The sequence below is a fragment of the Dryobates pubescens genome, chromosome 1 (assembly GCF_014839835.1).
Source record: "Dryobates pubescens isolate bDryPub1 chromosome 1, bDryPub1.pri, whole genome shotgun sequence".
NCBI classification, from domain to species: Eukaryota; Metazoa; Chordata; class Aves; order Piciformes; family Picidae; genus Dryobates; species Dryobates pubescens.
Window position 1 is genome coordinate 31,501,030 of NC_071612.1, and position 71,104 is coordinate 31,572,133.

General features: G+C 45.5%; 1 protein-coding gene across 1 annotated transcript; it reads left to right on the forward strand.

The window, feature by feature from the left end:
- The first annotated feature begins 14,683 nt into the window (after positions 1-14,683).
- CHIC2 (cysteine rich hydrophobic domain 2) lies at positions 14,684-44,731 on the forward strand. Its single transcript, XM_054164019.1, has 6 exons — positions 14,684-14,883; positions 21,697-21,751; positions 21,897-22,052; positions 39,807-39,863; positions 40,030-40,089; positions 44,544-44,731. The coding sequence occupies exons 1-6, from the start codon at positions 14,765-14,767 to the stop codon at positions 44,592-44,594; spliced, it is 498 nt and encodes a 165-aa protein (XP_054019994.1). The 5' UTR covers positions 14,684-14,764; the 3' UTR covers positions 44,595-44,731.
- The last annotated feature ends 26,373 nt before the right edge of the window (positions 44,732-71,104 follow it).

Sequence of the window (71,104 nt, forward strand, 5' to 3'; positions counted from 1 at the left end):
CATCCTACTCCATTTCTACCCTTGAAATTCAACCCTCAAGCATTTGGATCTCTAGGAGTCATGATTAACTTGAAGCATGCTGCTTGACAGTGAACCAAAAGCAGCCTTTGGAACTTGCTACCAGAGGAAATGCTGATTGTTTAATTAGCTAGTTAGTCAGATTAATGAGACTGGACATGAAACACCCTTTGTGATATAAACACAGAAGTCATCAAACAATATCATATTGAAGAAACCACCAGTTTGACAGTTTGAAAATTGGGATGAATTTTGAGTTCATTTCATCTAGCCTAAAGAAATATAAAATGGTTACAATTTATTGCCTTTTTCCTGTAATGAAAATCTGGATGTGGGATAGCTCAAGAACTGTACAGTGATGAAGGAAGTACCTAAAGGAGAGATGACACTACTCTTGCAGACTCAGGAAGCAGAAGGGAATACAGTTAAGGATTCAGTTTCTCAAGGGTAAGTCTCAGAAGCAAATGAATTACTTTGCTGAGTTTGTTTTCTTGGCACAGCCAGCAATGTTTATAGGAAAGAGGTGAAGTCAGTGTCTGCAGAGACTGGAAGAAGCAGATTCTCTAAAGAGTAATAGAATGCAATGACAGAGCTAGTGTAAGCTAGGAGCTCCATGGCTGAACATGACATTGTGACTGAGCACCTGGCCATGTTAGTCTGTGTTTATGAAGCATCACTCTGGCATGATCAGGTCTCACAGAGCATAATGGGCAAGGCCATTCTGCTGAGGAGATGGAAATCCTAAAGCCACTGTGCATGGGGAAACCAGCTCTGGGATAGCAGACAATTTTCCATGTTCATCTCAGAAAACACTGAGTCACAGCAGATCCAGAGAAGAGCTTTAGAAGTACAGTATTTGAGGAATATGGACTCTCATCAGAACACTCAAGAGAGAGGAGACATGACTTGCTTATACCAGTGAGGTAAATATCCACAAGAGAGGAGAGCTATTCCCTCTAAAGAAGAGTATCATCAGAAGAACAAATGGATATACTCTAGCCATGAAGAAATTTAGCCTGGAAATAAAAACCATAAAGAAAACTTCTAAGTATGAGAGAGAATGGCATGGAATGGAATGAAACAGAACAGAACAGAACAGAATAGAATAGAATAGAATAGAATAGAATAGAATAGAATAGAATTAACCAGATTGGAAAAGACCTTTGAGATCATTAAGTCCAACCTATCACCCAATACCATCTAATCAACTAAACCATAGCACCAAGTGCTTCATCCAGTCTCCTCTTAAGCACCTCCAGGGATGGTGACTCCACCACCTCCCTGGGCAGCACATTCCAAGGGCCAGTCTCTCTCTCTGTGAAGAATTTCTTCCTAACATCCAGCCTAAACCTCCCCTGGTGCAGCTTGAGACTGTGTCCTCTTGTTCTGGTGCTGCTTGCCTGGGAGAAGAGACCAACCCCCACCTGGCTACAACCTCCCTTCAGGGAGTTATAGAGAGCAATAAGGTCTCTCCTGAGCCTCCTCTTCTCCAGGCTAAGCAACCCCAGCTCCCTCAGCCTCTCCTCATAGGGCTTGTGTTCCAAACCCCTCCCCAGCTTCGTTGCCCTTCTCTGGACATGCTCCAGCAAGTCAACCTCCTTCCTAAACTGAGGGGCCCAGAACTGGACACTAGACTCAAGGTGTGGCCTAACCAGTGCAGCGTACAGGGAGAGAATGACCTCCCTGCTCCTGCTGGCCACACTGTTCCTGATGCAGGCCAGGATGCCATTGGCCCTCCTGGCTGCCTGGGCACACTGCAGGCTCATGTTCAGCCTACCCTCAACCAGCACCCCCAGGTCCCTCTCAGCCTGACTGCTCTCCAGCCACTCTGACCCCAGCCTGTAGCTCTGCATGGGGTTGTTGTGGCCAATGTGCAGAACCCGGCACTTGGATGTGTTCAATCTCATGCCATTGGACTCTGCCCATCTGCCCAGCCTGTCGAGGTCCCTCTGCAGAGCCTCTCTACCCTCCAGCAGATCAACTCCTGCCCCCAGCTTGGTGTCGTCAGCAAATTTACTGATGATGGACTCAATGTCCTCATCCAGATCATCAATAAAGATGTTAAAGAGCATGGGGCCCAGCACTGATCCTTGGGGCACACCACTGGTGACTGGCTGCCAGCTGGGTGTGGCACCATTCACCACCACTCTGGGCTCGGCCCTCCAGCCAGCTCCTAGCCAATAAACCCAGAAGTTTCAGAAATCAGAGTTTCAGTGAAGTATAGGCTAGAGGTATCCTACCTTTTGCTTTGCTAGCAAAAAAGTAACATATTAAAGAAATCACAAAATATGACCATGGCAAAATGCAACCAAAATGGAGATTTTTCTTAAAGCAATCTCAGAAAGTTTTGCATAGCTTGCTTGTTCTTATTTATAATTGATATATTGTCTAAGCTTGTGTTCAAAGCTTTCTCTTTGAAAAAAAAAAAAACAACCCTAGAAACAATGTCATTGCACATATTTCATGATCTTTTGTAGCTCATAGCTTATTTGGTCTGCTGAAGTGTTGAGGCTAGAAGGAGGCAAGAAGGACCTCAGGGAACTGCTTGAAAAAGTCCAGCACAGAGGCAGAAAAATGATGAAGGCATCTTCCTTATGAGGAGAGTCTGAGGGAGCTGAGGGCTCTTTAGCCTGGGGAGGAGAAGCCTGAGGGTGATCTCATTCCAGTTCATAAAGATGTTCAGGGTGAGTGCCCAGAGGCTGGAGCCAGGCTCTGCTGGGTGATGACCAGTGACAGCACAAGGGGCAGTGGTGGAAGCTGAGGCAGAGGAAGTTCCATGGAAACAGGAGGAAAAAATTTTTCCCTGTGAGGGTGACAGAGCCCTGGAAGAGGCTGCCCAGGGGGGCTGTGGAGTCTCCCTCTCTTGAGATATTCAAAACCTGCCTGGATGTGTTCCTGTGTGATCTGCTCTGGGTGATCCTCCTCTGGCAGAGGGGTTGAACTGGATGAACTTTTGAAGTCCCTTCCAGCCCCTAACATTCTGTGATTCTGTGAAAGCTTTGGGTAAAATACAGCTCTTGGTTACAGGGCCATAGGAGAGAGTTACTCTGCAGCTATTCTGAATGGTGCAGTGGGAGTAGAATTTGGCGTGGTGTTTTCAAAGGTTAGTTAAACAAAATACGACCTTTTTCAGGCTTAGGGAACAAAAGAGGTCAGTTCATTCTCCAGAGCTACAAAAGGTCTTTCAAGGGTACCAAAGAACTGAAAATAAAAGCCATGATCACACTTCCTAGATGCACACATAGAAACAACACTTGTATGTTAAGGTATTGCCCAGTGGGAAAAACCCTGGGAGCTTCCCATTTAATGAGAGCCCTGACAGTAATTCATTCAGTGTGGGAAAGGTGTACAGATTCAAGCATTCAAATTTGTCCAGCAGCCCATAGTTGTGGAGCTGAGATTTGATCCAAAGCCTTCTATCTCTCAGCATTTTAGGAAGAAATTCTTCACTATGAGGGTTGCAAGAGTCTGTGAATGGATTGTCCAGGGAGGCTGTGGATGCCCCCTCCCTGGAGATATTCAAGGCCTGGTTGGATGGGGTCTTGAGTAACTTGAGCTAGTTGAGAGGTGTCCTTGCCCATGGCAGGGAGGTTGGATTAGATAACCTCTAAGGTCTTTTCCATCTTAGGCCATTCTATGATCTTGCAATAAACAACAGGATCTTGCAAACCTGCAAAGAGTCTGCTGAATCTGGTTGCATTTTGATGACTCTTTGAGCAAAGGAAGTCTAATGCATCTTCCCTGTTTTTCTCTTCATAGAGAATGTCCTGCTTGCAAGGACATTCAGGTACAAGTTGTCCACTGTCTGCAAAGAGAGCCATTACCCAGACTTCAAAGATTCCCTTTTCTGCAGCAAGCTGGCATTGTTACTTTAGTCTCTTTGAGGAAAGAAAAGAACTCTACTCCAACAACTTAACCAAGCTGCAATTAGATTTACAAATCTGATCATAAAGGGCCTTTGAATTAGGTGTGCAATTCTTTCTTCTGCTGCTTCCTGCATGTTAGGAGAAAGTTCTTTACAATGAGGGTGGTTGAGCACTGGAACAGACTGCCTGGAGAGGTGGTTGAGGCCCCATCCCTGGAGGTGTTCAGGGTGAGGCTCAACAGGGCTCTTAGGGACCTGATCTAGTTGAGGATGTCCCTGCTGACTGCAGGGGGCTTGGACTAGATGACCTTTAGAGGTCCCTTCCAACCCAGGTGATTCTATGATTCTTCACACATGCATCAAGAAACTGTAGCATTCATATGGTGATGGGATAAAACACACATTTCCACTCTGCTGCATCAGGACTGATGCTTAGGGCAGGACTGCTAGCGGCTAAAAATGAACATATAGAAGGAACTGGTTCCTGAAGAGAAGCAATTCCTTCCCATTTTCTCTCCTGTTTTGAAAGGAACCCAAGTGTCTTTTCAGGTTGTAGATTATGGAACAAAACTAGAAATGGGTAGATTCAGATTGGATGTTAGGAGGAAGTTCTTCCCCGTGAAGGTGGTGAGACTCTGGCACAGGTTGCCCAGGGAGGTGGTGCAAGCCTCACGCCTGGAGGTCTTTAAGGCCAGGCTGGACGTGGCTGTGAGCAACCTGCTGTAGTGTGAGGTGTCCCTGGCCATGGCAGGGGGGTTGGAACTGGCTGATCCTTGAGGTCTCTTCCAACCCTGACAATTCTAAGATTCTATGATTCTATGGTTATGAGATTCTTTCATGCTTTTCCACAGAGGTTGGAAGTGTTACTTGTTCCTTACACTCCCCTAGGACATAATGTTCTCTTAATGCAATACATCCCTTTGTAATCTCTTTTGTTACATTTTAAACAACTTCTCAGAACAAGAGCATCTACTTATTTATTTTTTTCCCATGCTTTAGGGACTATGCATCTCATAGAGAGACAGGTATGTACTTGGAAGCAGAAAAGATGTTATTTTAAAGATTCACAAGGAAGTAAAATTGTCCTCTCTGAGAGAGACGGGCTGGAAATTCCTCTTTGCTTATACACAGTAGGAATGAACATGTCAGGGTGTCAGGGAGTGTCAGGGACTAGAGGGGAAAGGAAAAAAACTAGAAATGGGTAGATTAAGACTGGATGTCAGAAAGAAGTTGTACCCCATGAGGGTGGTGAGAAACTGGCACAGGTTGCCCAGGGAGGTGGTGGAAGCCTCACCCCTGGAGGTGTTTAAGGCCAGGCTGGATGTGGCTGTGAGCAACCTGCTGTAGTGTGAGGTGTCCCTGCCCATGGCAGGGAGGTTGGAACTGGCTGATCCTTGAGGTCCCTTCCAATCCTAACAATTCTGTGATTCTATGTTAAAATGCCCAAATATGTGAAGATTAAATTGCTCAGAGGAAAATCTCAGTTGTTCATATTTTTGATGATCTTAAATGAAAGCCATCCCTTCCTTGTTCTCTTTAGATCAACATTTGTCACAGTAATTAATGAGGAAGTAATTATAAAGTAATTTGTCAGAATAATCTGACAGGCAAAGAATTATGTTCTCAATCCTAAAGGAATACATAGTTCTAGTTTTCCAACAGATTGGGTTCATGTGGGTGGCATAGCAGAGGGTATTTGCTTCTAAGCAGGATAAAAACTTTGGCATTTTCTATTCTCAAGCAGGAACGGAGAGAGGCATTGTCTAATTGTCTCAAATATGTTACATGAAGGCCTTTTATCTGAACAACAAATCAGCAAATCTGATTTTAACATTTCCTTCATCTAAAAATGACTTTGGAGGTTTGCAGTGCAGTTGCAGTAGCCAAGTAGTCACTCTGTGTGTCTTTAAGAACACCACCAAGAGAAAAGCCAAGTGGCCTCAAAATAAATATAACTGATGAGATGAAGCATCACAGGACAGAAACCCACAGAAACAAGGAAAAGGAAAGCCATCAAACCAGAATCTCTGCTGGCATACAAGAGAGTAGGATTGTTCACTCCAACAGCAGCTAGAAGAGACCCACATTTGTCACCGGCTTTTTAATTTCTTCTGGTTTGTTTTGTTTTGCAGCATAGAAGTTGACCACAGCTTTATTCAGCTAACAGCATCTGTATCTCTAACAGATACAGCAGAAGATTCAGTCCACAGAATTCCTTGATACTTGCTTTTAGCACTTCCAACAGATACTTCCAAATGCTGCACTTTGGCCTCAACAACCCCATGCAGTGCTACAGGCTGGGGTCAGAGTGGCTGGAGAGCAGCCAGGTAGAAAGGGACCTGGGGGTACTGGTTGCTAGCAGCTGAACATGAGCCAGCAGTGTGCCCAGGTGGCCAAGAAGGCCAATGGCATCCTGGCCTGCATCAGGAACAGTGTGGCCAGGAGTAGGGAGGTCATTCTGCCCTGTACTCAGCTCTGGTTAGGCCACACCTTGAGTACTGTGTCCAGTTCTGGGCTCCTCAGTTTAAGAAGGACATTGAGACATTTGAATGTGTCCAGAGAAGGGCAACAAAGCTGGGGAGGGGTCTGGAGCACAGCCCTGTGAGGAGAGGCTGAGGGAGCTGGGGTTGCTTAGCCTGGAGAAGAGGAGGCTCAGGGGAGACCTTCTTGCTCTCTACGACTCCCTGAAGGGAGGTTGTAGCCAGGTGAGGGTTGATCTCTTCACCCAGGCAAGCAACACCAGAACAAGATAACACAGGCTCAAGCTGTGGCAGGGGAGGTTCAGGCAGGAGGTGAGGAGAAAGTTCTTCCCAGCAAGAGCAATTGGCCATTGGAATGTGCTGCCCAGGGAGGCGGTGGAATTCCCATCCCTGGATGCGTTCAGAAAAGGCTTGGATGTGGCACTTGGAGCCATGGTTTAGTTGTCAGGAGGTGTTAGATATTGGGTAATAGGTTGGACTTGATCTCTGAGGTCTTTTCCAAGCTTGTTGATTCTGTGGTTCTATATTGTGACCCTCTCGAGAAAGGTTTGCTATTGTACATTTGTCATTTAAAGAATGTCTTAAACCCCAAGAGCTTGCTCTTTCCTTTGTATGTTTATATGACTTTGTTTAGCATTGAAATCAATGAGTGGTTTCAATGCTGCACCCATGTCCCATAAAATGAAAAATGGAGACTTTTTTTGGGGGGTGTTTCTGTTTAATTGCTGTGATTATAGGAAAAAAAATCCAAAAGAAATCAAAACCAGCCAGGACTCTACTGTAGAATCATAGAATTGTTAGGGTTGGAAGGGACCTCAAGGATCAGCCAGTTCCAATGCTCCTCACACTACAGCAGGTTGCTCACAGCCACATCCAGCCTGGCCTTCAACACCTCCAGGGGTGAGGCTTCCACCACCTCCCCGGGCAACCTGTGCCAGTCTCTCACCACCCTCATGGGGAACAACTTCTTCCCAACATCCAAGCTGAATCTACCCACTTCTAGTATTGCTCCATTCTCCCCAGTCCTGTCACTCCCTGACACCCTCAAAAGTCCCTTCCCAGCTTTCTTGTAGCCCTCTGCAGATACTGAAAGGCCACAATTAGGTCTCCTGGGAACCTTCTCTTCTCCAGACTGAACAATTCCAACTCTCTCAGTCTGTCCTCATAGCAGAGCAGCTCCAGCCCTCTGTAGTAATAATAATGGGAAGCGACCATATCTATTTTCTATGTCATAGAATCATAAAATGGCTCAGGTTGGAAGGGACCTCAGAGATCGTCTACTCAAACCTCCCCTCCATGGGCAGAGATGCCTCTCAACTAGACTTAGGTGCTCAAGGTCTCATCCAGCCTGGCCTTGAACATCCCCAGGGAGGAGGCAACACAGCCTCCCTGGGCAGCTTATTTCAGAATCTCATCACCCTTGTACTGAAAAACTTCTTCCTAAGATCCAATCCAAATCTACTGTCCCTCAGCTTGAAACCATTCCCCCTTGTCCTGTCTCTAAACACCCTGATGAAAAGTCCCTCTGCAGTTTCCCTGTAGAGTCCCTTCAGGTATTGGAAGGCAGCTCTAAGGTCCCCCCAGAATCTTCTATTTTCCAGGCTGATCACCCCCAGCTCCCTCAGCCTACCCTCATTAGCAGAGGTGTTGCAGCCTTTGGATCATCTTTGTGGCCTCATCTGGACTCACTCCACCAGCTCTGTGTCCTTCTTCTGCTGGGGACACCAGAAATGGACACAGTATTTGAGGTAGGGCCTCACAAGAGCGGAGTAAAGGGGCAGAATCCCCTCTCTTGACCTGTCAATGTCATGTCAGTGAGTCCCACAAGGAAAAGAAAAAAACAACAACCCTAAGGTCATGTGGAGAAACAACCAAGAGTTTATCTTGCCTGTAGGTTATGAGGAACTCAAGAAGATCTTTAAGTTGAGCATATCACAAATTCCTTTTGGATCAGGAGTTTCTGCCTTCAGCAGTGTGTTGTCATGTGGTCCTTGAAAGAGCAGGGATATCCAGCTGCACCCATCCTCAGCTTTAGCAGACTTGAAACTACAAGGACTCTATCCTGAATTTTGTTACATGTTGAGGAAATTCTGAAGAGGAAGTGTCTGCTTTTCTCTTTAGATGAGACTTATGCCTTCTGTGTTTTGTTTATTACTTTTAAAGAGTAGGTTACAGAAATTCTACTTCCTATATAGAGGTATCTTTTGTACTCTCCTCATTAACCTCATATCAATGCAATGTAGGAAGCTGGACCCAAAAGAAAGCCAAATATATTGTTTGACAGGAATTAAAAAAGGTTAATAAAAATTCAAGTGAACTGGAGCTATTCAGTAGAAGTTTTTACTCTAAGAGTTCATTCAATTCTGCATCAGAAAGTCAACCACACAACTCTGACTTACTGTAATGGTTTGGGGTAAAGACTTCCCTTTGCTTTTCCACACGGAAAACCTTGGCCCAGTTTACCTCCACTTTCACAGAGATTTTTGCAAAACAGTGTGTTAGTCATCAAGGAACACTGCAACTGCAGTGGTCAGAGGGAAAAAAAATGCAGTCCTGTGGCTCTAGCAGTGATTTCTCCTGCACTGTTTGTAGCTACCTACCCATCCCTGACTTTCCCTTTCCACTGTAACCAAAATGTGACTTTTAGGCTTTGTTTCAACTTTGTGATGGTGATCTATGAGGTTAGCAGGGATGTTTACATTATCACAAGCACTTTAGCCAGGTTTGGGACATCTAAGTAGGACAGAGGAGCCAACCCAGAGATGAGAGGCTCAGGGACTGATGTGGGAGGAGGTTTTGATGCAGAAAAACCAAAGCACATGATGTGAATGCCCTTAGAAGTTTGCTATGGTTGTGTAGCTTTGTTAAACGCCTTCTGTGGTGTCAAGGAAGGTATGTTACAGGTTACTACTGATATTTTCTCTTCCCTTGCTATCACCACTCACTCTTCTTTTCCTTCTTGCTACCTCTCTTCTCTTAATTAATCAGGGAAAGAGAGAAGGTGTTCCTGTCAGCTCTGCTTCGCTGCCGAGTGGCAGTAGGAGTTCAAAGAGCAAGGTTACTCCTGCACCTGCTGCTTGTGCTTTGATGCCCTGTTGTGTGAAACAGTTTCCTTCAGAAGTCCAACAATGTACTAATTAACAAAGGAAAAGACAAGGAGAAACAAGTCAAAGATTGTGGGAGGAATGAGGCAGGTTACAATGAAGATGTTAGAGTGAAGCAGAGGGGGAACTGGGAAAGAAATGCACAGAAAAAGGAGAGAGGCAAATGATAAAGAAAACAAAGCAGGCAGCAATAGAAAGAGAGGGAAGGGGAATAAAGAGCTACAGAAACAGTAGTGTGACAATGATTTAAAGTCCCCTTTAGATGACAGTAGGCAATCCTGACAGAGCACTTTGCTCAGAGTACCTGAGCTGCTAGGTACTGTAAGCACCTTGCCTGGGGTGGGCACTCCTGCCTGGAACAGCAGCACAGTGCTCTGAAGGCTGAACTTGAAGCTTACCCTCTTTTATTTAGATATAAAGACAGTAAGTGGCTTAAAGATACAATCAATGTGAACCTGGTGTTACTGTCAGTGTTCCCAGAGAAAGGACAATACACTGTAAGCAAGGAAGGTGTTGTACCATTTCAGCTCAGAGTACACCCCAAAACGGCCACAAACAAATGCTGTGATATGAATCCATCATATGAAGGCACAGACTCAGGACTGCATGGCTGGTGGGGGTTCCATGACAATGAGGTGACAGAGGTGGAGGAGTGACCACTCATGTGATACTCCTTGAAATCACAGAATCACAGAACATTAGGGGTTGGAAGGGACCTCAGAAGATCATCCAGTCCAACCCCTCCACCAGAGCAGGATCACCTAGAGCTGGTCATAGAGGAACACATCCAGGTGGGTTTTGAATGTCTCCAGAGGAGGAGACTCCACAACCTCTCTGGGCAGCCTGCTCCAATAACAGAGGAAGAATAGAGGAGAATCTTGTGGTAAGACCTTCAGGATGTGGCAAGACACCAGCTGCACAAAATGGGAAGTTTACTTACTGCCTCTAAGAGTGGTCCAGTACTGCTGAAACCATGGAGGCATCGGCAGCAATGAGAGAGACACACAACAATCTTAAGGTGATGTAAATGTTAAACTGAACTTTTCATGGGTAGCTGCTGGCTGCGTGCACTTTGGTTTTAGTGCCTGCCCCAGAAGTGCTGAAGTACCTTGCAGACACCACTGCAGTCAGTTACAGGGCTTAGAGCACAGCAGGTGCTACAGAACACCATGCTGAATCATGGGTGCCTCAGCCTGGGAACTCAGCAGTTCCTTCCACATCTGCCACAGCTCATCAGCTGGTAAAAGCCACCACTTGCTGAACAGCTGGAAATGGCAGACCATGGAGCAGGTGTTTCTTAGGCAAATAGAGTACATCTAGTGCAATGAACTAGACATCAAGGATTCTGGGACTGACTTTCTCCTTACCTCAACCCCACAGCTCAAGGATCTCAAACAGGATAGCTGCAGCACTGCTACAAGGGAGCAGGTGGGATGTAGGTAAGCCCGCTCCTTCAGCATCATTTCCAACACGTCCAGCATGGTGCTGCACAGCATCATCTCTGAATCATAGAATCATGGAGTCAATAAGGTTGGAAAAGACCTCAGAGATCATCAAGTCCAACCTGTCACCCAACACCTTGTGACTAAATAAACCATGCCTTCAAGTGCCACATCCAATCCCCTCTCAAACACCTCCAGGGATGGTGACTCCACCACCTCCCTGAGCAGTACATTCCAAGAGCCAACAACTCTTTCTGTCAAGAACTTTCTCCTCACCGCCTGCCTAAACCTCCCCTGACACAGCTTGAGGCTGTGTCCTCTTGCTCTGGCGCTGGTTTCCTGGGAGAAGAGACCAACCCCCACCTGGCTACAACCTCCCTTCAGGGAGTTGCAGAGAGCAAGAAGGTCTGCCCTGAGCCTCTTCTCCAGGCTAAGCAGCCCCAGCTCCCTCAGCCTCTCCTCACAGGTCTGTGCTCCAGACCCCTCCCCAGCCTCATTGCCCATCTCTGGACATGTTCAAGTGTCTCAATGTCCTTCTTAAATTGAGAACATATGGCTGCCCTGGGAAACAGATCACCAAGCTCATCTGCAGAGCAAACCAGCATGAGGAGGCAGAGCTTCACTGAAACCAGTGGGTTTCCTCTTGATTTTGCCAGCATTACATTTGGTGCATTTTATTAATGTTGGGCCCATTGGATAAAAGCAATGAGTCATCAGCCCTGCTAAATCAAATTTCTATGTGTGAGACACATACACAAGCACAGGGATTAGGTTAAAAAAACCCACCACAGAATCACAGAAATATGCATGTTGGAAAAGACCCTCAGGATCATCAAGTCCAACTATTAACCCTACTCTACAAGGCTCACCCCTAAATCATAGCCCCAAGCACCACATCCAAACCACCTTGAATCACATCCACTCCACCACCTCCCTGGGCAGCACATTCCAAAAAATGTTATCTAGTGTTCAGTCTAAACTTATCCAGTTACAGCTTGAGGCCATTCCCTCTTGTTCTGTCACTAATTACCTGTGAGAAGAGACCAGCAGCAGCCTCTCCACAACCTTCTTTCAGGTAGCTGTAGACAGCAATGAGGTCTCCCCTCCGCCTCCTCTGTTTCACACTAACCATCCCCAGCTCCTTCAGTTGCTCTTCATCAGATTTATTCTCCAGGCCCTTCCCAGCTTCCTTGCTCTCCTCTGCCCTGGCTCCAGCACCAAATTATTGCTCAGGGGAATTCTGTGTTTTTTTCTGCAGAATTCTGTTGATAAATTAAATACAGAAACACTCTCACACTTTTCCAGTATGACAGCAAAAGCTGATGCTTTTTTCCTTTACAGCAAAGACAGTCTCATGGCCTGTCTTACAACCACAGTGCTTTCCATGGGGCACTAAGCACCATCACAGCTTTGCACATGGTTTTATTGCTAAGAAATGCACCATGAGGATCTTTCTAAGTGATGGTAATTAAGTGGCAATGGAGCCCTTCAGAAAATAAGCTGATTGTTGTGAATAGAATAGAATAGACCAGACCAGGTTGGAAAAGACCTTCAAGATCAAGTCCAACCTGTCACCCAACACCATCTAATCAACTAAACCATGGCACCAAGGGCCTCATCCAATCTCTTCTTAAACACTTCCAGTGATGGTGACTCCACCACCTCCCTGGGCAGCACATTCCAAGGGCCAGTCTCTCTCTCTGTGAAGAAGTTCTTCCTAACATCCAGCCAAAACCTCCCCTGGTGCAGCTTGAGACTGTGTCCTCTTGTTCTGGTGCTGCTTGCCTGGGAGAAGAGACCAACCCCTACTTGGCTACAATCTCCCTTCAGGTAGTTGTATATACTGGAGCAAGACAGAGGAAAAACTGCAGGTTTCAGAAGAAAAAATATTTAATAGGCCAAAGGGGCCACTGTAATTAAAATAGATGGAGTAAAGCACTAGGAAATAAAAGGGGACTGTAGAATTCTCTTCATACTCACAAAAACCAGATTCAGCTCCAGTTTCTTGTCTGTTTGGGGCTGAACCCCGTAACTGACACCATCTGTACTGCTGCAAGTGCATGATCCACCAGTCCAGTCTGTTCAATAAAGATCTACTCTGCCTTTTAAAGATGTCACTCAGCTGCTGCTAAATCTCATGCCAGTACTGCCTTGTCCTGTTGTCACAACAGCCAGTGGCCTATCTGGAGCTAAGGCCATTATGCTTACACTGGCATTTCCCAGCCTTTGCTTTAGGTTTTGGTTATGACAAATACCAACACTGCAGAAGAAAGAGAAGATGTGTCCTGTTCATTTTTTAGGGTATCCTGGTTAGCTTTCATATGCATAGTCCTGAAAGGGGCTGTTCCTCCTCAGTTTATTTGCTCTGCAGTCCATGAAAACAACAGGCTGTGTGTGGTGCTTCTCATGGAGGACTGAACAGCTACTGGAAGGATGACAGACCCAGGCACTGACAGCACTGAGGGACTGGTGGCCATTTGGCATCATCAGCCTTCACCTGCCTTGGTCAGGGGCTACTTCTCTCACAGCTCCCTGAGCTAAGCCAGAGGGTCCAACAGGCAACCCTTCAGCTAATGGCAGGCTCCCTCCTTGGCTGTTTTCATGGATACAATCATAGAATCATTTTGTTTGGAAAAGACCTCTAAGATCATTGAGTCCCACCCATCCTCCTAACTCTGCCAAGTCTGGTGCTAAGCCATGTCCCTCAGCACAGCTCTGCAGCACTTTTTAAACACCTCCAGAGAGGAGGATTCAACCACCTCCCTGGGGAGCCTGTTCCAGGGCTTGAGAACCTAAAATCTACCTTGCTCCAGCTTAAAACTGTTGCCTTTAGTCCTATGCCTTCAAGCCTTTCCCACCAGTCCTTCCCTAGCGTTCCTGTAGGTCCCCTTTCAGATAGTGAAATACAGCTATAAGGTCTCCCTGGAACCTTCTCTTCTCCAGGCTGAACAGTCCCAATTCTTTCAGCCTGTTTTTGTGGGAGAGGTGCTCCAGCCTGCTGATCACCTTCGTTTCAGGGAGTAGGAGAGAGGCAGAAGGTCTCCACTCAGCCTCCTCTTCTCCAGGCTAAACAACCCCAGCTGCCAGGGCAGGTTCAGGCTGGATGTTAGGAAGCAAGTTCTTCCCGGCAAGACAGATTGGCCATTGGAATGTGCTGCCCAGGGAGGTGGTGGAGTCACCATCCCTGGGGGTGTTTAAGAAGAGCCTGGATGAGGCACTTGGCGCCACGGTTTAGTTGATCAGATGGTGTTGGGTGATGGGTTGGCCTAGATGATCCCTGAGGTCTTTTCCAACCTGGTTAATTCTGTATTCTATTGCCTGAGCTGCTTCTCACAAGCCCTGTTCTCCAGACCCCTCCCCAGCTTCGCTGCCCTTCTCTGGATGCCCAAGCAGTGGCTAACGCGAGGGGGGAGCGTAGCCCCCTCGCTAACCACCCCCCGCCTCAGCCGAAGCACGGTCGGTCGAAGGTGGCTGCGAGCCGCAACCCTGAAGCCAGCCCCGCGCGCCGCTCCCGCCTCCCGCTTCTCGCCCCACGCCCCGCGCGGCGGGTGGGCGTGGCGGGGGCGTGGCGGGCCGCGCGGCCGGATGTTGTTGTTGTTGTTCCTGCCCCGCCCCTCCGCCCTCCCCTCGCGGAGGGTGACGGACGGGCGCTTCCTCAGCCGGAGCCGCCGCCGCCTCAGCTGCCGTTGCTGCCGCCGCTTCGCTGCGACTCCGCTGCCGGCAGCCCCAGCGCCGGGGCGTCCCTGCCGCCCCACCTCCCCGCACCGCCCCCCCCGTCTCTCCCCGCCGTCCTCCGCGGCCGGCCCCGTCGCGTCGCCCCGGCTCCTTTCTCTCAGCGGACGCCCGGGCCCGGCCATGGCGGACTTTGACGAGATTTACGAGGAAGAAGAGGACGAAGAGCGAGCGCTGGAGGAGCAGCTCCTGAAGTACTCCCCCGACCCGGTGGTGGTTCGCGGCTCCGGCCATGTCACCGTGTAAGGGCCGCGCTGGGGCCTGCGTGGCTGGGGCGGGCGGTGGAGGCCTGGGCGGCGGGACGGGGGCGGCTGCGTGCCGGGGGCGGCTGCGTGCCGGGCCTGGGGGCGGCTGCGGCCGGTGGCGCCAAGTCGGCTCTTACAAGTTGGGGCAAGTCGGGGAGGTGGGCGGAAGGAGCACCAGGCCGATCGTGCATACCTTCCTCCCTTCCCCCGACGTCCGTGGGACTGCGAGAGGGCTCTCCTGGGCTCCGCCGGGCAGCCTGGGATTTGTGAGCGGATGTAAACCTCTAACGAAGCGCTGGGGAAAGAGAACTGTCTTGGGCTGTGACTGGCTGAAGAATGTGAAGTATTTGTCCGAAGTGATGAGCTGTCAGGAAGTAAGGTGCCCCGTGTTTGTGTTCCTGTGTATAACAGGTATATGCCGGCACATGACCGGCTGGACCATTGCTTAGGATTGTTTATGTATGTTTCCCACTCCCATTTCACGTGTGGCTGCTAATACAGTTCTGCAAACTTTAGGAAAGCAAAGTTGTTTGTGAGTCACATAGGTACATGTAAAATCATGTTAAGGTGTGGTTGATACGTTGTGTTTCGTCGTGTTTAGTCTGGGAGTGACAGTGAGTTTTGTTTGGTATCTCTGACAATCTAGCAGCAAGAGACCATAAGTTAGTGCAGTACTTCTCAGCAACTTAACAGATGAGGGTGTCTTTCCCTCAGTCAGTTCTGTCAGGCTCACTCTACTGAAGTGTGGTTGTCAGTTTTGATGTAAAGTTTCAGAGTTTTCTCTCAACCTGGAGACAAAATGCAGTTGTGCAAATTGATTATTAGTACTCATTAGGCCTAGAAGAACTAGGCTTGCAGTAGAAGAATAGAAGTTGAGGGTATTGTGGTCAGCTGCTCTGGGTCTCATGAACTCCACTCTTTTCAGATACTGACTTGTCCAGAAATCCAGGGTTAAATTTAGAGTAGCTTTGTAGCACTTTGGTATGTTACTGACTTACTGTTTGGCCGACATGAAGTAACACAGGCAGGCAGTGCAGTTTGCTGTCTGGTTAAAAACAGGATGTAGAACATGATAGACTGGCTTGGAAGGATGTGGATGGGCAGGAGGCTGAGGAGGCCCTGTAAGGGAATGGAAGCACGTAACTGAAGTCTTCAGCATATGACTCTGTTAATTGTAAAGGAAAGTTGGTCCCATCCCATGGCTGGTAGCCTTAGCCTGTGTCTGGTAAATGGAACAAACCTACAATTAGATAACTTTCATCTTAGCCAATACAAAAGTGTAAAGAACTGAAATAGAGGCAAACACTGGTTTCTTCCCCAATACTGGAAGGCCAGTTGTGTGAGATGAGAGCGGGGCCCGTTAGTGGAGTGGCGAGGAAGCTTTCCTAGCATACCTATGACTGGTAAGGGCGTTGTGGTTGAAGAATGATTGCCTCATTAATTGTTCATTAATGGCCACTAGCTCATTATTACTTTTAAGGTTTTAGATGAGCAATGAGCAGTGAGCACATACCTCCAAAGTAAGGCAGTTGATGGTAGGCCTTAAGGGGGCTACAAGAAAGCTGGGGAGGGACTTTTGAGGGTGTCAGGGAATGATAGGACCAGGGGGAATGGAGAAAAAAATAGAAATGGGTAGATTCAGATTAGATGTTAGGAAGAAGCTCTTCCCCATGAGGGTGGTGAGGCACTGGAACTGGTTGCCCAGGGAGGTGGTGGCAGCCTCATCCCTGGAGGTTTTGAAGGCCAGGCTGGATGTGGCTCTGGGCAACCTGCTGTAGTGTGAGATGTCCCTGTGCCCATGGCAGGAGGGTTGGAACTGGCTGATCCTTGAGGTCCCTTCCAACCCTAACAGTTCTACAATGGTCATCTACTTTCTTCATCAAGCCAGGTGTGGAAATTTCACTAAGCAGCATCAGCCACTTTTACCTTTGTACAGCCTGGATCATTTTTTGCCAATAATCAAGAAGGTTATTATTAAAAGTTAGATCACTGTCAGAACATTCACTTGGTGGATTTAAGGAATAGGTCAAATCCTGTGGATAGAATGAATTGCTCTTGCCTGGTATAAAAGCAGGGATGGGTTTTGAAGGTCTGACTAAATTTATCAGCAGTTAAGCAAACACTGGATTGATCTGTCTCTGGCTTTGCAGTTTAAAGAGTTGCTGACTGCTCCTGCCGTGTGTGTATTTAAACAGAAGCTCTCTTTTCATCCTCTATTGTCATATCCTTTCTGATCTTGCATAGAAGTCGTCATGTTGAGTTGGAAATATGTCATTTCCATGACTACAGATCAATGTCAGAAAGCTGTTTGGGTATTACTTGATTTCATCCAACAGACAATGGAGGTGTGTGAGAGTCCTTTCAGAGATGAGCAGTTAAAAGCAATCAAAGGAAAGCAGGTAAACCTTATCCAAATAAAACATACAAAGGCCTTTACCTTTCCAGGCTGTGGGGCTTTTGTTTAGCAAGAAGAGTTTTCTTCTTAAACAACTCACTGTTGGGAGCATGCTACACACAACTGTAAAACTTCTTTTTTTGTTTTTTAATTTTCCAGCTAAACTATTCATGCCAGCAGAGTTTAGCTAGCTCTGTAGTTGGGCAATAATATTTGACCTAGTTTCTTATAACTGGAGGTTATCTCTTCTGACATCAAGAAGCTTGAAAGCTGAGAAAATAACAGAACTTTGCTTACAGCTGAATTGAAAGTTCGAGGTATTTCTTATTCTCAAGTCATATTAGGCTAGAAAGAGAGGTACCTGATGAGTTTGAAGCCACAGAGAGTATTTGTGATTGGTGGCTGACTTCAGTGATTGCTTACTTCTGCTTTCCTCTTCCTCAACCCTTTGAGACATAAGTGCCTTATATAGCTGAGACTCTATTAGCCAGCCATATTGGATTTATTAACCCTTCTCAGTGCCAGAATGAAGGAGAGCTGTTGTGATGTGCTAGTGAATGCCTTTCTGTGCTGTTAGTCATCTTAGTCCATTGTGTGTTGATGCAAGAGGGGGGAAAAACCCTCACAAAAGACATCTGCTCTAAAGTAAATATTTTTTTCTATTAAACTTAGTCTGCTTATATATTTTTTTGAGCCTCACTCTGTATTGAGGACATAAGGACAAGCAGGGCTAGGTGAGAGTTATGGATGGAGAATGTTAAGATTTGTGGCATATATATTGGTTTTGTAAGGGTTGTGAACCTGTGCAACTAAAGAGTATTGTTGAGAGCAATGAAAAAATGGTTTAGTGCCCCCAGAAGAGAGGACAAATTGCAAGAGGGTAGTGTGTGGCAGTTTTATGTGTTAGGAAGATGAAGATGTGAGCTGCAAGTTGAGGAAAGGTTGCAGGTTGGCCATGTCCTATACTGTACACTTCTGTGCTTTGAGGTTTCTACCTTTCACCATTTCCTTCTCCACTGTACACAAAGGGAGGAACTCAGCTGAACCTTACAAGCAGAGTCATGTTTAAGAAACACTTTTTCAGGTTCCAGAAAGGCTTAGGTTGGAAGGTGCCTCAGAGATCATCTACTCCAACCTCCCCACCAGGGGAAGGGACACCTCTCAACTAGACTCAGCTGCTCAAGGCCTCATTCAACCTGGCCTTGAACACCTCCAGAGAAGAGGCATCAACCACCTCCCTGGGCAGCCTATTCCAGAGTCTCACCACCCTCATACTGAAGAAGATCCACTCTAACCCTCTTTTCCCCCAGCTTTAAACCATTCCCCCTTGTCCTGTTGCTAGATACTCTTAGGAAAAGTCCCTCTGCAGCCTTCCTCTAGGATCTCTTCAAGTATTGGAAGGTAGCTCTAAAGTTCCCTGGAGTCTTCTCTAGGCTGAATAACCCCAGCTCCCTCAGCCTGTCCTCATGGCAGAAGTGCTGCTATAATCTTTGTGCTGGATAATCTTTGTGGCTCTCCCCTGGGCTTGTTGTGTCTTCTTTATGCTGGGGACACCAGAACTGGATGCAGTAGTCATGGTGGGGTCTCAGCAAAGCAAAATAAAAGGGCAGAATCCTCTCTCTGAAGCGAGAAGGTACTCATGCATGAGGTGGATGTGGATCTGTTGAAGACAGGGATGTAGAACAGGAAAAGCATAGAGCAAGCAGAGATGGAGCACAAGAAATGTAGTGCTGTATTGTGTGAGGACAGCTTGAGGAAATGCATCTCCAAAGTATTGATTTCCATTGTTTGATTTGTAAGATGCTTTTTGCTGCTTTCTTTGTAAGAGCTGTTACATCTTTATAGTGAATGTGTAGTAGTGTTCTGTGGAGTTTCCACAGAAATTCCACCTGAATTTCCAGATTGTGGGTTTCAGTTGAGGGTAATAATACTGAGGTCACACAAGTGCTTAACCAAAGCTTTTAATGCAGGGAGTCACCCTTTGGTTTTGTTTCTTTTTTTTTACTACGTGTGGATGGTGACAAAGCTGTAAAATGGAAAGCTCAGAACAATATTGGGAGCTGGTTGAGTTAGCTTTGATGTTTTAGTTTTGCTGCTCCACCATGTATTGGACATTGTCATATACCTTGCATGTGACAGTCTCAAGCTATGCCAGGGGAGGTTCAGGCTGGATGTTAGGAAGAAATTCTACACAGAGAGAGTGATTGCCCATTGGAATGTGCAGCCCAGGGAGGTGGTGGAGTCACCATCACTGGAAGTGTTTAAGAAGAGCCTGGATGAGGCACTTGGTGCCATGGTTTAGTTGATTAGATGTTGGGTGATAGGTTGGACTTGATGATCTCACAGGTATTTTCCAGCCTGGTGAATTCTAATTCTCATTTACTTCTAACTTCACCAAATTGTAACTGTATTGGTCAGAAGCTTCTGTATCTCCCTCTGCCTTGTAAATTCAAATGCCTTTACAACTTTTCCAGTAGGGTTGCTTTGCCTGGCATGGCCTTTGCAGTCTCTGTGAATATTTGCCTGGTTTTGACAAAACTGTCAACATATGAATACTTCTGGACCATGCATTCACGAAAATAGCCTTGTTTCTGTTTTCCCAGCAGACTGACCAGGCCTTTTCCTGCAGTGATAGATTTTTGTCACTTAACTGAAAGCAGGGAGACTTCCTTGTGCCTTTTAAGTTACCTGCTCCTGCCTCTGAGTGAGGGGCTTCCTTGGTATGCTGGGCAGAGGGACAGCTGAAATCCTGTCTTCTCTCTTGGTTAAGGGAACAGCTTTGTTGGAGCTCTTGCAACAGGAGCTGCTTTGACCTAAATCATCCTTGTAATTGGCCATTCCCTTATTGCTCGGATTTATATTTAATTCCATTATTCTTTTCTGGCTGTTGAGACATCAAGTACATGAAGATTATTCTTTGAAGAGACATCTCTCTAGGCATCTCTCTGATTTGATGAATTAATTATGTAGTAAAATGATGGTACCTTTTAGTTCTGGGACTTCTGATGTAGCTGTGTATCTTGAGCTTGAAGTCCCTTTTCCAAGCTTGGCTTTAGTTTCCACTTCAACCTACTGGCAATTTTAAGTAGCTTAACTGATAGGGCAGGACACTTCTTTGTGCCACTTACATAACTTGCCCCAGCACTTGGTTTCACTCAGGACTTTGGGGAAAGGGTGGATGGTCCTCCTGTTGTGGAGGAATTAACAGGATCTTCAGTGGTAGGGTGTGATTGCAAAGGGTGTGAGTTTTCTTTGGGCTGTTTTGAAGTGGTAAACTTGCCATGTGTTTCTCTGCCTGACAGTTTTCATTTGTTACTTTACCACTCCTGAAGGATTTGTAGGAGTTGCAGAGCTACTGTTCTGATTACAAATACTCAAATGTGCTAGGTATAATAAACAAATGTGCTAGGTGTAATAAACAATGCCAGGTAGCTTACCTCAGCCTTGCAATCATAGAATTGTCAGGGTTGGAAGGGACCTCAAGGGCCATCCAGTCCCAACCTCCCTGCCATGGGCAGGGATACCTCACACTACAGCAGGATGCTCACAGCCACATCCAGCCTGGCTGCAAAAACTTCCAGGCATGAGGCTTCCACCACCTCCCTGGGCAACCTGTGCCAGTCTCACAACCCTCATGGGGAAAAACTTCTTCCTGACATCCAAGCTGAATCTCCCCACTTCTAGTTTTGCTCTATCCCCCCAAGTCCTATCACTCCCTGACACCCTCAAAAGTCCCTCCCCAGCTTTCATGGAGCCCCCTCAGATGCTGGAAGGCCACAATTAGGTCTCCTGGGAGCCTTCTCTTCTCCAGCCTGAACAGCCCCAACTCCCTCAGTCTGTCCTCATAGCAGAGCAGCTCCAGCCCTCTGCTCATCCTCGTGGCCCTTCTCTGGACACCTTCCAGAACCTCCAGATCCTTCCTGGAACAGAGGCTCCAGAACTGGACACAGTGCTCCAGGTGTGGTCTCAGGAGAGTGGAACAGAGGGGGAAAATCCTCTCCCTGGCCCTGCTGGCCACACTTCTCTTGCTGCAGCCCAGGTTCTGCTTGGCTTTCTGTGGTGCAAGTGCTCACTGCTGGCTCCTGTTGAGCTTCTCATCCACCAGCACCGCCAGGTCCTTTTCTTCAGGGCTGCTCTCCAGCCAGTCCCTGCCCAGCCTATATTGTTCTTGGGTTTGCCCTGACCCAGCTTCAGGACCTTGCCCTTGGTCTTGTTGAACCTCATGAGGTTGTCATGGGCTCACCTCTGCAGCCTGTCCAGGTCCCTCTGGATGGCCTCCCTTCCCTCCAGGGTGTCTGCTGCACATTGCTGCAATTGATGATGCTGTTGTTATATGAACCATGAGAAGATTGAGAGGTTTGCATGCATTTGGATTATTTATAATTCTGGTAAGATCTTCATTTTGGTTTTTGCAGGTTTGGGCTAAGCAACAAATTTGAAGCAGAATTTCCTTCATCTTTAACTGGAAAGGTCAGTATCTGTGGCTGGCAGCTTGGAAGTAGAGTCAACATATTACATAAATGAGTTGTATGTCTAGAGCATTGTAAGAACAGTAATCTCTGCTGTGGTACTGGATTTGTAATACATATTGTAATTTTTTTTTCTCCCCTTGTAGGTTGCACCTGAAGAATTCAAAGCCAGCATCAGCAGAGTTAACAGCTGTCTTAAGAAGAACCTTCCAGTTAATGTACGATGGCTACTATGTGGATGCCTTTGCTGCTGCTGCACTTTAGGTTGTAGTATGTGGCCAGTTATCTGCCTCAGTAAAAGAGTAAGTTGAATTCTTTGATAGTTAGAATTGCTCTGGGTTTGTTCTCATTCTGTGGTTTGTGTGTGCTAGGACCTACTTAAATCAGTTTGGTTTCATATGCTCTGGTGTCAGCTGTCTGTTGTACTTCTGGGATCTTTTCCAACCTTATTGATTCTATGATTCTATACTAAACTTAAAACAGACACCAATCAGTTCTTGGAGCTTGCAGCTCAGTGAGTGGTAGTGTGGCTGAATGTGTCTGTTAGAGCCAACTGCTGTACAGCACTTTAATATTATTGAAGAAAGAAGGCCAGTGGCATCCTGGGGTGGGTTAGAAGGGTGGTGTTCCTCCCCCTCTACTCTGCCCTGCTGAGGTCATATCTGGAATATTGTGACCAGTTCTGGGCCCCTGAGGTCAAGAAAGACCTCAGGAAACTGCTTGAAAGAGTCCAGCACAGAGCCACAAAGATGCTGCAGGCAGTGGAACATCTTCATGCTGAGGACAGGCTGAGGGAGCTAGGTTGGAGCAGAGGAGCCTGAGGCAGCCTCAGGGCTGCCCTCATTGCTGGTGATAAAGATGTGCAGGGCAGTGTGGGGAGGACAGAGCCAGGCTCAGCTCAGGGATGTCCAATGTTAGGAGAAGAGGCAGTGGGTGCAAGCTGGGGCAGAGGAGTAAAAAGGAAAAAGAAGAGAGGCATCTGCATATGATGTATTTTTTAATTATTTTTATTACAGTTATGAGTTTTTCAAGCAAACTTGGAATAAATTTGGGAGCATTTTTGCCAGCATTAGGATAAACATAATGAAAGTCCATTAGCAGGTTCATTGCAGCAGAGCAAATCCATGTAGTGCTTTACTGGGATGGGAACGGTAGAGTGAACCTTCCTGTTGCTTCTGTTGTCATGTGCATAAAATTTGTCCTTGGCTTAGTCCTGTTTTACTGTTCTGCAAGGAGTTTCTGTGCCTTCCCAGCCTCTCCTCACTGTTCTGTTCTTTTTTCCACTTCATGGCAAGGCTTCTGTATGTTCTGTTTTATGGACAGCCTCTTAATGCTACAAATTGTGTGCAGTTCAGTACACTGATGAACATCACTGAGTTTCTTGAGCAAAAGCCTCATTTCACAGAGTCAGTAAATCAAGGAATTCTGAAAAAAAAAAAAAAGGCATTTCTAGGATGGACATTGCTCACAAGAAAAACTCTTCACTCTTTGGTATCATCTAACTAAGTTTTTAAGGCCAGGCTGGATGTGGCTCTGGGCAACCTGCTGTAGTGTGAGGTGTCCCTGCCCGTGGCAGGGGGGTTGGAAATGGATGATCATTGAGGTCCCTTCCAACCCTGACAATTCTGTGATTCTGTGAACTTTGTGTGAAGCTCTTAATGCTTAGTCCCTTTGAGAGATTATTTAAGGCTAGTTTTAATTATATGAAGAATAAGGCAGAAAAGCCTTCTGGTGACATTGGAGTCTGTGAAGAACAAAACCCAAACGTTGGCACCAGTATGAATTATACCAAAGCCTAAGTTTTCTATCTCTGAGCTGTCAAACTGCTAAGTCATAGTATCAGTCACGGTTGGAAGGGACCACAAGGATCATCTACTTCCAACCCCCCTGCCATGGGCAGGGACACCCCACACTAGATCAGGCCAGAGCCTCATCCAGCCTGGTCTTAGACACCTCCAGGGACAGCGCCCAACCACCTCCCTGGACAACCCATTCCAGGGCTTCACCACTCTCATGGTGAAGAACTTCCTCCTCACCTCCAGCCTGAATCTCCCCACCTCCAGCTTCATTCCATTCCCCCTAGTCCTATCACTACCTGATATCCTGAGAAGTCCCTCCCCAGCCTTCTTGTAGGCCCCCTTCAGACACTGGAAGGCCACAATTAGGTCACCCCTGTGGCATGATTGTATGTCCATATCCTGAAAATCTGCTACAAGAAATTGTAGTTTACTCATTTCTTCAGCAGACGAGCACACTGAGAGAGTTGGGGATGTTCAGTCTGGAGAAGAGAAGGCTCCAAGGAGGCCAAATTGTGGCCTTCCAGTATCTGAAGGGGGTTACAAGAAAGCTGGGGAGGGACTTTTGAGGGTGTCAGGGAGTGATAGGGCTGGGGGGGGATGGAGCAAAACTAGAAGTGGGGAGATTCAGACTGGATGTGAGGAAGCAGTTGGGATGTGAGGGTGGTGAGAGACTGGCATAGGTTGCCCAGGGAGGTGGTGGCAGCCTCATGCCTGGAGGTTTTTGCAGCCAGGCTGGATGTGGCTGTGAGCAACCTGCTGTAAGTGTGAGGTGTCCCTGCCCATGGCAGGGGGGTTGGAGCCGAGTGATCCTTGAGGTCCCTTCCAACCCTGACAATTCTATAATCCTATGACTTAACTAGCTTGCAGAGAAGACCACCTTTACCAATCTAGACCTAGCTCTGTTCATTACAAACACCAGGGAAGCTTTCATTGCTGATGTCCATGTACTTCTAAAGGAGAGAGCTTGTGGAACTCTTCAGGTTGACCCTTTTTTTTTTTTTCTCTCATAATCTGCTGTTGTAGCAAGAAGTGATAGCAGGGATGTCATGTGGTAGAGGGTGATGTCACAAACCCTCATCTTCTAAGCTCTGGCTTCTTAATGTATTACCAAAAGTCACAAATATCAATATTTTCTACATTGCTAAACAAAGCCAGATAAAAAGCAAGAGCTTGTGGTATCTGGGGCCATAAGCCAGAGCCTGATGGTGAGGAAGGAGGTTCTGTGTGGGAACCTGGTGAAGCAACAGAGAAGTGCTTCTGTTTGAAGTTTGTGTGGAAAGGAGTTAAGGTAAACTCCAAAAGGATGAATCTGGAAAAAAAAAAACCACAATCCAAACATGGATGCTCTGTTCAGAGGAGGAAAAAGGTTAGTGATGTACTTGTTGCTGTAATATACAGACTGCATAAGGACAGAAGAGTCTCAGAAATAGAATGGTCAGCAGGAACGAGGACAGAAATCTAAAGCTCACCTTCCAGAAGTCATCCTAGAGGTCTGTTGACCCAGATTGTCAGTAAGTGTTGCATATCTCCTGATAAAGTTGGTACCAGGAAACATTTAAGGAGCTTCACACCTCTTCTTCCTCTTCAAATGGGGTGATTCTGGCTCAAGCTCTGATTTCCAGCATTGAGATTAGGATTCAGTTGCCTAAACACAGTGTCCTGTTGCACTGTGGATGGCACAGTGTTGCAATGCACTGATGGCACTGAATAATTGTCTAGGAAGTTTGATTATTCCTCCAGAGTATTTCAGTCAGTCTGAAGGCTTCAGGTCTTGTGGCAGCATCATTTGTCCATGTCAGCAACACTAAATGGATGTGTGCTTCAAGTGTTCTGTCAGACAGAGAACCCAAAACCCAGCATCTGGGGGTTAGTGTGTTGAGAGTAATCAACTTGTGTTCTTAAAGACAAACTAAAAGGGATAAAAATGCTTCTCCAAACTACAACTTTTGATCCTGGATCTAGCTGGGAAAGACTTTTTCTGGTAGAGAAGGTAAGGAGGAAAGTTGTGAAATGTTTTCAAAGGCATATTTGCAGAGTTGCTGTGTAGGAATGGGTGGATTCAGCATTTCTTACTACACCAGATCAGGCAAATACAAAGTTATTTAGATCCTTTAAATCCCTCTTACCTGGAATTGAAGGTTTTGTACCTGTGAAGGTCTCAGTACTGAATTACATCCACAAGCTTGTAAGGTTTTTCTTTTATGCAGGACTTTGCATCAGTTTATGTCAAAGGGCTATGACAAGTGCAGGAAACTGATGCTGTGTATTTTCCTCTAAGTGAGGAAAGTGAGAAATCATGATGTAAATGACCTGGAGCTGCTCTGACAACAGCTGTAAACACAACCTGCTGCTTCTGGGTTCCAGTAGAACTGTGAGAAAAAGCAACTTGATACTCTGCTACTGAAAGAAAATGTAAATCCATAAACTGATTGTTGCTAGTGCCACAGTTTTGCTGATACACAGCAAACTGATGTGGGAAGTAATCATGTCTCAATTCTTGTACTGCTGCTCATCTGTGCCTTCGAAGAGGGTTGTGTTGATCAAGTAATCTTCCATTCTTTGACTTCTTCAGGTCTCCTTTCACTGGCCAGACTCCAGCCATAGGTATAGTCTCAATAGGTAGGATTAATTTCTTGGGGAAATGGAGACCCAGGCTGATGTGTGCATGCTTCTTCCCTTCAGCTTTTAAGTACAAGGGATTCATTCCCACTGGTGCCTGCACCCTCAGCAGGTTTGCAGATGACACCAAGCTGTGTGGTGGATTCACCTGAGGGCAGGGATGGCATCCAGAAGGATCTTGACAGGCCTGAGGTTCAACAAGTAACAGTGCAAGGTCCTGCATCTGGGTCAGGCCACTCCCAGGCACAAGTCCAGGCTGGGTGCAGAATGGGTTGAGAGTAGCCCTGAAGGAAGAGACTTGGGGATGTTGGTTGCTGAGAAGATCCCCAGGAGCCAGCGGTGCCCTCATGCAGCCCTGAAGGCAGCTGTGTGGTGGGCTGCAGCCAGAGGAGTGTGGGCAGCAGGGCAAGAGAGGGGATTCTGCCCCTTCACTCTGCTCTTGGGTACTGAATCCAGTTCTTGTGTCCTCAGCAGGAGGAGGACACAGAGCTGTTGGAGAGAGTCCAGAGGCCACAAAGACGATCCAAGGGCTGGAGTACCTCTGCTATGAGGACAGGCTGAGGGAGCTGGGGGTGTTCAGCCTGGTGAAGAGAAGACTTGGGGGACCTCAGAGCTGAATTCCAGTAGCTGAAGGGATCCTGCAGGAAGGCTGCAGAGGGACTTTTCCTAAGGGTGTCTGGAGACAGGCCAAGGGGGAATGGTTTGAAGCTGAGGCAGAGCAGGGTTAGACTGGATCTTAAGAAGAAGTTTTTCAGAATGAGGGTGGTGAGACTCTGGAATAGGCTGCCCAGAGAGGTTGTGGTTGCCTCCTCCTTAAGGGTGTTCAGGGTTGGATGAGGCCTTGAGCAGCTGAGTGTAGCAGAGATGTGTCCCTGCCCATGGTGGGAGGTTGGAGTAGATGAATAGAATAGAACAGGTTGGAAGAGACCTTCAAGATCATCACGTGCAACCTATTATCCAACACCACCTAATCAACTAAACCATGCAACCAAGCACCCTATCAAGTCTCCTCCTAAACACCTCCAATGATCTCTGATGTCCCTTCTAACCTGAGCCATTCTTTGATTCCATGAAATACAAGAGAGACAAATTAGTTTTGTTGCAGCAAGCCAACAAAGTGGGATTGTTTCTGAAGGACACAATTGCTTGCTTCTGATACAAAGAAAGTAATCTTTTCTCAGAAGGACCAATTAAACGCTACCTGTTTTAATGAGGCTGAATCAGTCTACCACTCTTTTAAACTGCTGGTCTGCTTTACAACTCTTTGGTTTTTTTTCAGAGGAACCTTTCTTTAAGGTTCACATAGAATCATAGAGTTATAAGGGATGGAAGGGACCTCAAGGATCATCCAGTTCCACCCCCTCTGCCATGGCCAGGGACACCTCACACTAGAGTATGTTGCCTGGAGCCACATCCAGCCTGGCCTTAAAAGCCTCCACACAGACAAAACGAAAGCTGAAGCTTCAGAGTTTGAAGTTACAATCATCCTCTTAATCTTTCTCTGCATTCTGTGTTTTTCACCACCTTTTAATGACTTCTTGCTATCACAGATGTAAATAGGAGCATTGAAATACAGAATTAACCAGGTTGGAAAAGACCTTTGAGATTGAGTCCAACCTATCACTCAGCATCATCTAATCTACTAAATCATGGCACCAAGTGCCTCATCCAGTCTCTCTTTAAACACCTCCAGGGATGGTGACTCCACCACCTCCCTGGGCAGCACATTCCAATGGCCAATCTCTCTTGCTGGGAAGAATTTCTTCCTAACATCCAGCCTGAACCTCCCCTGGCACAGCTTGAGACTGTGTCCTCTTGTTCTTGAAAGTTTGTGTGTAATGGGAACATGTGCTTATTTTCTGTGCAATGAAAAATAAGTTCTGGGTTTGTCTGTAAGTCAGTAGGTGCTTCAAACTTGGAGTTTATTAAGTCACAGACACTTGCAAGCTTAATTGTTAATTATATCAGTTTAATGCATTTCCATGCAATGAAAGCTTTCCCTTTGCTGTATTTTTCTTTTCAGTGGCTTGTTCAGTGCCAGTGTTGGAAGTCTTTGTATTGCTTCCTTTCTTCTTTTGCATTGAGGTATTTGAGAAAAAGCCTGCTACTCTTCACCAGCAGAATAAATGCTCCATTTGATTCAGTATCTTATTGCCTCTCCTTTTTTTACATGGCTTTGATTCGATTTTTAGTGAACAAAAGCTGCAAGAAAGTTAGAGGAAAGAGAGTCCCTTGTTTGCAGAGATCATCCATGATCTTCCACAGTTTTTCTTGTAGCTTGTACCATCCTTTCTGGGACAAGCTCCAGATTGTACAAATGAACATGAAGCTTTTAAGTTACTGCTCTTTAAATTAAAAAAAAAAAAAAAAAAGAAGAATGACATAATGAATTATAATTCCCAAAGCACTCCAGGCCGAGGTGCCCATTTGAAGCCACTTGCTCAAAAGGAATTGACACTCATTTTCTGCCTCAACTAAATGCTGGGGTTCCCAATGTGCAGAGAGGGTAAATAATTTCAAGAGGAGCAGTAACAATGAAAGCTGTGCTAGAATGGCAGTACTGCCTGATTCCTTCCAAGCTGGTATTGTACATGGCAATTGCCTGTTTCAGAAGGTTCCTGGCCAGTCTCTTTACAATGAATAGAGTGAGATATTTAATGGTGAGCCCTACCAATACATTCAAGAGCTCCTGGTTTGTTTGTGAATTCCCACAAAGCTGCAGAATGCTGCTTAAGCCTCTTGTCATTAGTTGTCACTTATGTAGCAGTTTACATCTTCAGAGTGCTGTATAAACATTACAGCTAATTACAACTTCCAAAAGTATTGATCAAATTAAATATGTGGTGCTGAAGGGGCTGGAATGAATGTTCTTAAATGCTGTAGTGGATGATGCTGATCATACAATGCTCTGGCTCAGTTCATTGAAGCTGGGAATATATTACACTTCTCTTTAAGACTGAGGGAAGTCTCTTTCTCCTCTGCCTGTCTGCCAGGGACCTGGCATTGGAGATACTCTAATACCATAATGCTTTTTCAAGCAGGTCCTCAAGGCAACTAAGTAAGAAGGAAGGTACCTTGGTTTTGAAGTCTGTTGTGACAACTGACATTGTACTTAGGAGTTTATTATGTTTACACTGAGACACCTGATCTCTGCATTGGCTCTGTTCAGCTTATTAAAGCTTTTCAAGTAGAGCATTCTTGATCAGAGAATTGTCAGGGTTGGAAGGGACCTCAAGGATCATCCAGTTCCAACCCCCCGTGCCACAGGCAGGGACACCTCACACTAGATCATTGTCTTCAAGTCTGTTCAGAGTAATACTTTTAAAATATTGTATTATTATATTTTTATTAATTATTTTATTGCTTTGGTTTTATTATTTTAGCATTAGCTATGAAATAAAAGCTTTAAAAGAGTTGGAAGCCTGAGCTCTAGCATATTATTTCTTTTGAAATTGTTCGCTTGTCATTTTGGTCAGAAGAGTCAATGAGTCCTCCACATACTGAACTTCAAGTGGAAAGCTTGTAGTACACTGTAAATGTGAAATCCTCATGTGCATAGCTCTGATTATTCTATTACTAGTTTTTCCTCTATCTGAAATCAGATTTTATTTCCTTCAGGGCGTCCTCTAAAGGTTTATCATCTTTCTCAGTCTCCCGTGGTTTATATGGAGGCTCCATAGGACTCTATAGAGGCTCCCACTGTCTATATAGAGGCTGCATAGGCCTTTATAGAGGCTCCAATGGTCAATAGAGAGGTACCTTAGGCCTCCATAGAGACTGGCATCCTGGCCTGCATTAGGAATAGTGTGGCCAGCAGGAGCAAGGAAGTCGTTGTGCCCCTGTACTCTGCATTGGTCAGGCCACACCTTGAGTCCTGTGTCCAGTTCTGGGCCCCTCAGTTTAAGAAGGACATCGAGACACTTGAACGTGTCCAGAGAAGGGCAACAAGGCTGGGGAGAGGCCTTGAGCACAGCCCTGTGAGGAGAGGCTGAGGGAGCTGGGATTGTTTAGCCTGGAGAAGAGGAGGCTCAGGGGTGACCACATTGCCCTCTACAGCTACCTGAAAGGTGGTTGTGGCCAGGAAGGGGTTGGTCTCTTCTCCCAGGCAACCAGCACCAGAACAAGGGGACACAGTCTCAGGCTGTGCCAGGGGAGGTTTAGACTTGAGGTGAGGAGAAAGTTCTTCACTGAGTGAGTTGTTCATCATTGGAATGTGCTGCCCAGGGAGGTGGTGGAGTCACCGTCCCTGGAGGTGTTCAAGAGGAGATTGGATGTGGCACTTGGTGCCATGGTCTAGTCATGAGGTCTGTGGAGACAGGTTGGACTCGATGATCCTTGAGGTCTCTTCCAGCCTTGGTGATACCATGACTCCCAAGGGTTCTACAGAGGCTCCATCAGCCTCTACAGAGGCAACTACAGTTTATATAGAGGCTCCATCAGCCTCTCTAGAGGCTGCATAGGCCTCTATATTGGCTGCCATGGTCTACACAGAGGCTCCAATGGTCCATATAGAGGTTCCTTAGGCCTTCCTAGAGACTCCCATGGGCTCTTCAATGGCTCCATAGGCCTCTAGAGAGGCTCCCATGGGCTCTACAAAGGCACCATAGGCTTCTGTAGAGGTTGCGCATAGGCCTCTATAGAGGCTCCCACTGTGTATATAGAGGCTGCATAGGCCTCTATAGAGGCTACTATGGTCTACATAGGGGCTCCAACGGTCAATATAGAGGCTCCATAGCTTAATATAGAGCTTCCATAGCCCTCCCTAGAGGCTCCCATGGGATCTTCAGAGGCTCCATAGTCCTCTATATAGGCTCCCATGGCTCTATAGAGGCTCCCACTGTCTGTATAGAGGCTGCTTAGGCCTCTACAGAGGCTCCAATGGTCTATATAAAGGTTCCTTAGGCCTCCATAGAGACTTCTAAGGGCTCTACAGAGGCAACCATGGTTTATATAGAGTTGATGGATAAGAAGGTGTAGGAGCTGATAGTTCTGCCACCTCTTTTAATCTGCAAACCTGCTGGGGTGGGTCAGAGCAATAAAGATTGTGTCAGTAAAACACGAAAGATTACTTTGTTCTTTTTAGGTCAAATGCAGATCCTTTAGTATTACAAAAGTACATATTCTGAAGTTATTTTTTTCAGTTTCCTGTCTTCTTCGTAATAGGGCTTGTGTTAGTCTGAAATGCAGCATGGATATTTGGTTTCTATAGGGAATGTGCTAAGTGGTATTTAAAATGTAATTGCATTTGTAATTAAGAGTGATATCTTGGAACATTCTAATACTAATCAAAATAATGCATGTGGGATGAACATTTTCATCTTGCAGCACCTTCTGCATTCTTATGGCTGAGCTACATTGAAGGGACCCATAAATCATAAAGTGATTTGGTTTTAATATTGCTTTTTGTGTTCAATTTGACACATTTCTGAAAAAAAATCCAGCTGTGAGCTAGTTAAGATTTGCATTGAGCTGTTTTGAAGAACATGCTAAAAGATTTCTAGCTAGCTGTCAAATCATAGAATCCTAGAATGGCTCAGGTAGGGTGGGAGTTCAGAGCTCATCTCCTCCAGCCTGCCCACCAGCGGCAGGGACACCTCTCAGCTGGATTCAGCTGCTCAAGGCCTCATCCAACCTGGCCCTGAACACCTCCAGGGAGGAGGCAGCCACAGCCTCCCTGGGCAGCAAATTGCCCAATCCAGATGCAAGCACTGTCACTTGGACTTGAACCTCGTGCAGTTGGCACCGGCCCACTTCTCAAACCTGTCAAGATTCTTCAGGATGCCAGCCCTGCCCTCAAGTGAGATTTGGAAATCAGGTTGGGAAGGATCATTTTTCAAAAGTCTGCCTTTAGCAAGTTGTAGATGGTGCCAAATGCAAACACTGAGAAAATACAGAATACACAATTAACCAGGTTGGAAAAGACCTCCGAGATCATCCAGTCCAACCTATCACCCAATACCATCTGGTCAACTGAGCCATGGCACTAAGGGCCTCGTCCAGGCTCTTCTTAGACACCTCCAGGGATGGTGACTCCACGATCTCCTTGGGCAGCACATTCCAATGGTGATTCTCTCTGTGAGCTAACATCCAGCCCAAACCTCCCCTGGCTCAGCTTGAGACTGTGTCCTCTCCTTCTGTCACTGGCTGCCTGGGAGAAGAGACCAACTCCCACCTAGCTCCAGCCTCCATTCTATTAGTTGTAGAGAGCAATGAGAGTCTGAATGCAAAATTATCTGATGTCCTTAGGACAAAATGAAATAGGAAGCACCTCACTGAACACTGATCTATTAAGACTGGTACTGTAACCCAAGCAAAAGTAGAATAGGCTGCTGGCAAGGGTAAGGTAGTGACACTTTGTACCTCTTGCATTTTCTCAGGGTAGTCTTGCTCTGGCATGTGTTTACTTTTTGCAGTTTATTAAACAAGGGTAAAATGTTATATTATGGTTAAGTGGAGCACTCTCAGTAACTCAGACACTATGTATGAAGAAAGTAACGTGTTGTTTAGCAATGACAAAACCCAAGTAGCTCAGGAAGCATGGCTGATGACAAAACAGTTGGGAGGATGGGGGGAGGCAACTCCTCTCCAAAAGAGGAGACCAAAGGGTTGACAGGTCTGCTACCATATCAAATATACATGGGAAGTGGCTTGATATTTGTACCTCAAAAATTGCCTTTGCTTAATTTTGGAATAAATGACATGATTTGGAGCAGTGATGGTGATGAAAAATGTATGTGGTTTTTTGTGGTTTGTTTTTAAATAGCCAGATTTAATTTTTCTAACCTGCTTAGGGTTGAGTCATTTTCTGGTTCAATCCTACACAGGCAGGACACTGTAGAAGTCATCTCTTTCAGAGGGATCATTCCCTTCAGCATGCACACTAGTCAACTGTTGGATTTTAAAGGGCCTTCTGGAATTATTTTGTTAAGCTGTGCTGCCTTTCAGTCTCTTTGGCCATGTAGCTTCTCTTCCATTCTTTGCCCCTGCCCTTATACTCTCTTAGCAGCAGGAGTCAAAGGCTTCCTACATACTAATAAGTTAAACCTGGGAGTGTTCCTAGGAATTGATGCTTTATAATTTGTACTCTTAGAGAGGTCCCTGGCAGGCTCTGGGTCTGCATTGTGTAACAGTTCCTAGGCATTATCAGAATGCTGCAGGCACTGTGAGTGGTTTGGAGATTATGAAAACTTAACTGATATAGATGTAAGCTGCTCCCTGCCAGCTGGCTGCAAGTGAATGGGAATGTTTCTGGGCGCAGTTTCATTTCCTAATAGAGATGTAACCTGAGATTCTTTAGTTTCTCCACCTGCTCTGGCCTTGAACTGTGTTCCATAGCATACTACTGGGTATTTTGGAAATAAGGGGGCCCAAAACAACATTGCTGTAACCCTAAAAGAGAAGGTGGAGGTGGAAATTCCTTCCACACTTGGGGTATGACACCAGATGAGGTATTGGTGTGGATTCACTTCTGCTTTCATCCCTGATATGGTCAGTTCTGTTCTTCAGCTCTTCCTGAGATGGTGTTCTTCAGCAGGAGGTGAATGCTTTAGATTGTCATGGTCAGATCTGAGGAATTTACTTGGAGGAGTTGAGGCTTCCAGGTTTTATTTCTTTGTAATGACAGAGAATCAGAGCTAGAATTTAATCCTAGAGTAAGAGTTACAAATCTGTCTTTACAAATTCAGATAACAGCATCAGTTATCCTGATGCTTCATGGAGCAGCTCAATATCTGCCTGCCTGTGAAATAAGATTTCCCACATCTCAATCAGGCCTTCTCAAGGGAAGTGTGGTTTGCCAAGGTCAAGACCATTTCTTCTACAAGGCTATTCCATAGTATGAACTTTCCGCTCTAGTCACTGTCACCTCATTACAGAAAGCAGCTAGCTATGTTTATTTGGTGACAGCTGTTATAGGACAGCTTAGAATATCTGGTGGCTAGAATACCAAATTAGCATGTTGAGCATTTTGGATTGTCTGCATTTGAGGGGAAATTTCTCTAAGTCTTTATAATAATCACCTTTCAGGAACTTTCCTTGGTAATTTCTATGCCTGCTAGTGTGGCCAGCAGTAGGGAAATCATAGAATCATAGAATTTGTCAGGGTTGGAAGGGACCTTAAGGATCATCTAGTCCCAACCCCCCTGCCATGGACAGGGACACCTCACACTACAACATGTTGCCCAGAGCCACATTCAGCCTGGCCTTAAAATCCTCCAGGGATGAGACTGCCACCACCTCCCTGGGCAACCTGTGCCAGTGTCTCACCACCCTCATGGGGAACAACTTCTTCCTAACACCCAATCTCAATCTCCCCATTTCTAGTTTTGCTCCATCCCCCCCAGTCCTGTGACTCCCTGACACCCTCAAAAGTCCCTCCCCAGCTTTCTTGGAGCCCCCTTCAGATACTGGAAGGCCACAATTAGGTCTCCTTGGAGCCTTCTCTTCTCCAGACTGAACAGCCCCAACTCCCTCAGTCTGTCCTCATAGAGGAGGAGCTCCAGCCATCTGCTCAATCTCATGGAACTTCTCTCATGTCCCACCACCTCTAGATCCTTCCTGTAGGTGATCCTACAGGATCCTGTGATCCTACTCTGCACTGGTAAGGCTACAGCTCAAGTACTGTGTTCAGTTTTGGTCCCCTCACTACAAGAAGGGCAATAAAGATGGCTAAGGGTCTGCAGAACAAGTCTTGAGGGGTGGCTGGGGAACTGGAGCTGTTTAGTCTGGAGAAGAGGAGGCTGAGGGGAGACCTTGTTGCTCTTTACAACTCTCTGAAAGGAGGCTGGAGTGAAGTGAGGGTTGTTCTCCCTGGTATCAAGTGATAGAACAAGAGGAAGTGGAGTCAAGTTGCACCAGGGGAGGTTTACTTGAGGTAATAGGGAAAATTTCATTACAGAAAGAGTGGTCAGGCATTGGAACAGGCTGCCCAGGGAGTCATCGTCCCTGGAGGGGTTAAAAACATGGCTCTTCACAACGTGGTTTGGTGGCCATGGTGATGTTATGTCAGTGGTTGGACTTGGTGATCTTAGAGGTCTTTTCCAACTGAAACAATTCTATGATTCAACAATTTGAGCAACCAGGTCTAGGAGAAGTTGACCCTGCCATGTCAGGGGTGTTGGAACTAGATGATCTTCAAGCTCCCTTCCAACTCAACCCATTCTATGATGCTGTGATATAGCTTCAGCATTTTTGTGGCACCAATATGGGCCTCAAAACTGACCTCAGAGATGTTCTGACATGTTGAAAATGAGCTTAGAGTCATGCAACTCAGTTATCATCTGACTGTTTCATTGTTTGTGTTGGTAACTAAATTTACTTGGCATAGATTTTGTAGTCAGGTATCTGCTTGTTTGGAGAACAGAGGATTCCTGCTTCCACTGATTCTCTCTTTGAGTGAGCAGAGATGTCCAGACCTCTGATCAGATTCTTCATCTTTCTGTCATGAAGAATTTCACTGCAAATTCTGGCCATATGAAAATCAACCACAATCAGCTTTAATTGGTCTCTTTGTATTTGGAAATTTGAGCATCAAGTGTTGTTTGGTTGGTTTTGTTTGTTGTTTTCTTTCTGGGCAGTAGTCAAAATTAGTAGTACTTGGGGTAAAGTTTTATGTGAAGGAGTTTGAAAATCTCTACGTACTATTTCTTGGACTAGTGTTGCACTAAGGAGTTTGAAAATCTCTAGGTGCTATTTATTGGTCTGGTGTTGTACCACATTTTTCTGTTTTGGAGTTTTCAGATGAGAAGTCAAGATAAATGCATGTAGCAGGAGAGTCTTCTGTTGTGCCCAGTCATCTGTGAATCAAGTTGGTAGTGAAATGTGCTGTTGTTACTGTCCCCAAGGACAGTACTTAAATTAGCACCATTTTGGGAGCCATGTAAGATCCTGTTGTTTAATATGGTGCTAGTCAGTCACTGATTTACAGCAGGAGGTGAGGGGGCTTCATGAGCTGCAAGAAAGGGGCCTGTGGCTGCACAGCCTCTCAGTTCAGGTCAGGACTGCTTCCGGAGTTGTAAGCTGGCTTCACTTAGCACTGCAAAGACATGAGTAGAACACTGGAACAGGTTGCCCAGGGAGGTAGTGGAGGCCCCATTCTTGGAGATATACAAGGTCAGGCATGATAGGGCTCTGGGCAGCCTGATCTAGTGGAGGATGTCTCTGCTGACTGCAGGGAGGGTGGGCTAGGTGACCTTTGGAGGTCCCTTCCAACCCAACCCATTCTCTGATGGTGATCCAGGTAACACACTATTTGTATTCACTCCTGCCTTGTTTCTGCATGAAAAGTTCATCCTTGATCTTCCTCTTATTTTTTTGCTTCATGTCTAAGGGCAAAACTTTATTTGACTGGGAGCAATAAACAGTGGTGAAAACGCATTCTGAATTGGCCTCCTTTTTTGGTAGTAGCTTGTTGTTGTTTTGTGTTTTGGGTTTTTTTCTTTTTCAAAAGCTCATGTCAAAGATTAATATCTTGAAAGAATCAGTTGATTTACAGGAATGCTTCATTACACATTACAGCTCCATAGTAGATTAAAGAGATTTATCTGCCCAAATTCTGTGGATTGACATTAAAGACTTCCCTTTCTTGATTTTTCTTTTACAGGCTGTGTTACAAAGCATATTTTATCATTTGCTATGCTATAAAGTGTCCTTGAATTGAAATTTTAGCTTTGCTTAAATATTGAACTGGATTTTTTTGTTTTGTTTTGTTTTGTTTTGAAGAAGAGGAGGGAGAAAACAAAAAATCAATTTAAAAGCTGGCTAGTATTAAATCTTCCTAATAAGTAAGTCTCTCTCTTCCACTTAATTTGTGCTTTTGTTGTAGCTAACAAATAATTTGCTGTATGGGTTTTTCTGTACACCCATTGATAGAATATATAAGCTTGTCATCCTAGTGTGCTGGAAATGCTACACTCAAATCAAGTGCTCCTTTCTGGTTTTGTATATCCTCACCTGCTCCTCACTGTAAATCACTGAGATGTCAAGAGCAGTGATTAATTAAGCTGCACGTGCAAGTGCTTTTTTTCACCTGTCAAGCAGGAAGAAAACTTACTATAGTGAATTGTGTGATGCTGGGTAATTCATTGCCCCTTTTTTTTTTAATTATTATTAATATTATTCCCAGCTCTGAGGGTTTGCAGAAATATTTTTGCAATCTCATTTTAATTACCATCTCTATTTGGATAATACGGTGTGGTTTGGGAGCTGTGGCTACCACCACAGGAAGGATTTGTCCTTCAGGCCCTGGGAAGATAAATAATCGAGGTCTGCAGGCTGCAAGTTTTTTATCTCATGGTAGTCAGATTACTTTAGACTGGGTTCTCATTTAAATAACCCAATTAATAGCACCTAACTACCTATCAGTTTCTTATTTATGTGTATGTATTGTAATATAGTTGTAATTTTAATGGAATTTGGAAAGCCTGGATGTTTTTCACACTCTTTGGGGCAAACAATGAAATTTAAATTGTATAGTGATCTTAATCTATTATTAAAAGCTCCTGGAAAGGAAGATTACAAGGTAGATTCAGGTTTTGAATCGGTTTTGCCATTGGTTTAGCAGCGGGTGGGCAGGCAGATGCCTGCTCAGAGTAGAACCTATTGCCATTTTTCACCATTGATAGAGTAGCCTTTCAGAGTCAATGAGCTCTGTCAATGTGAGCTTGTCAAGGCTACAACTTCATAGACCTGAGAGGCGGTTTGAGAGGTCAGCCCTTTTCAGGTTTGCTGTGATGCAAATGAACTTTAATGCTTAAACAACTATTGGAATTTTTATGTCTGCTCCTTGTTCTTTTTTCTTCACAAAGTCATTGACGAGACATTCAGTGCTTTTTAAATTGGAAGTTGCATTGTGCTAAAGACCTAGTACAGATTTACGGAGGGCTGAAAGCAGTTAGATCATGTTCTTTTCATGGTGCGATTAGAATCAAATCGATTTCCCTACAGCCTTCAGCATTCAGATGGCAATTTTAACAAAGCTCGGGGGCTAGACAAGGGACAAAACGACTGAACTGAATGTTAATTACACTCTGCAGCCTTATTTTCTTTTGATTTGGAGCTGACTGGCAACTAAATTAACAAAAGTGTGACCATAACTGCTGCCCTATTTTCATTTAAAAGGAGAGCAGACTCTAAAAGGCTATCTTTACAAAGAAACAAGTGAGGTCTACTGATTATTGTTAAAGGGCACTGTCTTAAAAAACATAATAATAACAATAACCCCCAAAATACTCCGTTCCCAGTTGATGTGATAAATTAGTCACTGGCACATCCACCTTCTGATAATTCCTTGACTTGGGCTTTTTAAAAAGAAGCTGGGATAAAAATTCAGTGCCGTGATGGCTCAGAGATAGCAGTGAGCTAATTTTGAATCATGTGACCGCAGCACAGCACATGCTTGGGTGTCTTTCCCCACAACCCCTTGGGCATTAAACTAGAGAGAAACTCGTGTTTGGAAATCCAGGTGTTAAAATTTTGGTGGGAGATTTGTTGCCCTGCCGTTTCTTTTACTCAGACGTTGTTGTTTCTCCTGCCTGGGTTGAGCTTGACTTGTTAAGGTTCATTTACAGCGCTTGTACTTTGCAGTAATAACAGCAAGATGCTTTCTCATCCCTTCCCCTCACCCCTCTCTGCCTTGTAAGGAAGCTGCAGCTGCGCTAAGTTGTATTTGATCCTTGTCATTGCGCCATCCTTTTGCACCTGCAGCTCTGTCGGGCTCATCTTAACACCTGGCACCATGAATTATCCTCTCTTTATTCATAGTCAGGAGCAAATCCCATTTAGAGCTGAAGCAGTATATATTCTGGCAGTCAAATGACCATAAATGTCAGAATGTATTTCTCCAATGTAAATATAACTGAATAATTCTCTCCCAAACGCTGTGATACTTTGCAGCACAGAGCGGCCTTTAATGGCAGCGTGCATAATCTTGAGAGCTGTGCAGAACAGCTTTCAGGATTCTCTCTCTGAAGTTTCAAGGATGGACTGCATGCACAGTTAAACTTTGCTTTAGAATCCTAAATGCTGGCTTTGCTCAGCGTACAAACCACAGATCTAGGCACCTTCGTTGGAGCAGTTTGCTGTAACTTCAGTGACGTTCATTTGAGCAGTTCACTGTTACTTTAGTAGTGTTCATTTGTGCACTTTACTGTAACTTCCTCCACTGGGTTTTCAGTCTAAAATCTGGGGAGAAATGCCACAAAAATCAGTCTTTTGTCTAAAGCAGGGCGTATTTGTACTCGACCTACAGCGCTGCAAAACGGCCTCGACGTTTCTCAGTTTAGATGCTGGCCTTTGGAGAGGCGCATTTAGATCCCAGATACTGGGGGAGCAGTGTTCTTGCTTTCCTACTTAGCTGGCTCCAAAATTTCTGTGGTTTTGAAGCTGTAACTGCTGTTAAGAATCAGAAATTAAGCTTTTTTTTTTGGTGTTCTGAAGTGGTTGAAGGCAACTCTTTGGGTGCCATAAAAAGTCGCTTCTGTCCTAGTTACTATTTAATACCGGCGAAGTTTTGCCAGCGCTTCAGACCACCCTGTACTCAGTCACTGTCCTGTACCTCTCCTTTTCAACACAAAAGCAGCTGCAAAACAAAGTTTTTCTAAAGGCAGTCAAGAGTAAAATTCTTTCTCATTTGTCTTCCAGACACGAAGATCGATTGAGAAGTTATTAGAATGGGAAAACAATAGGTTATACCACAAGGTGAGTGCCGCGGGGAGCAGCTTCGTACTGTTGGAGTTTGAATTGCACAGTATGGAAACAGATGCTTTTGTTGAACGAAAAATATGAAAGGTGGACAAATGGCTCAGTCTGGGTGCTGCAATAAAATACAGCTCATTTTTCTTCCTTTGCTTCCCTTCTCGTCTAGCTGTGCTTGCATTGGAGACTAAGCAAAAGGAAATGTGAAACGAATAACATGATGGAATATGTAAGTTAAAGGGCTGTTTTGTGAGTTTCTCTATTAAATGATCATTTATTTTGCTTCTGATCTTATTCTTTTCCATGATTATTAATCAGTAAAGGTGTCAGGAGCTTAATCAGCCTGAGTGCAAGGATTTTCTACGGTTCACAGATGCATGGTTTGATGCGCAGGGCTGATTTATAAAGTTATGAATGAGTTGAAAACAAGGCTTCACTGTGCTCTGAAAAATAATAAATTAATTGCCAAGATAAAATAGCTCCAACATGTGCTGATGGAGTGTGAAATTTTGGATGCTGTATAAAGAATAAGCACAACTTTGGTTACGCAGCAAGTCAGATATGGCTGGTTTATATAATGCTAATCGAGTCCCAAAGTATGGAAGGAGACCTTTCAGCTAAGCTGTTGGAGCTTAAGAAACCTTTAGCCTTTTTAGATTTTAACTGCCCCTTACCTCAACTGTCTTGAAAGTATCTTTATCTCCAATTGCTGCCAGCAAAAGATTATTTTTTTTCAAGTCAGTTTCTGGAGTCTTAAACTTCAGTCTTTGGCTAAGCCCTTCTTCAAAACAGAGTGAGAAGTTACATGCAGTTTAAAATGAAGAATGCCCAGCGTGGGATTTGTTTGCTTAGTTTGCAACCTCCTTGCTCTTTTTATTTCCACATAGCTTAGAGGTGCATAGAATGGGCTGAAATGAAGCTGCTAAAACTGAAGTAAACATTAGAATTTGGATAATTTCTCTTCATGCTCTGGGAAGTAGGCAGCAGTTAAAATAAAGATTAGCCTTTGAGAAATATCTACTGCATGAGTTTCAACTTATCTGTCATCTTTTACTACGTGGCACTTTGTCTGTTCTTTGAAACAACAAAGCTATGATGCATGTAACAATCTCAAAAGTGATTAAATAGTTGGAAATTACCTTAAAGGAACATCTTTTAGTCTTCCCCTTTTTCTGTTCCTGCTGTCTGTTCTTTGGAACAACAAAGCTAGCAGGCACATAACAATTTCAAAGTGATTAAATAGTTGGAAGTGATATTAAAGGAATCTCTTTCAGTCTTCCCCTTTTTTTTTTTCCTATTTTTTCCATTAGATCTTATTTTTGAATCTTGAAAATGCCCTTTTTTCTTACAGCTCACTGAATGAGCAGACTTTTTCCTAAGGTGTATTCTACAAAATAATTTTGGTTTTAGATGGGCAAAATGCGACTGAGAAATGGAGCAAGGCAAATTTCAGCCAGGAGATTTGAGCTTTCCCTAAAAATGAAGGGAGTTTTGTTTCACTGAAAATTCTGCTTTTCCACAGAAAACATTGTCCCACCCAGTGGTTTGCAGATTCAATTGGAGAAAAATAAGCCAACAAACCCATTCAGTGCTAGTTTTATACAGCATCAGATGAACATTCCTTCTATTACATACAATTTCACGTCAGTTAACCTATTTACATTAGCAATAGGTAAGCAGGGGCTTAGAATTTTATAGGATAAAGACCAAAGATTTTTATTTTCAGGTTGTGAAACACCTGATGCATTATCTCTGCATACATTTAATGAGAACATCTTTCAGTGAACTGATTAGCTGTTCTCTTAAAAACTGTCTTTAATGTTATGTTCATTATTGAATTTTAAATAATAAATGCTTACTCCCCACCCCCAACCCAGGTAATTTAAATTAGTGTCTTGTACCCCAAACTTGGTGCTTTGCTAACCTGGGGTTCTAAATCCACTCTTCGTAGATGCTAAATTAAATAGATAAATTAAAGACAAGATAGTCTTAGACCTTTGGCATAAACACAGTGTGCCAGCTTTACTTCTTGCTCTCTTTGAAATCTGGCCTGCATATAGAATCATAAAGTGGTCTGGGTTGGAAGGTACCTCCAAAGCTCATCTAGTCCAACCCCCTCTGCAGTCAGCAGGGGCATCCTCAACTAGATCAGGTTGCCCAGAGCCCTTTCCAGCCTCACGTTGAATATCTCCAGGGATGGAGCCCTAACCACTATCCTGTTCCAGTGTTTCACCACCCTCCTGGTGCAGAACCTGTTCCTAACACCCAATCTAATATCAGAATCCCTGGTACCTCAAGTATGCAGTTAGTGACCACTGGCAGTGACTTTGAGCAGCTTGCATCACTTCTGAAAATTAAGTTACTTCTGAATACCTCAAAAAAGAAACTTAGACACCTGTGTTTGATACTCATTATGTCCAAAAGTATTTGCCATAGGAATAAAATGGGAGGCTAGCCACTTTTCTGATGCTCAGTGTGCTGTCAGAAGTAGAAATGCTTAAGTAGCCAAGTGATGTTCTCCTTTACAATCAAAATGTCTAGCTTCTTGGGAGGACAAACTCCCCTTACAAGTAAAATCCTTAGTTATACTGCCAGATGCATTTGTGTGTTGTAAATACAATCATTCTGCTGTGTTCTGACTGCCTCTCTGAAGGAAGAAGATGCATGGTGAACATTCTCTTCAACTTGTTAATTGAAAGCAGGATGAACACTTGGATTGTGTTCTGGAGTGTGCCTTTAGCATGTCTAGATGTGAGTTAGGCCACAAGAATAATCATGCAAAAGGATTAGTTAGGTTGCTGGTTAACTGCTGTCACGTTTGTTAGCTGTGGGAACTTTGCAAAGGGTGATCCTCATTTCTGAGCAGCTTTTGAGCTACAAAAGTTATTTAGATTCTTATTTGAAGTGAAAGTAATTTGGAAGTAAAGGGTGACAGATAGTTCTGTGCAGGTTTTGAGCTATGAAAATGTTTTAGATGCCTATATTCATTGAAACCAAGTTTGAAAATAGGGGTTGCAGGCAATTCTGTGCAAGAGTTGAGCTCTAAAAATTCTTTAGATTCTTATTTTAAGTGAAAATTATTTCGAAATGAAGGGTGATAGACAATTCTATGCCAGTTTTGAGCTACAGAAATGATTTAGATTTTTAGTAAGTGAGAACAACTTGGAATTGAAGGGTGACAGACATTCCTGTGCAGCTTTTGAGCTCCAAAATGACTTAGAGTCCCATATTTAGTGAAAACAAGTTGGAAATGAAGGGTGACAGAAATGTCTGTGCCAGTTTTGAGCTCTGAAAATGATTCAGATTCCTACTTTAATTGAAATCAAATTTTAAATTAGGGGTTGCAGACAATTCTGTGCAAGTTTTGAGCTCTAAAAATTCTTTAGGTTCTTGTTTGAAGTGAAAATAATTCTGAAATGAAGGGTGACAGAAATTTCTGTGCAGGTTTTGAGCTACAAAAAATGGCTTAGATTCCCATCTTCAGAGAAAACAGTTTGCAAATGAAGGGTGACAAATTTCTGTGCCGGTTTGGAGCTATGAAAATGATGTAGATTCCTGTATTAAGTGAAAATAGTTTGGAAATAGATGGTGATAGACATTTCTATGCCAGGTTTGAACCAGAAAGATGATTTGGTTTCCTGTGTTAAGTGAAAATAATTGTGGGGTAAAGGGTGGCAGACACTTCTGTGCAAGTTTTGAGCTACAAAAAATACGTAGATTCTTATTTTAAGTGAAAGTAATTTGGAAATGAAGGGTGACAGAAATTTGTGTGCAAGGTTTGAGCTCTAAAATTTAGTAGATTCTTACTTTAATTGAAGATAGTTTGGAAATAAATGGTGATAGACATTTCTGTGCAAGGTTTGAACCAGAAAGGTCATTTAGTTTCCTATATTAAGTGAAAATAGTTGTGGAATAAAGGTGACAGACATTTCTGTGCAGGTTTTGAGCTGTGGAAATGATTTAGATTCCTATATTAAGTGAAAATAGGAAATAGATGGTGATAGACATTTCTATGCAAGTTTTGAACTACAAAGATGACTTCGTTTCCTATATTAAGTGATAATAGTTGTGGAATAAAGGGTGACAGACACTCCTCTGCAGGTTTTGAGCTACAAAAATGATGTAGATTCTTATTTTAAGTGAAAATAATTTGGCAGTGAAGGGTGGCAGAAATTTCTGTGCCAGTTTTGAGCTATAAAAATGATTTAGATTCCTATATTAAGTGAAAAAAGTTTGGAAATGAATGGTGATCGACATTTCTATGCAAGTTTTGAACTACAAAGATGACTTAGTTTCCTGTATTAAGTGAAAATAATTGTGGAATAAAGGGTGACACACATTTCTGTGCAGGTCTTGAGCTACAAAAATGACTTAGATTCCCATATTTAGTGGAAACAACTTGGAAATGAAGGGGTGACAGAAATTTCTGTGCAAGTTTTGAGCTGTGAAGATGGTTTAGATTCCTCTGTTAAGGGAGTTCAAGTTGGAACTAAAGGGAATTGCATGTGAAATTAAAACTTGACTCTGCACACAGCACCTCCTAGTTTCAAATTGTATTTTTTTAAATGAGTGCATTTGCCTTGACTTTTTTTTTCTATCTATTGTGCTAGAGAACAGGGTTGCTGCTATCATCCATGTAACAGCTATACCTTTGTTGTGTTTTTTTGTTTCCCTTTTGTACAGGTCATCCTTATAGAATTTCTACCAAAGACACCAATTTTTCGACCAGATTAGCATTTGATTTATTTATAGAGACTGACTTTCAAGTATGTTGTCTTTCCAATGGTGCCTTGCTTGGTGCTCTCCTGGTGGTAACATAAGCATTGGTTCTACAGAATCTTGTGGTGTTTTCATGCTTTTGTTTGTTTGTGTGTGTGTGGAGCGGGGTGGGGTGGAGTGGGGTGGGTTTGAATTCGTTGTTTGTTCATTATTTTATTCTTTTGGTTTCAAATAGCATGTTCTAAGTGCATTTGGTCAAACCCTACAAAGCAATTTCACACAGATGTTAACTTCTGCTTAAGTTATTGTTACTTTTTACTCCTTCTGTTAATGTATCTTGATTATTGGGGTTTTTTTTGCCCCCCGAGTATTTTCTGACGTGTGTACATATCTCTGACTATAAATACACAGCTGAAAATGGTCTACAAGCGAGCAGGTATTGTTTTTTTTTACCCCACCCCTCCAAAATAACACAACTGACTGTACCTTGTCTTACTTCCTCACCCATTTCCATGCTGAAAGACCTTCTGAGATCTTCCTAAACTTCACGTCAGGGGCTAGGCGATTATAAATACCTGTATTTCTTTGGGATATTGCCTACCAACAGAGGAAGGAGATCAACTTCACCTGGAAACTCTGCTGCTTTGCTGTTTGTTTGTTTTTTTTGGCAACCCAAATGTCATTGCATTGGTAAAAAAAAAAAAAATCTTTGTGCTTTTCATGAAGATGTCCTGTCAGCTGGTTCTGAAAATGTTCTGATTTGAAGGTTAAAGAAGAAAAGAAAAGAAAAGGAAAACAACACAACAAAGCACCAAAATAAGAGTTCTTTTACTCAGCCTGGGAGAATTGCATGCATCTGGTTAGTAGAACTTTAAGGTAAAATTATATTAATATTGGAGTTTCTAATGTAGCTGTTTTAATTCAGGCTAATGCCATGTATCAGCTTTATTCCTACTGTTTACCAGATCCTGTCCACAGGAGTGCAGGAGGACTTGTTTTACTAAAACTTCTGGTCCAAGAGGACCTTTCAGGTTTCTTTTGTTTGTTTTGTGTTGTGTTTCGTTCTGTATCAAAGCCACAGAAAGAAACAAAAAGTTACAGAAGAGAGGTGCAGTTCCAGGTGCAAATGCCCTGCATTAAAACTAAAGGAGGCTACACCGGGCAGCAGTGTAAGGTTAAATGTGGCAGAGAATTATTTATTGCACACTTGCTTCTGCTCATTTGGGTTTACAAAGCTCATTTTCTGCACAAATGTTTCAAGTCTCTTTTTTGTTTTAAACTGGAGATGTGATGGGTCAGGCCAGTTGTATTTTGTTTCTTCTGCTTCTACTTTAGTTGTACATATCTTCATCCCCAGGTGTCTGTCTGGTTTTAATTGCAACTCAGTCATACTTCAGACATTTGCTGCATCATCTGCAATTGCTGTACATGAACACTGATGTAAGTTAAGGATATGTTCCCTGTACAGTTGTGGTAGCAAGCAATAATGTGAATAGATGACACAAATCCCACCAGATATACTCTGCTAAATATTTGTATGAATGAAAAGTTGATACCACTACAAGAATAGTCTTCTCTTTCTTTCTTTCTTTTTAATCTTTTACAGACAAGTTTTATTTCAAGGTAATATATTACAGGTACCTTGATGCTGTGAACTATTTTTCTATGTCTTAAATATTTATTCTCTGTAAAATAGCCTCTAGCTGAGCATTGTATTCCTAAATTGTTGATACTGGGAACGCTCGACAGAGTTTTTAGGTTTTCTTAAATCTAAGCCTTCTGTATCTGTTTCCACAACTCATCCTTTGCTCAGCTTCTGTCTGTGGATTCCTGTTGTTTACTTCGACAAGAGCTCAGCTACATTTTTCATACAAGCCTGCAAGTGGGTCTGACTGGATGGAGTATGATTTTTTTTTTTCAGTGAACAAATACCAGTTTTGTGCTGCCTCAGTCTTCTGAGTCCTACAGCAGTTTCTTTTGCAAAGTAACTGGTTATATTTTTTTAAATTATCAGTTTCAGCCTCTTCTTTGGTACAAATCTGGGTCTGCAGCATTCCTGCTCTCACCCAGAAGTGTTAGTTATAATCTCAGACCAGTTTCAGCCTGAGACGATGGCCAGAAGCCTAACATTGATAACCACAGAAAGTTAGGAGTTGGAAGGGACCTTGAAGATCATCCAGTCAGACCCCCTGCCAGAGCAGGATCACCCAGGGCAAGTCACACAGGAACACATCCAGGTAGGTTTTGAAAGTCTCCAGAGAATAAGACTTCACAGCCTCCCTGGGCAACCTGCTCCAGGGCTCTGTCACCTTGACAGTGAAAAAGTTCTTCCTGGTGTTCACATGGGACCTCCTATAATGGCTGAGGTGCAGGTTGGAATTGAGCAGAAGTGGAAACTGGTTGTAAATACTGATGACCAGAAATATGTGTTGCTTTTCTTCAACTGTCAGGTTTTAACTTAAAATATTGACTCATGCAAGACCTAGATTTTACTATCGCAGTTCTCAGTTGACTGTATAGGTAGGTTTGTGTTATGGAGACAGGTTTCCACTGGTAGCTCATCAGTGTAGAGGGATAGGCTGGATGTAGAATCATAGAATGGTCTGGGTTGGAAGGGATCTCTGAAGGTCATCTAGTCCAACCCCCCCTCCAGCAAGCAGGGGCATCCTGCTTGTGATAAGTTCCTAGCAGCACTTCATTTGGTGTGAGCTGTTTGTCTTCAGGTTTACCACCCAAATCTTTCCATACTACCTTCTGTGTCACCACAGCTACCTGGCCAGCAGCACCCAAACCTACCTACAGTAGAGCTAAGCAAGCACGATGAAACCAGGGCAGTGAGTAGTGTGGCTTACAGGTTTACAAAGAGTATCTCCTTAGCAAAGCTTCCACATAGGTAGTAGTGCTGGTTAAGCTCTTGACTACTTCTTAGGTGCATCTGGAGTCACCTACTTGGTTAGGAGGCATTTCTGCAGTATTTTAACTGACTTTGTCTCTAAGAATTGTAGGATAGTGGTGCAGAGCAGAGCTCTCAGCAAATAAATGTTCAAATCCCCGAGTAAGGAGGCCAGACTAACTGCTTCTTAAAGCATTTATGGTGTTCTATTGAAACAATCTCTCTGAGAAAATGCAAGCAGGAAACTTTAGAAGCAGCACCTCTGTATCTCAGTATCTATGAGTTTTGCCCTAAAGTCTTCCTTCCTCTCTTGATGAGGTACACTCACCTAGCAAGAGTGCTATCAAAGATTTTCAGACAATCCCTTTTGATTCATTAATTGCAGTGACAGAAATTGAACATGGCAGGAACTTTAATCAACTGTTTAATCCCTGCAGCAGTCTTCAGGGTTTGCCTTTGATGTTTCTAAAATACTAAATGTGTTTAGTTTGCGTGCCAGTGAGAAGACATAAAACCATTTTTTCCTGTGTCCAGTTAGCAAAGGATAAAGTTACAACAGTTTTGAGCAGGACAGAAGCAATAGTAGGATGTAGCCTGCTCTTGAAAAAAAATATTATATTATACAGACCCTGTTAATCTTCTTACAGTTCAGCAAGTCCTGCAAATAACCCTAGCTATGTATTTCCATTTCCCTGAGTAGTGAGAGTTAAGTACCACTTGATATTCAGCATTGAACAAATGATGCTAATTATGCCCGTTTGCACCTTTAGCCTGAAAAATTGATGGTAAAGGTATCAAAGACCTCCTAGGAAAGCTAATTATTATTTTTAGATCTAGTGGCCTTCTGCTGGTCAATAAGGTTTTAATTCGTACTGGAGTACAGGCAAAATAAATGACTTTTAGTGTTTCAGTGCTAGGTAACAAGAAGTAAGATGTGAAGGAGAAAAACCTTTCTGCCTGACTTCTGCATCCTGTAGTGCTCCCGTGTTGCTAAACAGCTATGATGTGAAGTCACACTGGGACTGGCAAACTTCACCAGAAATTAAAATGGTTATGGTGATGGTTTATTAAAAGTACTTTTCCTGAGCTATCACAAACAAATAGAGTTTTGTGTAACCTGTCTATGCAAATCCAAAGTTTCCCTCAGCACTCAAAACCCAGGAGACCGTAAAAGCTTTTTACAATCCTTAGATGCAAATCATCACCTCCTGGATCAATTTGTTAAAACGATAGGTGGGGTTTTTTTGGTACATCTCAACACCATGTTGTTTCAATGTAATAATCTCTCTCTGAGATACAAATTACTTAGAAGTAATTATTTTTTCCCCCCCCTTCCCTAAAAGTCATTAATTAGCCCTAAAGATCGTAGGGAATAGCTTTAAAACGCAATCTGTGACTGTTCAGGAGCCAGAAGGCGAAGAAAAAGAACTTGTCTTTATCCCTTTCCCCCACCCCCCACCCCCAAAGTCTTAATTTTAAATTGGTCCCCTTGTTTTGGGAGCCCTAGCTTATGGTTTTTGAGCAGCTGGCAACGATGCAAATTGTCCACCAAAAGAAAAAACAACCCCACCAAAACAAAACCCCATTTGAATTCTGAACAATTTAAAGAGATCACTTTAATTGAAGAGGCAAAAGATTTGCTGGGCAAAGAAAATCCCTGGGTCTTTTTAAGTTCTCCCAGGGCTGCTGATGAGTAATTAAAAGAAGGATCCTGATGACCCTACATTAGGTCAAAATCCAGATGATTTTTATGTAAAGGAAATGCTCAATTAGAGAGGTCTCAGAGCCCCAACTGTCGTGGATTCGTGTAGTAGTGACTTATTAAGGGTAAGTGGTGCTGACTGGTTTTGTATCCCTGCCTCAAATCATTTATGTTGCTCTTCAGCAGCCTTGCTTATGCGAAGAAGGCATTTTAGAAATAATAAATCTGGTATTCATCACTGCTAATTTGCTGTGATTTCTGTGCTGCTTCTCCCCAAAGAGCCACCTTGCATTGCCATCACGAACAGCTGAGCCTGCGATCGTTCCGATGCCTTTGATAGCCATATTGTAGGTAGATCTATTAATTTCTCAGGGATCAATAAGAAATATGAACATGGGAATTAATGAGCTGAATGCCTGTCTGCATGGAGGCTTTACTTTGCAAGCAGCACCCTAGAAAACTTTCTGATTGTAATATGCATGACCAATATGAATGTGCCCAATGTACAGCTGCGAGAGCTCGCTTTACCCCGTGGTCTTAGGCTGCTGAATGTCAAAAAGTATGTTGGATATAAGGATAAATGAAGTTCTTTTGCCGCTGTGGACAGAGTGATTTCTTTCCAATGGTGCTACCGTCTTAACTCTTTGTCAAGTTCTCTCTGGAGGCTGGGTGGTTCAGGGGATGCTGTGTCATGAGAAAACAGTGTCACTCTTCCTAAGGAATTGGAAACATTTCCAGGGCAGAAGTGCTCTAGAAACAAACAAACAAACAAAAAGTCCTTGCTGGAAACGTGTTTGTTCTTTGTTAGTTACAGATACCCACTTGGGTTGTTCTGTTGGTAGCAGTATTTTGAAGTTCACTAGTTTTTGAATGTCTTTTTGCACACTTTTCACTCAGCATGGACTGAGTGACCCATAAGGGTGGTGAGAGACTGGCACAGGTTGCCCAGGGAGGTGGTGGAAGCCTCATCCCTGGAGATTTTTGCAGCCAGGCTGGATGTGGCTGTGAGCAACTTGCTGTAGCGTGAGGTGTCCCTGCCCATGGCAGGGGGGTTGGAACTGGCTGATCCTTGAGGTCCCTTCCAACCCTGACAGTTCTGTGATTGCAGATTTTTTAATTTTCCAGAATAAAACCCTTTGCTTTCAAGTTCTTTTTGTTAACACTTGTGGTGCTGGTGTGTCTATCCCCACCACATGACCTCTGGGCAAGACATCTCTTCTAAACTTGTGTTTTGCTTGCATGGAAGATGTCCCTTTTAATTCTCCAGCTTAATGTAGCTCATCAGTACTGAATTAAGATTTATCTTCTTGAAAGAAAAATGCAGAAATGCTTGGCTCCTCAGAATGCAACAGCCCTTTAGGAAAGGTTTAGTGAGGCAAAAGATGAAACATAGGAGAGGCAACACCCAAAAGATGGAATTTGGGGGGGATTAGGGTTGGAATTCTGAGTGTGATGGAAAAATAGCTTTCAAGTGAATGAAATGGTGTTGAATAGGGAAAGTTAAGTAGAAGCTAGCAATCCATTTCAGTCTTAATGACACTTGTTAAAATTAACAACCCTGCTATTCATGCATTTAGGTTATACTCTAATGGACAGTTCTGCCATTATGCAGATTTTGAGGGTAAGCTTCCTTCTAAACTCAGCATCTCCTGGTTTGAAATGTCCACACCAAAAGAGAGTCTCTGAGGAGAGCTGTGCAGCGAGTACAGAGCAGCCCTTTGCCAAGCTGGAGCCTGTGCTGCACAGCTCATTGTGTCCAAAGAAAATCCTTCACTTCTCCAGACAGCTCCTGTCAAGGGACAGTATATTTAAGGCTCAGGGGGAAGGATCCAGTTAGGATTATTTCAGTTCAGGTAAGTGAGAGAGACTTGTAGTTCCTTGCAGCTTTTGTGGAGGAGGGAACCATTGACACATGCTCACTTTTGGAGGGCAGAGAGTGTATTTTATAACTTCCATTGAGAGATGCTGTTGTTTACCCCCCCATCCCCCCTCATTTTTAACTTCATCAGTGAAAATTACTGGACTTGGTATATAGTTTATCTATTCCCCCCCCTTTACTGTGTTTTAAGTTTGTGAATCCATATTTATTTTTTTTAAATCACTCTTCAGAAGTGTTCCAAAAATCCAGATCTGATGCAATAGAACTGATGCATGTTTTTTTAGTGGCTCTGTTTGATCTCATTGTACCACTCTTAAATCTTTATCCCTCATCCTTCTGTGCTTGCAACAGGCTTTCTTAACTCCTGTAGCTGCTTGTTAATACTGTCAAGGAGCAGTTGGTCCAGCAAGATAAGGAGGAATGCAGAGTAGGTCCTGACTTGAACAGCGTTACTCAGGTTCTTGTTTCTGTAAAAAAGACTTTTGGAGTATGGCAATCAGAACACAAAACTTAATTCCAAGCATCAGTTTCCATGAGGACAAACCAACCGAAACCCAGTGCCTAAATGTCGTGTGCTAAATTAGTCCTCTGTAATTCACTTTGCTTTAGGGTAATTTGCAGAGGCTTGCACTGAGTTGTATGTGCTTAGGGAAAATAAACAAATACATAAATACCCAACCTGTTAGAAGTACAAAGCAGCAGTGGTAAATAAATCACTGAAAGAATGTTGATCTTTCAAGAAGGTAAACACAAACACACACACACGCACACACCACCCCCCAACATTTTGGGCTGTGCTAGAAATGTATTTCAGGCAGGAAACCATGCAAGCAATAATTTAACCTCGACCTGATATTAAGGAAGCTGCTATTTATAGAGAAGCTTGATGGTCATTTTGCCTGTTGGGCATCTCTTCTTAGGAGGAGTTGGGAAAGAGAGGGCTTACTGCTGTTTCCTCTGTTGTAACATTCCTCTTCAGATAGTGGAAGTCCAAGTGAGAGGCTGAAAGCTTAGAGGCCAGTACTGTGTTCACAGGGCGTAGGGCTTTGGGAGGAGAAGATAGGAAGAAAAGGACTTTTCCTTTCTCTCCCTTTCTTTCCTTTCTCTCCCTTTCTTTCCTTTCTCTCCCTTTCTTTCCTTTCTCTCCCTTTCTTTCCTTTCTCTCCCTTTCTTTCCTTTCTCTCCCTTTCTTTCCTTTCTCTCCCTTTCTTTCCTTTCTCTCCCTTTCTTTCCTTTCTCTCCCTTTCTTTCCTTTCTCTCCCTTTCTTTCCTTTCTCTCCCTTTCTTTCCTTTCTCTCCCTTTCTTTCCTTTCTCTCCCTTTCTTTCCTTTCTCTCCCTTTCTTTCCTTTCTCTCCCTTTCTTTCCTTTCTCTCCCTTTCTTTCCTTTCTCTCCCTTTCTTTCCTTTCTCTCCCTTTCTTTCCTTTCTCTCCCTTTCTTTCCTTTCTCTCCCTTTCTTTCCTTTCTCTCCCTTTCTTTCCTTTCTCTCCCTTTCTTTCCTTTCTCTCCCTTTCTTTCCTTTCTCTCCCTTTCTTTCCTTTCTCTCCCTTTCTTTCCTTTCTCTCCCTTTCTTTCCTTTCTCTCCCTTTCTTTCCTTTCTCTCCCTTTCTTTCCTTTCTCTCCCTTTCTTTCCTTGGCTGCACAATTGTATATATGCATATTTAAGAGTATTTAACCATGTCTGCTAAATTACTGGAGTTATTCTATTGTTGAACTATAGAAGAGTATTTAATACATCAGCATTGTTTTCTCCTGACCTGACCCAGAATTGGAATGGACTCTGATATAATTATTTTTTTTAAAGCATTTCTTAAGTTGTATGTATTATAAACTAATAAAAGAATTGTTAACCTATCCATGAAGCCTTATCTCATCTATTTAATATCTTGGGGGGGTTCAGGGGTGGGGGTGGTAGGGAGAGGAAGAAAAAGAACGAACATCCCCCCTGAAAATTCTGCCTTTACAGTACTATGGTCTGTTCTAATTTCCAGTGTATACTTTAAATGATTTGGGGTGAGGGAGGGGGAATTAAGAGAAAACGGGTTTGGGTAATTTAGGTGACTCTGGGAGTAGAGTTAGCCAATTTAGAGGCATTGCCTGCCAGACTGAAAATTCTGCCTTTACACTACAATGGTCTCTTCTAATTCCCACTTTATACTTTTAGTCTAAATGATGGGGAGGAAAGAGAGAGAGAGAAAGAGAGAAAATGGGTTTGGGTAATTTAGGTGCCTCTAGGACTAGAGTTACCCAATTTAGAGGCATTTCATTGAGTCCACATGTGGAGTTGTTGGAGCTTGTTCAAGCCCAAAGTGTAGCAGGGATTTCTTCTGCATTACAGTTGAAATGTCACAGCTGTTTGTGGGCATTTTGTGTTTGTTGCTCTCAAACAAGATATCTTTTCCATCTAGTGAAGGCAGACAGAAGTCCTTCCCACCCGTGTCATCCAGGCTCAGACAAGAAATGCTGGTTAACCTGGACATGGTAATTTTAGGCTGTGCCTAGAAAGTTTTCCATGGTTCTTGAACAGAAAGTGCTGGCATGTAAATAAATCGCCACTGGATGTAAAAAGGAAAACGGTGATATGTCTTAAACAATCCCATTGGACAGATAGCTACCAGAAAGATTAATTTTGTACGCTAACTTTCTCTCTTTTCACTTCCTTGGCTCTAGCAGATGCTAGCTCTGGCTTCTGGGGGCTTTGCTAACCTTGGCTGCATTGCTTTGTTGTGACTGCGTATTAACAAACAACTGCTCTTTCTCTTGTCCTGTGTGTACAGGGAGTGTGGGGAAGGGAGCAGGGAGGGGGAAGCTATTAGTAGCCTCCTGGTTTGTCCAGGGGGGTTCTTGTGCTGTTTATAAATTGTAAATATATATAAATATTATATATTATTTTTCCCCATGAGGGTGGTGTGGCCCTGGCACAGGTTGCCCAGGAAGATGATGGAAGCCTCATCCCTGGAGGTGTTTTAAGGCCAGGCTGGATGTGGCTGTGAGCAACCTGGTGTAGTGTGAGGTGTCCCTGCCCATGGCAGGGGGGTTGGAGCTGGCTGATCCTTGAGGTCCTTTCCAACCCTGACAATTCTGTGATTGTATGCTTTTATATTGTATTTTTAGATTGTAGTTCTGCTTGTTAATGCAGCTTAATTTGCTTTCTGACTGAGCAGGTCTGGCAATTGGGGGGGGGGGGGGGGGGATTTTCAGCCCACCATACTTAAGGAAGGGGGTGGTGGGGAAACTTATCCCTGCTCTCTCCAGTACTCGGTGGGACAGTCTGGATTGTCTTCAAGCCAGCTGCTTTTTCAGGGCAGGAAACGTTTTGCACCTCTTTGGCAGGGGAGCACAGCCTTGCTAGCGTGCCTGGGCGCGCTATATATAATCTATATGCGTGTGTGTGTGTTCTGCGTGCACACGGCCAGCAGGCGTGCGTGGGGAGGGGGGTTTGCTCCTTGCAAAGCCCCGGGGGGAAGCGTCGGGGGTCGTTGTAATTTGGGCTTGCAAAGCGGTATGATACAATGTTGCCGAGCAGAAAAGCGCACGATAGATTTAATGTAGCCAATTGTGCCGCTTTTGGGGAGAAAAAAGGAAGAAAAAAGAAGGAGGAGGAAAAAAAAAAGAGTAACTGTTCGGTGTGAGTTAATTTTGGAGGTTTTTTTTCTTTCTTTTTTCCCCTTTTTTTCCAGCATCTCTCTTTTTTTAGGCTTTGTGCCGCATTCTTCTAGACAAATGCGTATTCCATGTGGGCCACTGTTCTGCTAAATGCTCTCAGTTCTCCCTTTGCAATCAAGATTATGTTGCTAAGGAGATTTTGCTTTTATTGGTGCCATTGATTTGTGTTAATACGTTTTGAATACCTCTCGGTATTCTTCCGCAGACAAGGCCAAAAGAAAAACTTCCCCGAGTTGCCCGATTTACATCACAAACGGAGCGGTGGTGTAATGAAGCCGATATAAAGTGGGCAGTTGAAAGGGAACTAAAGAAGGGCACTCAAGTGAGAAATGAAGAAATGTGCCGAGCGCGGTCCGCGGGCCGCCTGCGGGCCAGCTGCGGGAGCGGGCCCGGGCCCGGCGCAAGGGGCAGCGGCGGCGGCGGCAGCAGCGGGGACAGCCCGCGCCGCCGTCCGCGCGGACCACCCACTCGCTGCGCCCCGGCTCCGCGGATTACCCCGGCGCTGCCGACCGGCGGCGGCGGGGCCCACTGCCGCCCCCTCCACCCACCCCCCGAGCAAGGGGCACGGAAGGCCGAGAGGAAGAGGAGGGAACGCGCAGTGGAGCTGAGCAAAGCCGGCCTCGGTCCTGCGCGGCCGTGGGCGCCTGGGCTGCCGCCTCGGGGGTCTGCGCTTCCCTTCCCGCCGCCCTCCGGGGCGCTCGGGTGGGGCGCAGGGCGCTGGTGTGGCCCTTGTGGCCAGGCTCTGCGGACAGCCTGCTCTGGACCGCTCCGGCTTCGTGGTGCCTTGGAGGAAGGGGCAAGGGGGCTGCCCTGGGTGCTACCTGCTCCCTACAACTCTGTGCTTTAAAAGCAAGCAAAGACCACTCCAGCTGCGTGGTGCCTCGGAGGAAGGGGCAAGGGGGCTGCCTGGTTGCTGCCGCGTCCCTACAAGTCTGTTTGTCCTTCAAAAGTAAGCAAGCAAAGACTACTCCAGCTGCGTGGTGCCTTGGAGGAAGGGGCAAGGGGGCTGCCCTGGGTGCTACCTGCTCCCTACAACTCTGTGTTTTAAAAGCAAGCAAAGACCACTCCAGCTGCGTGGTGCCTTGGAGGAAGGGGCAAGGGGGTTGCCCTGGGTGCTGCCTGGTTCCTATAAGTCTGCTTGTGCTTTAGAAGCAAACAAGCAACTATCCCTTCCTAAAACAAACAAACAAACAAAACAACAACAAAACCCGACAAAAAAGACCCCCAAAACCCAGAAAAAAGCAACACTTTAAAATACAGATAATAATTCAAACCCACCTAAAACCTTTTAAGCTCACGTTCACACATGACTCCACTGTAAACAAGCCCCATCAGACCTTCTACCCTCATGTATGTGGACAGAGCTGCTTCTTGCTCTTGGTTACCTGGATGAGCTCCTGAAGGACTGAATGACCTTGTAGCTTTTTACATGAAAAGATGATTCTGAGAACATTCCCACACACCAAAACAAACAAACAAAACAAAACAACCACAAAACCCTAAAAAATAGCCAAAGAGCACTCCCAACTTCCAGAGTTTAGTGTCACAGATATCTGCCTCTGGTGATCTAAGCCCCCTCAACCTGCCAGACACTGGGACAGCATGCAGAAGACTTTGGTCTGTGTCCACAAAGACATTAAAGGAGCCTTTGCTGAGTGATGTCTGTACTTGTAACACCGCACACCACAGATGCTCAGGTATGAGGACTTCTGTTTCATGGCACCCCAGCATCACAGGTAAGTGGTGTGAGCCATGTGCCACATGCTAGTGAATGACCTGGGATAGTAACTGCCTTCAGGTACCTCATTTAGGTTTGGATTTTCACCTGATATGAGGAGGTGACCCAGAGTTCTGCTATGACTGGCTTATGATCCAAAGGAGCAAGTGTATTTTGAAAGAGAAAGGGTTGCTCTGCCTTTTGCATCAGGGCCAGCACTCTGGTTTCTGTTGTATATTGCTTACTGTGATAATGTCCCACTGCATTTACCTAGGCTTGGCTTGCTTCTCTACATTGCTCAAGGCAGAGCTCTTCATTCCTAGGCTCTTTGATCACATTATCTGTACTGTTGAGCCCCTGCCAGCAGGATGGGAACTCAGGCTTGCTAAATAGATGTGAGGGGTAGACAATCTCAAGCCTCTTTACCCATTCTTTCTGTGACATTTTGAGGACTCCAGGCACTAAGTAACTTATTCATAGACTCATAGAATCAATAAGGTTGGAAAAGACCTCAGAGATCATCAAGTCCAATCTATTACCTAACACCTCCTGACAACTAAACCATGGCTCCAAGTGCCACACCCAATCCCCTCTTGAACACCTCCAGGGATGGTGACTCCACCACCTCCCTGGGCAGCACATCCCAATGGTCAATTACTCTTTCTGGGAAGAACTTTCTCCTCACCTCCACCCTAAACTTCCCCTGGCACAGCTTGAGACTGTGTCCTCTTGTTCTGCTTTGTGCCTTTGAAGAACTGGACCTTGAGCAGTTAGCTGATAAACTGAAGCATGTCAGGGGAGCTGTTCTACCTAAATTCTGGAAAGATTATTTTGTCAGTGGGCCTTGGTCAGGATTTTTGTGCTGTCCTGCATTCATTTGCCAAGTCTAAGCAAAACCCCCTCGTGGTGTTTGGAGAGCGTGTGCCCACGGTATCTTTACATGCTCCTTCCTCACCCTTTGCAACACACCCTGTGGAAAGAAACCTGGGTTTAGATGAGATAATGAGTTTTGAGGTTAATGAGGATAGGGCCCAGCATTCCTACTGTATTGTGTGCCACTGGGCTTACAGTAGAAATAAATTAAAGAGAGGCAGACAGTGTTTTTAGCAACAACAACAACAAAAAAATCCTCTTTCATGTAGGCATTTTGTTTAGCATTCAGAACACAGCTGCCTTCCACCATTAGCTGATTTTAATGAGGGTGGGTGGGGGGGTGTGTGTGTGTCCCAATCAGTTAAATGAAAGTGTGGGGAAAACCCTAAGAAAAAAGATTACTTGATATTTGTGGAGACAGTCTGTTTACATTGTTCTACATCAGCTAAGAGGTTACTTGGCATGGGTGATGCATCTAGGAGAAAAATGTGGAAGGCCTAAGAAATCTCGGAGGACAATCGGATCCAGCCCCGTTTTCTCTCTCTCCCCCTACAATGCCAGCTCTGATGACTTAGTATTTTAATTAATGTCAACCCTTACCATCAGTGCTCATGGGAACAATCATTAAACCAACACAAAACCATTTTAAATGGCTGGCAGCCTACCAGATACTGAGCTAAGCATTCCCATGGTGGAGTGGATGGTTTCATAGCCAGCTCTGCTCTGGATTTAGATAGGTTCTCCAAGAGCCCTGCCTCCAAAGGCCTTATTATTTTCATACTAAATCATGCAGGGTGGTTTCTAACTTCTTCTGGTTTAAAATGTTGCTGTATTTACTTCCCAACACCGCTATCAATGTTATTTAGATGGATGTGGTTGAATTGTACTCTTTGTACTAAAAATGTGGTTTGCCTTTCTTTTTTGCCTTTTCCTCCCCCTCCTCCTTTTTTTTTTTCGTTTCCTTGCTTCTAAACAAAATCCTTATTTTTATTTTTCCTTCAGTTCCCTCAGATCATTTACATGCTCAGACACAGCCTAAACCAACAACTGGTTTCCTGTGTAGCTCTAAAAATTGCTGGCTGAGTCAGTTTTGAAAGTGGACATCTTCTGTGGTTTTGGGGTAGTACTGTATGACTTCTACAGTGTAGGAAGTGGCTCACCTCTCCAACTACCTACCAGGCACTCTGCTGTCTTCACCCCTGCAATATGTGCTCGCCAAGTGTAGCCTGATCTTTCTTATTCCTCGAAGGCCTTTTTTCTTTTTCCTTCCCTCCTCCCATCTTCTGTGTTTGCTGTTTGCTCAAATTGTTTAAACGTGGAGCTCAATGACAGGCTATTAGCGCTGACTGGAGCCACACATAATGTGGCCACATGTTGTGTAAGCTTCACAACTTGTCTGCTAATTCGCCTCAGGCCTGACCTGAAATACCCTTTGCTGTTCTAGCTCTTTAGCCCTTCCCCGGCAGAGGCAGACCCTCATGCACGCTCCTGCGGCACGTCGGTGCGGGCTTGGCTTCTGGGGCGAACCCTTCCGTCGCTGTCTGCCGCAGGTAGTGCCATGGCGGGCAGCGGATCTGCCCGAGGAGAAGGAGAGGACAGGGCCGGCTGTGTTGAGCTCTTGGAGCTCTGCTTGGGTTTTGATCAGAGTTTGGTTTAGTGCTGAGTCACAGAATCGCAGGGGCTGGAAGGGACCTCGAAAGATCGTCCGGTCCAACCCCCCTGCCAGAGCAGGATTCACCTAGAGCAGATCACACAGGAACACATCCAGGTGGGTTTTGAATATCTCCAGAGAGGAAGAATCCACAACTCCCCCGGGAAGCCTCCTCCAGGGCTCTGTCACCCTCACAGGGAAAAAAAAATTTACTCATATTTATGTGAAACTTCCTCTGCCTCAGCTTCCACCACTGCCCCTTGTGCTGGCATTGGGCATCACCCAGCAGAGCCTGGCTCCAGCCTCTGGGCACTCACCCTGCACATCTTTATCAACAGCAATGAGGTCACCTCTCAGGCTCCTCCTCTCCAAGCTACAGAGCCCTCAGCTCCCTCAGTCTCTCCATTCCCATCATCATCCTCGTGGCTCTGTGCTAGGCTCCAGTTCCGTCCAATTCTGTCTCTCGTATTTAGGTTTTCCTCACTTGCTTAAATTGATGCAAAAATTGAAGAAAGCTACAGACAGACCTCCCCTGGTTGTGTGTAATGGGTTGGGGCAGATCCCTTCCCCACCACAGGCAGAAATAACGACTCAGGCAAACGGACTGCAAAAGTGATGAAAGTTTAAATAGAAAGCAGTGAATGTTACAGAAAACCCAAAGTGCAGTGACAAAGAAAGATCCCATCCCGACCTGAGGGTGCATGCAAAACCCCCAGGGCTCCTTCTTCCCCCTCCCTCTGCTGGGCTAGTCTCAGCTGGCCAGGCCTGAGACTGCCCATCCCCCTGTGGCCTTGGGCCCAGTCAGGCCCATGGCCGGGAGATCTCTCCCCCAGTTACCAAGTCTCGGAGAGGGAAGGAAAGAGGAAGTGCCAGACTCCGCACTGGATCTTATAGTGGTGCAAAGAATTATGGTAGGAAATACACAATTTCCTGTGTCCATCCCTCTGGGCTGGACTTCTGGACACAGGAAGTGAATGCACCAGGGGGGCACCCAGCTCAAACTGCAACATGCCACCCCTGTATTTCATACCATAATCTCTGCACCTAAACACATCATCAAATCAGAAATCTCCTGATGATATGTCCAGCGAAGTCCATCTCTTCATCTGGGCGTCCACTCAACCAGTCTCTCATTCAGGCTCAGGCATCAGTCCATTCCAGTTGTTCTTCCTCATGTGATGGAACCTCCCAGCGACGCAGTCCTTCTCCCGCAGTGTGAATTCCTTGTGGACTCCTTGGGACATCCTGGTCACCTGGAAATACCTCACAACTTCTCAGCCAAGCCTTTACTCTCATATTCAGCGGCAAATTCTCCACCCCTGGGGCAGGCCAGTTGGAACAATCCGGCTCCACGACTGCCTTTTTCAATCCATCCAGGGTGCCGCAGCCAACCGCTTTCACGCAGCCCAAAGCTACACGGATGCATGTCAGAGGCACTCCGCACCCCCCGGCTGGGCGCTCACGTACCGAGGCAGGACAGCATCCGGCTGCACAACCTCCACCCCCGGCAGAGGGAGGAGCTGCGCCACAGCCCGCTGAAGAAGCAGGGAGGCGAAGCCAGGTGCTCGGTGCCATTTTCGGAACACGTCCGAAAACACCAGGGAAAGATTTACAGCTGCCGCCGCCGCTTGAACGCGGCCCGGCCCGGCCCCCGCCGTCTCTGTCGCCGCGATGCAGAGTCCGAGTCACCTCCAGCAGTCGCTTGCCCGCTCGCCGCGGGTGTCCGCTCCCCGCAGCGGCCGCGGGCCGACCACGCTCTGCTTGCCGCTGCCCCTCCTCCGCTCCCTGCCGCTCCGCAGAGAACGAGGAGAAGGCAGGTCTCGCCTTCTTAGGCTACTCGAGCATTCTTAAGCTACCCTGGGCAGAAAGTCACAGGAAGAACCACCCCTCGCTGTTCCCAAACAACAGTAGGGACTTCCATGCCATCAGCCACGCACCAGGTATCCTTCTGCAGCCCACAGGAGTTCACACAGTCGCCCCGGTAACACAAGACCTGAGCCCCAACTTTCCAAACCCAAACCGACGCCCAGAACTAAATTTAAACTCTCCATCTTTTGCAATCCGAGCTGCAGTTGGCCCCACGTTGGGCGCCAAAATGTAATGGGTTGGGGCAGATCCCCTCCCCACCACAGGTAGAAATAAAACACTCAGACAAACGGACTGCAAAAGTGATGAAAGTTTAAATAGAAAGCAGTGAATGTTACAGAAAACCCAAAGCGCAGTGACAAAGAAAGATCCCATCCCCACCTGAGGGTGCATGCAAAACCCCCAGGGCTCCTTCTTCCCCCTCCCTCTGCTGGGCTAGTCTCAGCTGGCCAGGCCTGAGACTGCCCATCCCCCTGTGGCCTTGGGCCCAGTCAGGCCCATGGCCGGGAGATCTCTCCCCCAGTTACCAAGTCTCGGAGAGGGAAGGAAAGAGGAAGTGCCAGACTCCGCACTGGATCTTATAGTGGTGCAAAGAATTATGGTAGGAAATACACAATTTCCTGTGTCCATCCCTCTGGGCTGGACTTCTGGACACAGGAAGTGAATGCACCAGGGGGGCACCCAGCTCAAACTGCAACATTGTGTCTCAGCACAAATTATGGAATGATGCTTTCTAACCAGGTATTTTTCCATGACTGTTTTTCTTTCTGCAAAAGGAGAGACTGAGGGAGCTGGGGTTGCTTAGCCTGGAGAAGAGGAGGCTCAGGGGAGACCTTCTTGCTGTCTACAACTCCCTGAACGGAGGTTGTAGCCAGGTGGGAGTTGGTCTCTTCTCCCAGGCAAGCGGCACCAAAACAAGAGGACACGGTCTCAAGGTGTGCCAGGGGAGGTTTAGGTTGGATGTTAGGAAGAAATTCTTCCCATCAAGAGATTGGCCATTGGGATGTGCTGCCCAGGGAAGTGGTAGAGTCACCATCCCTGGAGGTGTTCAAGAGGGGCTTGGAGGTGGCACTTGGAGCCATGTTGTCAGGAGGTGTTAGGTATTAGGTAACAGGTTGGACTTGATGATCTTGAAGGTCTTTTCCACCCTGGTTGATTCTGTGATTATATGCCATACAAAGCAGTTCAGGAGGGCATTGTGCTGCAGTTTATTGCCAAAGTGGAAATAACACTTGGAATTTCAACAGCTAATTCACCTTGATGCTAATTAGGAAGAATTCAAAGTTCTTGACCCCTTTTTTGTTTGTTTGTTTGTTTGTGGTTTGGGTTGGTTGGCTGATTTTTGTTTGGTTGGTTTGGGTTTTGTTTATTTGCTTGTTTTTTTAAGCAATTGACATATCTTCAACAAAGTGTTTTGGCCAAAGGATGTTTCCCCCAGTAGGGAAAACATACAAACCACACATGTTACTTAGATACATAAGGAAAATATTTTTCATTGTGAGGTTATGGAAAGAACTCTTACCCCATTTTATTATTCTTTCTGCATCATCCTGTCAGCCTGAAGTGCTTCAAGTATTCAGGCCCCCACCTCTCTCAAATCTTGAGACCCACGACATGCACTTGTGCTGTATTATCAGATCCTTGTTGAGCTTTTCCCCCTTCACAAACTGAATTCCCTGACATGGGGAGATCTCAGGAGCAAAGAAGGCTGCATTTTGCCCTTAATAAGATGCTGCAAACAACTTTCCCCATGGAACTGTGGTTGTTGGGGTTTTTTGCCCTGAAGATGAAAAGCATGAAATTATCAGGGTGGAAGGGACCTCAAATATCAGCCAGTTCCAACCCCACTGCCATGGGCAGGGACACCTCACACTACAGCAGGTTGCTCACAGCCACATCCAGCCTGGATGCAAAAACCTCCAGGGATGAGGCTGCCACCACCTCCCTGGGCAACCTGTGCCAGTCTCTCACCACCCTCATGGGGAACAACTTCTTCCTCACATCCAATCTCAATCTATCCATTTCTAGTTTTGCTCTATCCCCCCCAGTCCTATCACTCCCTGACACCCTCGAAAGTCCCTCCCCAGCTTTCCTGTAGCCCCCTTCAGATACTGGAAGGCCACAATTAGGTCTCCTTAGAGCCTTCTCCTCTCCATCCTGAACAACCCCAACTCCCTCAGTCTGTCTCCATAGCAGAGCAGCCTTCTGTCTGTCCAGCAGTGTGTAGTTGTTTTGCTTTTGCCCATTCAGGTTAGTTGAATGTTAAAACTGTTTTTTCAAAGATCCTGTTGTGTTTTATGGTTGGGTTTTTTGTGTTTTTCCTTTTCTACCCTAGTCAGCAGAGAACTGACTCAGCATCCCTGCAACAATGCACTTAGAGCAGGCATTAGTTTGGAAAACGTTGTTTCAACTCTGTGAGAGACCATGGCAACAAAGATAGGATGAAGACCTTTGAAGAAACCTTTGAATGCTGTTTAGAAGGAGGAGAATGGATTGGGGGGGGGGGGGGGGGGGGGGGAAGCCAACAGAGGGAAAGAGAGTAGGATTCATTTGCTTCTTAGTGATGCTACCATTTTAAGGGGCAGGACTAATTCCTATAATAGATTTCACTCCTGGGCAAAGAATGCTTCTGCAAAGCCCCCAATGAGTGCCACTTCCCATTGAGATAATGTCTAGGGTTGTGCTGAGGGTCTTTTTTTTAACCCCTCCCGTGTTTGTTTTGACAAGTAGATTTCTTTTGCTTTATCTCTCTTAAACAAGAGAAGTTTTTTAAGGCTTAAAGATTTGAGCCCTCCGAGAAATCAAACCTCGGGTCTTTGAGATTGGGCTAAGTATATTTACTCAAGGTTTATGACAAATCCCACAGAAGGGATGGAGAATGCTTAATACAATTCAAATAGGCTGGAACTTACCATCTTAATAAGGACTAATCTACTGCCTGCCTGCGCTTCCCTAGGCAAGGGCCGGCACCACTCCCAGCAGTAAAACAAAAGAGGACTTTAGGGAAATAGAAAGTCTGAAAATCCTCATCGCCTATTCATGGGTTGTCTCCTTTTTAACTGCCCATTCAAAAGTGATGCCCGCTCCTGACAAATGCACTCCTCCACTGCTTGGGCAACTTCCATTCTCTCCACGGTTTTCAGGCTGTGCTAAGAAAATCCCTGTAGATACTTTTATCTTGCCCTAGCTATAAACAGGGAAGAATTCTGCTCCAAGGTCACTCTTTTAACAGCTGTCTTTCCAGCCAACTTGTGCAGCTCTCTCGGCAGCTTCAGCTAAGCAGGCTGGAAGAAAACAGAAGTCCTGGCAAAGCCCTTTGCATGGTTGAGGTGTCAAAAAATATTGACTACATTGCCTTTGCCTAGTGCTTTCTGTCCGGGACCTTAAAACCATGGGCAGGTAGTCATAAAGCCCCGCAGCAGGAACCCTTATTTTAGTCCGAAGAGAGCAGAGGGATTGCATTTGAGGGGGGTATTGTGGGTTTTCCCCCTCTCTTTCTCTCTTTTCTTTGTTGTTGGTATTCACAATCTGCCTTCTCCAGCTATTTGTCAGCAGAAATAGAATTTTATGTGCCTGGATAAATATGGTCTGGGATTAGTCGCAGGAGAAAAGGAGGGACTGTTGCTCTTTTTGCCAAAGCAGAGAAGAGGGACTCCCCTCCCCTTACCTTTTCACAGCCAAGGAAATGAACACTTCTATTGTGCTGGACAATGAGGAGCAGAAGTGGTAGGTGGTGACTGCTACTAATCAGGAAGTTAAGTAACAGCCATACTTGAGCACTTTCAAAAGGCTTTCTCTTGCTGGGATGATTTACCCCTTATCTGGGCACCACTGGAAAGAAAAACAGAGTGAGAAAGACTTCACCTGGAAAATTGCATCCAGTTCTGGGTTCCCCATTTCAGGAGGGAGAGGGATCTGCTGGAGTCCATCAGAGGGCTACAAAGATGCTGAAGGACTGCAGCACTGCCTGGTGAGGAGAGGCTGAGAGCCCTGGAGGTGGTTAGTCTGGAGAAGAGAAGACTGAGAGGGGATTTAATCAATGTTTATAAATATTTGAGAGCTGGGAGTCAAGAGGAAAGGGACAGGCTCTGCTCAGTTGCACCCTGGGATAGGACAAGGGGCAATGGATAGAAACTACAGCACAGGCGGTTGCAGCTCAACATGAGGAGGAACTTCTTCCCTGTGAGGATCACAGAGCCCTGGAAGAGGCTGCCCAGAGAGGCTGTGGAGTCTCCTTCTCTGCAGACTTTCCAGCCCTGTATGGATGTGTTCCTGTGTGATCTGTGCTGGATTCTATGGTGCTGCTCTGGCAGGGGGGTTGGACTGGATGATCTTTGGAGGTCCTTCCCATCCCCCAACATCCTGTGAGCCTGTCAGATGTAGATCAAGTTTAATACAAATCCAAGCTCCAGAACTGCAGAAGCCATGAGCCTCATCAGTGTCTTAATGTCCTGCAGGCTGCCCTTGGAACCCAGGGATTGGGTACTTCGGTGAGCCAGGAGCCAGCAGCTGTCCGTCACATTCACAGCTTTTCATGCAGAGAGAAAAGTAAGAGATAGAAAGTGAGGCAGCAGCACCCCATATCTTGCCAAGGGGAGGCCAGCTTGCCTTTATTTTCACAGTACTACAGTACGTTAGAGGCTGGAAGAGACCTCCAGAGATCATCCCGTCCAACCCCCCTGCCAGAGCAGCATCACCCAGGGCAGTCTGCACAGGAATGCATCCAGGTGGGGTTGGAAAGGCTCCAGAGAAGGAGACTCCACAACCTCCCTGGGCAGCCTGCTCCAGGGCTCTGTGACCCTCACTCACAATGAAGAAGCTGTAACATCTGTGAGGTTCCACCTCAACATGAGGAGAGACATCTTTACAGTGAGGGTGACAGAGGACTGGAACAGGCTGCCCAGAGAGGCTGTGGAGTCTCATTCTCTGGAGACATTCAAAACCTGCCTGGATTCCTTCCTGTGATCCTGGATTCAATGATCTCTAGAGGTCCCTTCCAGCCCCTAATATTCTGTGATTCTGTGAATATGATCCCAGAAAGAAGAATTTGCTGAAGCTTTCTCCTAAAAATTGGAAACTTCAACAGAAATCTTAAGAAACAAAGTAAAAGCCTACAGCTGTGCCTCAGGTTTTCAGGCTGTGCTGCTTTACTGACCACAGGATTTCTGCCTTCCATGGCCATTGCCTGCATGAGCAGACTAGCTGAACTCCATGACTGGGGCAGTGTGGCTGGAAAGCTGTTGGCAGAAAGGGACCTGGGGGTGCTGATGGACAAGCAGCTGAACAGGAGCCAGCAGTGTGCCCAGGTGGCCAAGAAAGCCAAAGACATCCTGGCTGGGATCAGCAATGCTGTGGCCAGCAGCAGCAGGGAGGGGATTGTCCCCTGGCACTCAGCTCTGCTCAGGGCACACCTGGAGTGCTGTGTCCAGTTCTGGGCAACTCAACACAGGAGAGATGTGGAGGTGTTGGAGCCAGGGCAGAGGAGGGCGAGGAAGCTGTGAAGGGCCTGGAGAAGAAATCTGATGAAGAGCAACTGAAGGAGCTGGGGATGGTTAGTGTGAAACAGAGGAGGCTGAGGGGAGACCTCCTGGCTGTCTACAGCTACCTGAAAGGAGGTTGTGGAGAGGCTGCTGCTGGTCTCTTCTCCCAGGTAATGAGTGACAGAACAAGAGGCAATGGCTTCAAGCTGTGACTGGGCAGGTTTAGGCTGGACAGTAGGAAACATGAGGAAAAATCTTTTCACTGTGAGGGTGTGAGGCTGCCCAGAGAGGCTGTGGAGTCACCTCTGGAGACTTCCAAGACTCATCTGGATGTGTTCCTGCATGACCTGTGCTAGATTCTGTGCTCCTGCTCTGGCAGCTGGGTTGGACTGGATGATCTTCAGAGGTCCCTTCCAAACCCCTAACATCCTGTGAGCTTCTGTAATGTTCCAAGCAGTGCAAGGTTCCTGTCTAACTGCATGGCCAAGCTAACCCACAAGATACAGCTTAGTTCTAAATGCAGGGCTATTTAAAATCAATATTCAGCATATCCTTTTTTAATGGTCTTTTGCAGTACTCTCTGGGAAAGTATCTTCCCTCTAAAGTCACTTCATAAACATGTGAACAGCAGCTCCACCAGAAATCTTACTTTGTGTGAAGCACACAAAGCACTTTTAGATGTGGTTTGGATGGTTGTGAGTGTGGCAGATTGGATGGTGGTGTACAAGGAGGCAGGCTGTCATCAATATCACAGGATCATAGAATTGTCAGGGTTGGAAGGGACCTCAAGGATCAGCCAGTTCCAACCCCCCTGCCATGGGCAGGGACACCTCACACTACAGCAGGTTGCTCACAGCCACATCCAGCCTGGCTGCAAAAACCTCCAGGGATGAGGCTGCCACCACCTCCCTGGGCAACCTGTGCCAGTCTCTCACCACCCTCATGGGGAACAACTTCTTCCTAACATCCAATCTGAATCTAGCCATTTCTATTTTTTTCCCATCCTCCCCAGTCCTATCACTCCCTGACATCCTCAAAAGTCCCTCCCCAGGTTTCTTGTAGCCCCCTTCAGGTACCGGAAGGCCACAATTAGGTCTCCTGAGAGCCTTCTCTTCTCCAGACTGAACAACCCCAACTCCCTCAGTCTTGGAACTGGATGATCCTTGAGGTCCCTTCCAACCCTGACAATTCTATCATACATCTGTGTTTTAGCAAATAGCTTGGGCCAGAGAGGCAAAATGGTTTTATTTCAGCTCAAGGCCATGTATCCCATCCAGCACTGAGAAGTGCTGCCTTGCTTCCCGAATTACTCAATGTCTTCACTTCCTGCTTACCTGTTGTGAAACTAATGTGTTCCAAAAAGGATAGAGTTACTTGAGCATCTGAATTCCTGCAGGGAGTAGGAGGGTGAAGCACTTTTTAATTGCTGTGGCTCTACAAATGATGCAAAACCAAGGGCATGGAGGGGAGACTTGGACAGTGGGAAGTGTGCTACTTCATTCATCACCCTAAGAACAAATCATTAACCATGCATGCAAACTGAGCTTTGATTCCTTCTGCCTCTTGGCCACGATATTATTTTCCCCATCCGTTTCATGTGGAACAGGAAATGACTTCTGCCTTAAGAGAGCACCTTCAGTGTCATCTGCTTCATTAAATGGTTCCATGAGATTACTTCTCCTTATATGAAAGTGTAGCCCCAATGAAGATGCTGAATGTGTGCTTATCACTAGCAAAGAACATGGATCATGCAGAGCAGTCGTGAAAAAAGCTTCTTAGAGAGGAATGCCTCTGTGGCCAGCACATATATGACTGGTATAGAATCACAGACTCACAGAATGGTCTGGGTTGGAAGGGGTCTCCAAAGGTCATCCAGTCCAACCCCCTTGACAGTCAGCAGGGACAACCTCCCCTAGAGCAGGCTGCCCAGAGCCCTTCAAGCATCACCTTGAAGTTAGGGCTGTTCAGTCTGGAGAAGGGAAGGCTCCAAGGAGACCTCATTGTGGCCTTCAAGTATCTGAAGTGGGCTCCAAGAAAGCTGGGGAGGAACTTTTGAGGGTGTCAGGGAGTGATAGGAATGGGGGGAATGGAACAAAACTAGAAATGGGTAGATTGAGATTGGATGTCAGGAAGAAGTTGTTCCCCATGAGGGTGATGAGAGACTGGCACAGGTGCCCAGGGAGGTGGTGGCAGCCTCATGCCTGGAGGTTTTTTCAGCCAGGCTGGATGTGGCTATGAGCAGCTTGCTGTAGTGTGAGGTGTCCCTGCCCATGGCAGGGAGATTGGAGCCGGGTGATCCTTGAGGTCCCTTCCAACCATAACAATTCTATTATCTCCAGGGCTGGGGCCACAACCACCTCCCTGGGCAACCTCTTCCATGTGGTCCTGAGTGGTCTGCAGTGCTGTGGGCTCACAGTGGTTTTACAGTTACCTGGGCAGCCAGCCTGCAGAATTGCACATGCAAACACATGAGTGTTCTGGGCACAGACTGCATTTCCAGTGAGAAACTTGCAAGTAGATCATTACAGAGGCAAGGTCACTCCCTGTATGTAACCAAGAGACAGAGGTGAAGAAGAAGAAGGTAAAGAAGATGTTATCAAAAGAGGAAGATGAGCATTCATAACACATGGCTCAGCAACTCTTTTCATCTCAACCCCATCCCCTCTCTTTTAAGCTCCATTATTAGCCATATACAAGGCAGCTACAGATATCTGACCATATGGTGGGGAGATAAAGGGCAGGTAGAAAAAGAATTCCTCTGATCTTTTCCTCTTTTTCTTCCCTCCCTTTCATCCTCCCATCTGCAGGGTGCTCTGGGAGAAACAGAAAGAATAAACAAAGTACAGAGATCCACCTCCAGACTGGCTTTCTGCAGTCATGGCTATCACGAGGCTCTTGCTGGTGTTGCCCAAACAAACCATGCCTGGGTCACACAGCCAGGCTAAGCATCTTCTTCACCCAACCCTTCAGTAACCAACCACAGGGCCTTTTAGACAGACTGTCCAGCTGAGAGGGGATCTGATCAATGTCTGTCAATATCTGAGGGCTGGGGGTCAGGAAGGAAGGGACAGGCTCTGCTCAGTTGTGCCCTGGGGTAGGACAAGTGGCAATGGATGGAAACTCCAGCACAGGAGGTCCCACCTCAACGTGAGGAGGAGCTTCTTCCCTGTGAGGATCACAGAGCACTGGAACAGGCTGCCCAGAGAGGTTGTGGAGTCTCCTTCTCTGGAGGCTTTCATCTGGATGCATTCCTGTGTGACCTGTGCTGGATTCTATGGTGCTGCTCTGGGGGTAGGACTGGATGATCTTTGGAGGTCCCTTCCAACCCTTAACATCCTGTGAGCCTCTGAACTCTCATACTGCCACCCTTTTAACTCTGGAACCTTCCTCCACCATCACCTGCTGCTCCCATCAACCCCACCTGATTACACAAGACCTCCAGACCCTCCCTTTCCTTGTTTGTTTGCTAAATTTCACCTGGGAGCTGGACCCAGCTGCTTCTTGTTTGTGAGGTAATTGCCAGCATTTCTACAGCAGCTGCTGCAGGCAGGGGCTGAGGCTTTCAAGGGCCGGTGGTCGAGGTGGATTTTTTTCCTCCCCTGTGCTCAGTTTCTGACCTTTTAGACTGCTACCTGAGTGTCTCACTGCTGGCAGCACCTCGGTCCTGAGCACCGCTTTTGTTTTCAGGCAGCGGGGATGGATTCATCGCGTCTGCAGCAGAAAAGGTACAGATGAAGGGCTGGGGATTACTGTGAGGTGTAAGCATGCCCGCAGGGCAGGCTGTGCTCGTTCAGCAGGTTAACTCCAGCTCGTTTTAGCCAGCTTTTGGTCACAGTGCAGAAACAGAAGGGGCAATTGAACTTGGCCTGAGTAAGAGCAGGGGAAATTGCTTGCTGGTTATCCATCTATGCTGTGTGGTTCGGGTTGCATGAAACATGAGCTGAAAGAGCTACCTCCAAACTGCAAAGTCAGGCAGTCAGAAGATTGACTTCAAATTGCCCTAATTTGTCTTCTAAGTGCATGCTTGCTGAGGTGCTCTCTAGTGATTTACGGTTGTAGGCTGTTTGTCCTCCTCTTCATCCTTGCTCAGGACACTTTTAAAAGTGCTTTAGAATCACAAAATCATACAGTTGTCAGGGTTGGAAGGGACCTCAAGGATCAGCCAGTTCCAACCCCCCTGCCATGGTCAGGGACAACTCACACTACAGCAGGTTGCTCACAGCCACATCCAGCCTGGCTGCAAAAACCTCCAGGGATGAGGCTGCCACCACCTCCCTGGGCAACCTGTGCCAGTTTCTCACCACCCTCAAGGGGGAAGAACTTCTTCTTAACATCCAATCTGTATCTACCCATTTCTAGTCTTGCTCCATTCCCCCCCAGTCCTATCACTCCTTCAAAAGTCCCTCCCCAGCTTTCTTGTAGCCCCCTTCAGATACTGGAAGGCCACAATTAGGTCTCCTTGGAGCCTTCTCTTCTCCAGACTGAACAGCCCCAACTCTCTCAGTCTGTCCTCATAGCAGAGCAGCTCCAGCCCTCTGCTCATCCTTGTGGCCCTTCTCTGGACACCTTTCAGCACCTCCAGATCCTTCCTGTAATAGAGGCTACACAGCTGGGCACAGTTTATCCTGTTTAACAGAAGTTTAACCTGTGCCATGTGAAATCTTGCTTCCTGTCAGGAATTGAGAGGGGAGGCAAAACCTAGTGTTGCCAGCAATATTCAGTACCTTTGACTGTGTGAGTCTCTCTGCCCTTCCTTATAACACCTAACCTCAGCAGGAGGTTCTGCTGCACTGCATCTC

What these genes read in the sequence shown, in the direction of transcription:
- CHIC2 (XM_054164019.1), top strand. Translation starts at nt 14,765, where the DNA reads ATGGCGGACTTTGACGAGATTTACGAGGAAGAAGAGGACGAAGAGCGA. An exon ending in CTTCATCTTTAACTGGAAAG is followed by an intron (nt 21,752 to 21,896) that starts GTCAGTATCTGT and finishes CTCCCCTTGTAG; the next exon opens with GTTGCACCTGAAGAATTCAA. An exon ending in TTATCTGCCTCAGTAAAAGA is followed by an intron (nt 22,053 to 39,806) that starts GTAAGTTGAATT and finishes TTTGTCTTCCAG; the next exon opens with ACACGAAGATCGATTGAGAA.